The sequence below is a fragment of the Agelaius tricolor genome, unplaced genomic scaffold (genome assembly GCF_023055355.1).
Source record: "Agelaius tricolor isolate 1412-34295 unplaced genomic scaffold, bAgeTri1.0.p SCAF_30, whole genome shotgun sequence".
Classification (NCBI taxonomy): domain Eukaryota; kingdom Metazoa; phylum Chordata; class Aves; order Passeriformes; family Icteridae; genus Agelaius; species Agelaius tricolor.
Window position 1 is genome coordinate 2,566,788 of NW_027269290.1, and position 61,060 is coordinate 2,627,847.

Sequence of the window (61,060 nt, forward strand, 5' to 3'; positions counted from 1 at the left end):
GCCGGGCTGCGGCCCAGGGTGGCGGGGCAGGGCAGGGGGTGCGGGAGGAGGGACGGGGGCAGCGGGCACAGCCCGGGGCTGGCAGCCCCCAGAACTGCTCGCTCTGAGCAGTCCCACAGCGCTGCCTGGCAAAGGGGGATGGGGGCAGCAGGAGCTGAGCCCGGCCCCAGGGGCTGCAGGGACACCTCGCTGTCCCCTCCCCACCCTGGAGGCATCGATGGGCTCCGGCATCGCTCACCCCGGGGGCTCAGCGGGCACCACACGGTGGCACCGTGTCACACATCCCCCACCGCAGCACCCCGCACTGGCAGGGCCCTGCCCCCTCCCAGCATCGCCCCCCAAATCTCCCACCTGCAGGAGCCTCCATTGCCCCAACATGGCCCCTCCCCATCCCGCAGGACACGGCACTGCATCGCCCCAGGGGCTGCCTGGCAGGGCTGTGTGGCACAGACCACCCTGAGCCCCCGCAGGACCCCGCAGCCCCCACCCCATCCCCGTGTCCCCTCCCGCGCTCCGGGCGCTGCGGTGGCGCAGCCAGCGCTGACCCCTGCTGGCGGCCCCGCGCCACCGCCTTCCCTTCCCTTCCCTTCCCTTCCCTTCCCTTCCCTTCCCTTCCCTTCCCTTCCCTTCCCTTCCCTTCCCTTCCCTTCCCTTCCCTTCCCTTCCCTTCCCTTCCCTTCCCTTCCCTTCCCTTCCCTTCCCTTCCCTTCCCTTCCCTTCCCTTCCCTTCCCCACTGCTGTGATGCTGCAGGCTCAGGGATGCTCTGACTCCTGCAGGAGTTGGCACTGCCTGGTGGGCACCCTCCTCCTCCTCCTCCTCCTCACCAGGAGAGGGGCAGACCCTCAGCCCCTTCCACCACCTGAGCCCCTGAATCTGCCCCCCCCTAAGGTCAGTTCTGCCCCATCTGCCTGAGCAGCTGCTGCCTGCAGGGGCAGGGTCACCTGAGAACCCTGGAAATGTTCCTTTGGAAAAGCCCTCCAAGATCAGCGAGTTCAACCACTCCCCCAGCTCTGCCGTGTTCACCATGGAACCGTGTCCCCAGGTGCCACATCCACAGGTTTTTTGACCATTTCCAGGGATGGTGACTCCACCACTGCCCTGGGCAGTTGTGCCAAGGCCTGATCACCCTTTTGATGCAGAAATTTCCCCTAATATCCAACCTGAACCTCCTCTGGAACAACTTGAGGCTGTTTCCTCTTGTCCAATCTTCTCCCAACCAAGAGGATTATAAATCACAGAATGGTTTGGGGTGGAAGGAACCTTTGAGGGCCACCACATGTAAACCCTCTCATGGGGAGGGACACTTTCCACTCCATCCAGAAGGGATGCAGCCACAGCCCCCCCTCCCCATCTATCCCCCAGCCTGGGCCAGGCTCATGGGCACAGGAGGGGATGGGAAGCTCCTGGCTGTGCCCTTTCCCTCCTCAAAACCACCTCTGTGCTCCATCCCTTCATGTCAAGAACATTTTATTTGCAAAGACAAAAAGGCAAGAAACAAACAGCCATTGAAAAACGTACAGCAGGAGAGCACAATAACTTACACTATTTACAGGAACACACCAAGGTAGAAAACACACACACACACACCCCTCATGCTCTGACAAACCCAGCCAGGGCTGGGCTGCACAGCCCCCACAGAGACACCACCAGCCTCCAGGGCAGCTGGCCTCTGGGAAAAGCCCCAAAAGTGTGAAAAGGCATCTGCTGTTGTGCTCTTTGTGCAGAGAGGAGTGATGGAGCAGGGGACACAGTGCTGCAGCTGCCCCAGCCTTGTGTGGGGCAGCACCTGGGGGTGCCAGGCCAGGAGGAGCAGCTGGAAGGAACCAGGGCAGAGCTGTGGTGGGTGAGGGGATGAGCCCTGGGGAGGAGGAGGAAGGTGCAGGGCTGTGGTGGGTGAGGGGATGAGCCCTGGGGAGGAGGAGGAAGGTGCAGGGCTGTGGTGGGTGAGGGGATGAGCCCTGGGGAGGAGGAGGAAGGTGCAGGGCTGTGGTGGGTGAGGGGACGAGCCCTGGGCAGGAGGAGGAAGGTGCAGGGCTGTGGTGGTGAGGGGATGAGCCCTGGGGAGGAGGAGGAAGGTGCAGGGCTGTGCTTTTCCGGGAGCTGGGGCTGTCCCAGTTACAGCTGGAGCACTGTGCAGCACCTGCAGGGGCTGGGGGTCCTCGTCCCTTCCCAGAAGGGTGAGGGGGCTCAGGAGGATGAGCAGCCTGCAGGAGACAGTGAAGCTCCAGGGAGCCTGTGGAAAGCAAACTGGAGCCCTGTGCTTGGCAGGGATCGTACCTGGACTCTCCAGTGAGGGGCACTGGGAGGACTGGTGAGGGGCACTGGGAGGACTGGTGTGGGACTGGTGAGGGGGAGAAGCACTGGGACAGCACCATGGGAAGCAGGCACTGGGTTTGCAGCACCAAGGCAGGAGGCAGCAAGTGAGACCCCAAGGCAGTTGTGCTCAGAGGTGGTGGGGAGGGGACCTGGGGGGGACAGGATGGGACCCCAGAGCTCCCAGCCCAGCCTGTGTCATCAGAGCTGTAGGTGACAGGGAGGGGACACTGCTCAGGAGGGCTCACAGTGGTTTGGGGGTCCAGTGCTTTTAGGCTCCTGACTCTGGTCCAGCCCTGCTCCCTCCACAGAGGCTGGAGCTGTGTGCTGGGGGCGAGGAAACCCCCAGAGCCAGAGCTGGGCCCTGGGGAAAGAAGCATAACCCAGCAACTTGAGGCAGGAGTGCAGGTGTGAGCACACCCTTGTCACAAATCGAGGTGCCCAGGGGCAGAGGAAAGTGAGGTGTGTGGTACAAAGGCAGCTCCAAAGTGTCCCTGCCCTGGAGGGGCTCAGAGGGGCTCTGAGACCACCAGAGGGGACTTCAGGTGTGCAGCCAGCACAGTGCATGGGATGGAACAGCTCACCCCCAGGCAAAGAGCCTTCAGCCCAGTCCTCCTCCTCCTCCAGCCTCAGTCCATGGTCCCACTGGAGCTCTGGAGGGCCAGGGACCAAAGGGCCACCCCTCCTAGAGCCACCTGCATGTGGCACCTTGTGCTTTAGTGTTTGGGAGGACCTGCACCCCAAAGTGGCTCAGAGCCCCCTGACCCCTGTGCCAGGGCAGCTGCCAGCCTGAGCTGGGGGCTCCAGGGCTCCCCTTGCTTATGTTCAGTGCCTGGCACTCTATCTAGATACAACTGTGTTTTTGGGAGGGAAAAATCCATCCCACAGCAGAATCAGGTTCTCACAGACCATGCCCAGCCTGGGCAGGAGCTTTCCCAGCCCCCAGGCCCTGCTGCTCTGCAGGGAGCTGGAACCAGCCCACCCAGCAATGTGCTCTGCACAGACACCTCCCAGCCCAGAGCTCCCTCACAGCCACACACAGGATCTGGGAGAAATCTGGGAGAAACCTGGGCTGAGCTGAGCCTTTCAGAGCAGCAAGCTCTGGGCAGACATGGCTGGAACCACCTCTGGTCTGCTCTGCACAGACATCTCCCAGCCCAGAGCTTCATCACAGCCACAGACAGGATCTGGGAGAGCAGAGGGAGAAATTTGGGCTGAGCTGAGCCTTTCTGAGCCCCCTTTTCATGGGACCAGATGGGAGCCACACCCAGGCTGCCAACCAACCCAATCACCAATAAAACACCACAGATCCTCTGAATCCCACGAGGAATGGGAGCAAAGTCTCAGTGTTGCAATGGCTCTGGGGGATCCCACTGCAAAGGTGGGAGCTGGGGCAGGGACCCCAGCCCTGCTCCCTGCCCAGGAGGAGCAGGGAGGGAACACAGGGGGTGGCTCAGACATGCAGCAAGGTGGGAGAGAGGCCACATGTCCCCAGGATGAATTCAAGTGTCAAAACCATAACAATAACAATAATTATTAAGAGAAAAAAAATAAAAATTCTTACACCACAAAGTCCCCACCCCATCCCCACTAGGAAACCCAATGAGAACAGCACCCAGCTTGCACCGTGAGGTAGCTAAACCAGATCAACAGCAAGAAATGCTCTTCTGCATGAGAAACATCAACCCACACAGGAACTAAGAGCTACACACACACATACACACACACACAGAGCTATGGGATCACAGTCACCCCTGGCCTGGTTCCAGCCAGGACAGAGTTAAATTTTGCAGTAGCCAGGAGGGGACATGGCCAGAGCCCAGAGGTTCTTTTAGGCCACCTCACATCATTGCTGGGCAGGGGGAAGGGATCTCTTCCAATCAGGGTAACACTGTGGAGAGCATTTGCACGTGATTTGCTCTCTTTTGCACACTTTTGTTATTAATATTGTTGCACTTTTGTTACTAATATTGTTGCTGTTCATTTTTCTTATCTCATTGCTGTTTCCAGTCAATTGTTCCTATCTCTGCCTGTGATTTTTTTACCTTTTGTGCCTCCAGTTCTCCTCCTCATCCCACCACAGGGAGGGAAGGAGGTGGGGGTTGTGGAAGCACACAGTTGTAGTAGTGGGAACACTAAATTGGGGAATACCAGTCCTAAACCACAACAGCTTTTTTTTGTTTGTTTGGTTTTTTTTGGGGGGTTTTTTTGGCATCCAAAGTAGGGCTTGAACAGTTGAAATAACAACAGATCTGCCCAGACTGGGTTGGAAGCAAATTAGATCTCAGCATTTTCTGTATGAAGTACTGAGGCACTGGTGACAGCATTGCCTGCTTTGCCCATGGGGGTACCTAACCCTGCACATATTTCTGTCTGCTCCCATCACAGCCTCTGTCTCAGAGCAGGGAGGGGGATCAGGATTGCTCTGTTAGTTTATGACATGACAACATCAAGGGCAGTGAGGGTCATTTGGGATGTTTTGAGTGTTGCTCTTCCACCCCTACCTGGAGCACTTCATTTGGGACTCCATTAATAACAATCATGACCAACCCATGGGGGAACAGGGGAGGATGATTTTCCCCAGACTTTCACCCACTTTTCTCCCTGGAGGTCTGTTAAAACAGCTGCTGAAGCTCTGAATTCCCTTGGGATTTTAAGGAAATCATATTTTTGCCAGGTGTCCTTAGTGCGGTCCACATAATCTTTGGAGTTAAAAAAGAGATTTCTGGGGAGGTTATTCAGAGATCTGAACAGAAGGAGAGTGTTAAAGGTGACTCCCCAACTCTGATGATGAAGATCATTGTTTTTTCTTCCTACCAACCTGTATTTCAGCTGTGTTAAAAAAAAACTGTCTAAACTGGACCAGCCCAGGTCCAGTTTAGGACTGGACTTATCCTCCAGTGCAGGGCTGTGGACTGAGGAAATGTCCCATGTCACACCAGTACAGACCAGAGCCTCTGCTGCTGGGAGCAACTGGCCCCCTCTAGAGAGAGGGGACACACCACAAGGCAACCCATGGTTTTACCTGCATGAGCACAGAGAGGACAGGAGGAAGTGGGAAGGAAAACCCCTCTGTGCCAGAAGCACGGGTGTGTGAGCTGAGAGGAAAAACAACAACTGCAGGAAATTCTTCAGGGGTAAATGCCAGCCCAGCTTCCAGTGGGCACGTGCTCAGGCAGAATCAAAGGGCTAATGTCAGTTCTGATGCCCCTGGATGCACCTTCACAGCTGCAGGAGTGAGCAGTGAGCACCCCTGCCTGCAGCCAGGGGGGGAGAGCAGCACTGGGCTCTGCTGGGCTGGGTGGATCCAAGGCTGGCCCAGCAGATCCCAGCACTGTAAGGCTTGGTCACAATGTACTGGTGCCATGGGGACACACAGGGGCAGGATCCAGGCATTCTCCTCAGAGGAGAGGTCTTCTCTGGTCAGTAGAACATGGCTGTGGTCAGGTCAGGGTGAGCACTCTGCATGTGAATCATTCTCTCTTTTCTATACTTCTGTTATTAACATTGCTGCTGTTTTCCTGATTGTTTTTTATCTCACTGCTGTTGCCAGTAAATTACTCTTATCTCAACCTGTGATCTTCATCTTTTGTGCCTCCAATTCCCCTCTCTCCCTGCTGGGGATGGGGATGGGGGTTTTAGTGGGAGCACTAAAGGGGAGAATGCTATTCCTAAATCAGGACTCTCCTCCCTTCAAACCCCCTGCCTCAGGACAGCAATGCCCCAGCACCAGCTCCCTCCCTCTGTGGGCTGTGAGAGCCTGGACACAGCATCAAAAGAGGCTCAGCATCATCCAGGACTGGCCACTCAGCCCTGGAGTACTGAACAGGCTCTTTCAGCCTGCACACAGGGAGGTGCTGGGGGCAAAGGCAAGGCAGGGCTGACCCTGGGTGCCCCCTTCAGCCATGGCAGCAGGGAAAGCTCAGGGCAGGCACTGGAGATCTCAGAGCAGACAGAACCAACACCAGGCTACAGCAAACACTTCCCAGAGACACCTCCCCACACACACAGAGCCCCTCCAGCCAAGCAAAGCACAAACCAGCTGAGGAATGAGTGCAGAAACCTCTCCAAGACAGGCCTGGGGGGGAGACAGCTCCTGCAGACCCCCATGGCTGTGTGCCACTGGGTGCTGAGGTCTCTGTGCACTTTTGGCTGCACCCTCAGTTCCACAGGTCCCACAGGATGGATGGGAGCCTCTCCCCAGCACAGCCACCAGTCCTGGCTGTGCAGGGCTCAGCCACATTCCCAGGGAGCAGGGACTGTCCTGGCAGGGTCACTCACTCACACACACACACACACATGTACCATTTACCCTCCAACAAGGCAAGCCAGCAGGATGGAATTTTCCCAAAAAAAGGCAACCCTCCCCTTCCCCCACCAAATCAATAGAGATACTCTTGTCTTTCATGGTGCAGAGATGCAGAGGAATCCCCTCACTCCAGCCAGAATGCCTGGAACAAGGGCTGGTGGCAGATGAGCTGGGGCAGGTCAAGGTATCAGCATGGTTGGAGAGAGCAGAGGGGAAATGGTCTGTGCTTGATGGGGCAAGTCCTGGAGCCCCTGGCCTCCAAGATCCCAGTTCAGTGCTGGTGGGATCACATGGAGAAATCCTTAAATTTGAGTTCAAGTGCTGCTTCTTCTTTGACAAAGGGAAAAGGAGAGTGTGTGAGGCAGGAAGACCCATCCTGGGGTCTCCTTGGCCATTCCACAAGAACCTTGGGTAGCCCAGGGCAGGACAGAGCAGGGGCTAGTCCAGTGGGCCATAGGAGAGATGGAGAGAAGCTCCAGTGTGAGACCAGGGCCTTACCAGCCCCTCTTGAACAGGAGAGACAGAGGAAAGAGCCTGCAGACTGTGTGTCCTTGGGGAAACACTCCTGGGTGGAGCCCCCAGACCCCCCAGGAGATGAGATTGTGCAAGATCATTCACGGCAGGATTGTCCTTTGAGCACAGGGGGAGTCAGGGATTTGTGCAAGGTCAGAGTGTGCAACCCTCCTCTCCCCCTCTGCTCCTGCCACAGTGACCCTGGCTGCTCCCTGCCCTGCTGGCTCCTCTCCAGCCTTGCATCCATGCAGGCCCAGCCTGAGAAAGCTCCAGTCCAGGCAGAGGTCTGAGGGCAGAACCCAAGGGAAGGACAGACAGAGCCACAGCAGTGGGGTGCCAAATCCAGCCTTGGCCTTTTTGCCCTGTAACCTCCATTCTTGCTTCATTTCTCCATCTCAAGGGGGTTAACTGGCTGCAGGAACCCAGCACAAAGCTCTGATGGGGTCACAATATCCAGAGCAGGGCTGAGCAGGCTGGGCATGTGGGGAAGAGCCCAGAGCCAGGGGGCAGTTGAGTTTACAAGTGGGGTTTGGAGAGTGTCAAAGGAACTGCAGCAGATCTGTCTGGAAGCTGCCCAATGGAAACATCCCAGGCTTGCTGTGCCTCACGAGATGGGACATGGCAAAGGAGCTCAGAGTGCACCCTCCAACCACTGGGGACACGTCCACACAGGAAAGGAAAGGCTGGCAGTACCAGGAAATCCTTCTGCAGTCCCCACAGCAGAGGTGTCTCACAAGTAATGGCTCCAGAGAAGCATCCTCTGTGTGGTGGTCCTGGCCAGCAGACACCAAATGTCCTCGTGGAGTGGAGAAGACTCCTGCAGGAACCAGCCCAGGAGCAGCACAGCACGGCAGAGCCATGGCAGGAGGGAGCTGGGTGTCTCTGAGGAGTCAGGGACCCCCAAAGTCCTTTCAGCAGGATGGGCGAGAGGAGAGATGAAACATTTCCTGTTCACTGGAGAACCATCAGAAACCTCAGCAGGAGGGCAGGTGGAGCTGCTGGTGCCCCACAGAGCTGCTTCCTCACAGGAGCTGACAGTGCTCAGAGTACCAGATGCAGCATTGTCCACCCCGTTGGGTCAGGCACAAAGAAATCCCTGTGCTGGGCTGAGCTCCTGGGGGTGGCTGAGTCCTGAGAGCAGGGGGAGGTGCCCTGCCCTTCACCCTGCCCACGCCTTCCAGTCTTTCTGCAGTTCCTAGTTTGACCCCGCAGGCAACCTCCTCCCACTCCAGAGCTTCACTGTCAAGTCGCTGAGGAACAAAGGTGAGAGGGACAGCATGACCCAGGGGTTGGGGGCAGGAGCCCCACAGCACTGCCCCAGAGGGTGCTCACTCCCCTCCCCTCCCCACCACGGCAGCATGCAGCCCCCCAAGCTTCCAGGCCCTTTTCCCTTGGCAGGAATTGTCTGATGCACTTTGGGGAGAAGGCAAACCCAATGGGGCTCAGCCTCCAGCTCACCCCACTGGCAGCAGCTGGGGACAAAGGGAAAGGGTGACCTCCAGGGCTGACCCCACACCAGGACTCCTACCCGCCCTGAAGGAGCTCCTGCAGTGAAAGCCAGGGAGCTGCTTTGCCCCTGGGGCATGGGCTGATTTGGGGGGGGCTGCTGACTCCCAACCCACTATCCATGCAAAGGCACGGGCAGGCCATGGCTTCCCACTGAGGTGCCAAAGTAGATGTGGGCACTTGGCGAGGAAAAAAAACCAAAAAGAAGTGAAACCAAGGCAGGGGGATGACTGGGCCAAGGGGGTGAGTCCATTCTAACAAAGACTTATCAAGTGGGGAAAAACTCAGAATAGTTTCATACCGTGAAGAAGCAGCTCAGACCAGAGAAAAAAGGGGGGGGGGAGGGAAAGAGAGAGAGGAGCAAAAGCAACAGTGAGAGGGACAGAGAAAGGGGAGAGATGGAGAGAAAAGGGAAGGAGAGACGGAAGAGGAGCATATGAGCAAGAGAGTCAAAGAGCAGGAGGGTCAAGGCAGACTAGTAGCACGGCCCTTTATGGCAAGGACGCGTCGTGGAAGGCAAGGGGTGAGCCCAGGCACGTAATTCCATAACTTTACCCGGCAGTCACTGTGGCACAGATGGGAGGGGGGGAGAAGGAGAGGCAGAGAGAGACAGAGAAAAAGGAAGGGAGAAAAGGGACAGGGTCGAAAAGAGGATATCAGAGTCTTGCTGCTGAAGAGCTCCCCGAGAGCAGCAGACAATGCCCAGCCCCGAGGGAGAGGGGTCCCTGCGTGGGGAGTAACCCAGGGCATCACCAGAGCGTGGGCAGGGGGTGGCCAGGGACAGCTCTTGGCACTGCAGTGGGCAGGCCTGGCCGTGGGCAGGCTACAGTGGGCAGAAGGAGATGAAGGAGGGACTAAAAAGCTGCGATTCCCTCCCCCCTCCCTGCTCACCCAGCACCCACCCAGGCCCAGGGGGGACAGCTCAAACCCAGGGTCTCCCCCTTCCCAGGGGCCCCGGGGGCAGAGTGCTGGGGGCTCACCTGGAGGCAGTGAAGATGTGCTTGGAGTTGGTGCAGATGGCGTTGATGGGGCTGTCATGGCCCTTGATCTCCCCCACTGGGGTGAAGGTGTCCACGTTCCAGACCTTGATGACGCCTCCTCGGCAGGCGCTCAGCACCATGGGGCGCCCGGGGATGAAGGCCAGGGCACAGACCCAGTCTTTGTGGGCATTGGGGATTTGCTGGAGGCACAGAGCACAGCCATGACCAACCTCACCTGCAGCACCAGGGGCAGCCTCATGCACCCATCCTGTCACTGTCTCAGGGAGCTCAGCTCCTCACTGACACCCCAGGACTGACTGGGACCTGGTAGAACTGGTGGTGCCCAGGTAGGAGCCAAGGGTGTGGGCTCAAAATCATGGCTTGGTTTCTCCCTTGGGCAGGAGACAACAACCCAGAATTCAGGGTGGAACACAAGCCCCCACACTGCAACTGATGCCTCAGCCTGTCTGAAGGAGAGCCAGCAATCCCAGGCACCTTGCTGGACAAATTATGGGGGCACAGCACACCCTGACCCACTCCCAGGACTGGGAGTGCCCTCCCTGGTGAGCTCCACTGGCACCAGGTTCCTGGACAAACCCCCAGGCCCCAGCAGCAACCCCCCTATGCCCTGTGCTCCCCTCCAGACCTGGATAAGTTCCTGCTGCTCCAGATCCCACTTCTTTATGCCGTTGTCCCTGGAGCCACTGAAGAGGACATCTCCCTGGATGGCCAGGCACTCGATGCCATCGTAGTGAGGGGGCTCGAAGTTGTGAGTGGGGCTGATATTGCCCACCATGCCCTCTGTGATCTCAAACACCTGGGGAAGAGCAGCAGGTAACAAACCACAGATGGCACTGGGGACCCCCTCCCCTGGGCAGTTTGGCCACCACCCTCTGTGTCCCAGGCTCAGGGCACCCAGAGTGATGCTGGGAATGGGACTGGGCATTGGCTGCTGGAGGCTTTTGGGGCTGAGGGTCCTGCCACAAGCAGAGGAGGTCTGCCACCAGGGACGGCCCCACTCTGCTGTATTTTACTCATGGTGAACCTTCACACTCCTCTGGAGCCAAGCTGACAGCTGAGGGGATCCTGTCTCACCATCTCACCACCCTTCCTCCCTTCCCTGGGGACAGCTCTAGTTCAACCTGCTAAAACCTGAAAGGAAGGGACAGGCTCCTGCTGTGCTGGAGCTGTGACTGAGCAGGCACAAGGCATCTTTATCAGGGAGGGATTATGGAGCAGAACAGTGAACTGCTCATCTGGGTCAGCCCTCACATGAACATCCCAACCAGAGAGGCTGATGTATGAGAGAAATGCAACTTCTTCTCTCAAGGTGCATTGTGGACCAAGCAAAAGGCAAGATTTGGGAAGAGGAAACAAGGGAAAACCTCACATGCAGAGATGAAAACAGAATCTGGGCTCAGCTTTCAGGAGGAGAGAAGAGTGAGGGGTTCCCAACACCTAGGCTTCCCTACAGGACTTTAAAAACGTGGGTGTTAAGGTGGTGGGTGCTGCTGCCCATCTCTTGTCCCCAGCAAGCCTCTCCTGTCCAAAGGCAGGCTGAGTTAACATTCAGGCAATGCAGTCAAACCTCCACTCAACACCCAGCACAGCTGGCTCAGTGATAGAGGCAAGAAAGGCTCTTTTCCAAGGTTTTATTCCAGCAGGGTAACTCAGTCCCTGAGGGACAAACGTGGGGAAAGAGGAAGAACCACGTGGAGCAGGCAGCTTATAAAGGGGAAGGGGTGGGAGGCAGAGCTAAGGGCTGGGCAGAGGGGCCTGGCCACCAGGGGTAGGGGGGTGGTACCAGGGGTACCAAGCCAGTGACAGGGATGGAGAAACCAGAGGAAGTCGTAACACCAAGTCCATGGGGGAGACTGTTCTCCCTTTGGGAGGGATGACTCTGTTAAGTAGTTAATGTTTCAGGGCTGAGGGCTTGGGGCTTGACCAAGGGGGGAGAGTTGATGGGATGCTACAGGACTCGGGGTGCTGCTCCCCAGGAGCAGAGTACCTTGACATAGTGATCCTTGGAGCCTGTGACCACCAGGTCGTGGTTGCTGGGTGTCTGGCTCACTGTCAGGCACATCACGGGCCCGATGTGGCCGCTGAGCTTCCCCACGGGCTGCAGCCTGCGAGGGCAGCGAGGGCACAGCTCAGCCCCTGCCCGTGCTGGGGCTCATCCCGAGGGCCCTCCCACACCCAGCATCACCCCCAGCCTCCCACACCCAGCCCCACTCACCCCCAGCCTCACTCACACCCAGCCTCCCACACCCAGCCCCACTCACACCCAGCCTCACTCACACCCAGCCTCACTCACCCCCAGCCCCACTCACCCCCAGCCCCACTCACACCCAGCATCACCCCCAGCCTCACTCACCCCCAGCCTCACTCACCCCCAGCCCCACTCACCCCCAGCCTCACTCACCCCCAGCCCCACTCACCCCCAGCATCACCCCCAGCCCTCCCTGGGGTGCCCCAGCTGGGGCTGCTCCCTCTGGGGGAGAGTGGGCAGGGAGAGCCCATTGCCCGTGATCCAGGGAGGAGGGCAGGCTGAGAGTGTGCCAACACGTGGCTGTGCATCCTGAGAGTGCCAACATCTGGCTGTGCATCCTGAGAGTGCCAACATCTGGCTGTGCATCCTGAGAGTGCCAACATCTGGCTGCACAGCCTGAGAGTGTGCCAACATCTGGCTGTGCATCCTGAGAGTGCCAACATCTGGCTGTGCATCCTGAGAGTGCCAGCATGCGGCTGCAGAGCCCACAGGGTTCACAGCCCTGGGCAGGTAGAAGGACAAGGGGAAACCAGGGCCCTGCTGCTCATTCCACTTTTGTCTTTTCCATTCTGCTGAGCTCTGCCCAGTGCACAGACAAACCCCTCACCCCACACAGCTCCAGTGCTGCTCATCACCCCTTGGGTCACAACTGTAAATCTTAAATTTACAAATCTTAAATCTTAAATATTAAGAATTTTTAAAAATATTTCTTTTAATCTTAAATTAAGATTTATGATCTTAAAAAAAAATTTAATTTAAAAAAAAATTTAAAAGCCTAAACTTTAAATTTAAAAATATTAAATTTAAAATTTAAGAAAATCTTAACTTTAAATCTTAAATTTAAATTTTAAATCTTAAATTAATCTTTAATTCGTAAACTAAGATTTATGATTGTAAAAAATCTTAATTTTTTTAAAATTTTAAATATTAATTTTTAAATAAATCTTGAAATTAAGAAAAATTTAAAATCTTAAATTTAAGAAAATCTCAAATCCTAAATTAATCTTTAATTCTCACACTATGATTTATGATCTTAAAAAAGCTTAATTTATAAAAAATGTAAAATCCTAAATCAAACAAAATTAAATCTTATATTTAAGATCTTAAATTTAAATCTTAAATCTTAACAAACCTTAAATTAATCTTTAATTCTTAAATTAAGATTTAAGATCTTAAAAAATCTTAAATTTTTTAAAAATTTAAAATCTTAAATTTAAAAGTCCTAAATTTAAATCTTAAATCTTAAAAAATCTTAATGTTTAATTCTTAAATTAAGATTTATGATTTTAAAAAATCTTAACGTTTTAAAGATTTAAAATCTTAAAAGTTATATTTAAAAATCTTAAATTTAAGATTTAAGAAAATTTTAAACTTAAATCTTAAAAAATCTTGAACATTTTTTAAAATTAAAACCACTAGGATCCCATAGGAAAGCATCCTGAAAAACCTTATTCAAGGCAACTCCTGCTGTGAAAAAGGCTTTCATTTTGCCCAGGGGGATGAATTCATTTTGCCCAGGGGGATCATTTAATTTTCCTCAGGGCATCGATTCATTGTGCCCAGGGGATCAATTCATTTTGCCAAGGGGGATAATTACATTTTGCCCAAGGGGATCATTTTGTTTTGCCCAGGGGGATCATTTCATTTTCCCCAGGGGCATCATTTCATGCCACTCTGAGCCCCTGCCCTGCTGAGCTCCCAGCCCTGCCCAAGCCTTGCCCAGCTCAGCCCCAGCCCTGCCCTGCCCTGCTGAGCCCCCAGCCCTGCCCAGCTCAGCCCCAGCCCTGCTGAGCCCCCAGCCCAGCCCTGCTGAGCCCCCAGCCCTGCTGAGCCCCAGCCCTGCTGAGTCCCCAACCCTGCCCTGCTGAGCCCCCAGCCCTGCTGAGCCCCAGCCCTGCCCTGCTGAGCCCCCAGCCCTGCTGAGCCCCCAGCCCAGCCCTGCTGAGCCCCCAGCCCTACTGAGCCCCCAGCCCTGCCCTGCTGAGCCCCAGCCCAGCCCAGCCCAGCTCAGCCCCCAGCCCTACTGAGCCCCCAGCCCTACTGAGCCCCCAGCCCTGCCCTGCTGAGCCCCCAGCCCAGCCCTGCTGAGCCCCCAGCCCAGCCCAGCCCTGCTGAGTCCCCAACCCTGCCCTGCTGAGCCCCCAGCCCTGCCCTGCTGAGCCCCCAGGCCTGCCCAGCCCTGCTGAGCCCCCAGCCCTGACCAGCTCAGCCCCAGCCCTGCCCTGCTGAGCCCCAGCCCTGCTCAGCCCCAGCCCAGCCCTGCTGAGCCCCCAGCCCAGCCCTGCTGAGCCCCCAGCCCTGTTGAGCCCTGCTGAGCCCCCAGCCCTGCTGAGCCCCCCGCCCTGCCCTGCTGAGCCCCCAGCCCTGACCTGCTGAGCCCCCAGCCCTGCTGAGCCCCCAGCCCTGCCCTGACCTGCTGAGCTCCCAGACGCGCACGGTGTTGCCGGCGGCCGCGTAGAGCGCAGTGCCCGCGGGGTTGAGCGCGATCTGGTTGATCTGGTGCTCGCCCTGCACGCTGGTGACCGTGCGGCTGCTGGTCCCGGCACACGCGTCCCCAGAGATCACCTGGCCAGACGACCTGAAGGGGGAGAGTTCAGAGTAATTAGCATTGACTCCATCATTACAGGAGGCTGATCAATCACAGAATCACAGGGTTGGAAGAGACCTTCAAGATCATCGAGTCCAACCTGTTCCCTGACACCTCAACTCAACCCTGGCACCCAGTGCCACATCCAGGCTCGTTTTAAACACACCCAGGGATGGTGATTCCACCACCTCCCCAGGCAGCCATTCCAGAACTTTATCACTCTTTCTGTGAAAAACTTTTTCCTGCTATCCAACCTGTATTTCCCTTGGTGCAGCTTGAGGCTGTGTGCTCTGGTACTGTCAGTGCTGCTGGAGACAGAGCCCAACCCCACCTAAGCACAGGCACCTTTCAGGAGCTGTACAGAGTGGTAAGGGCACCCCAGAGTCTCCTTTTCTCCAAGCTGAGCACCCCCAGCTCCCTCAGTGGTTCCTCACAGGGTTTGTGTTCCCAGCTCCTCTCCAGCCTCATTGCCTCCTCTGGATGTGCTCAAGCACCTCAACATCCTTCCCAAACTGAGGGGCCAGCACTGGACACAGCACCCCAGGTGTGCCCTCACCAGTGCTGAGTGCAGGGGCAGAATGACCTCCCTGCTCCTGCTGGCCACACCATTCCTGATCCAGGCCAGGAGCCATTGGCCTTCTTGGCCACCAGGGCACTCTGCTGGCTCATGTCCAGCCAGCTGTCACCAGCACCCCCAGGTCCCTTTCTGCCTGGGCACTGTCCAGCCACACTGTCCCCAGCCTATACCTTTATTCTACTATCCCATACTGTGTGGCTGCATTTCTCTTCACAGAGAAAAGCAAGGCACAATTTTTCCCAAGGATTTTCTGGGAAAGGCAGAGAGAGAAGCCTCAGAGAAGAGAAAAACAATTCTTATCTCTATTCTCTGCTCCTGTTGTTTTGCACATGTGGAATGTGTTAGGATATTGTTTACCTGAAGGAATTTGGTAACTGGATTTTGCTCATGATTGTTTTGTTTCCTTGGCCAATCAATCACACAAATCCGTTGCCTGACTGTTGAGAGACAGTCACAAGTTTTCTTTAGTATTCTTTAGCATTTTTTGTACTGTAGATATAATATAATACAGTATAATAAAGAGAGTGTTCAGCATTCCAAAGCCTTGGAGTCAGATGTCAACCATTCCTGTGACAGAGGCACCCTGATATTTCTATACCACTATATTATATTATAATACTATTTTATACTGTAATACTATATTATCCTATAATATTTTATTATCCTATTAAGAAAAAACCCATCTGTGGAGACAGATGGGCATGTCAGCCCTCTCCCTTGGAGAGGTATCCCTTGAATGGGCTGTGATAAGATTTTCTCAAACTCTCCTGGACTGAGAAATCCTCCTTGGTCATGGTGAGTTCCCAGCACACTTTGGAACCCCATGTAGATTTGTTGGGAGTGATTGGTTTTCCCCCTTTGTACCATAAAACCCCAGTTTCTGCCCACTTCAGGAGGGAGCTGCTGTCCCTGGCCTCCTTTGCAGGGTGCTGGAATAAAGGAACTCTGTGGAACAACCACATGGTGCTCCTGTCTCTTTGTCCCTGTGTTGGCCTGGATACACCTGGCAAGGCAGAACTGAAATCACTGAGAGCTGAAATCCCTGCTAAGAGCTGAGCTGGCTGCCCCTTGCTGAGGGACTGCCTGAGACCCCTAGGAAGTTGTCTCTTGCAGGATCTCTCTCTGGGAAGGTTATGGTGTCCAGGTTGAGCCATCAGACCCCCCCATCGCCCTTGCAGACAGTCTGATACAGCTTTGACCTAACTGGTCCTTGAATCTAAAACACCATCACCAGTGGCCCTTTGGTAAAGAAATCTCCATAACACATTCCACATGTGCACAACAACACAGGTGCAGCAACTGGAGATAAGAATTGTTTCTCATTCTTTTCTCTGAGCTTTCTCACAGCTTCCCTGGAAAATCCTGGGAGAGCTATGTCTCTCTGTTCAGAGGATATGTGATTACCACAGGTGATGCCTTGTCAAGGCTGAACAGAGCCTAGAACAGAGACTAGACAGAGCTAAAGAATAAAGCAGGGATTAATTAGGAGGCCTCAACGGATCCACCTTGGGCAGCACAAGAGCCCAGCAATTTACACTTTGTCTGGGGCAAAGCAACCTCACAGAAATGCCACTGCTATGGTAGAATTGTGCCTAAAGACAAAAAAGCTTTTTTTCTTTATTGAAGCTTTTTAGATACTCAAAGCACTTAGGATAAGTTTCTACTAAAAGATAAAATCTATATTCTAAATCTGTATTTCTATTTCACTTTGTAGCTTTATATATCTCAGTTTCTCCAGGGCTTTCAGTTCAATCCTTGTGCTTGGATTTCCCTCCAGGCCTGTGCCCTGAGGGGCTTGTATTCCAACACCAGCCAGGGCTACAGCCCAGGTGAGCCCAAATGGTCCCAAAATGGATGACAGCTCATGGGGTCTCTCACTTATAAAAGTTCTGGTCCATTTGCATATTGGAGTTAATTGTCCCATTCCAGCTTTAGCCTATCAAGTCCCATCCTTCTTGCTTTTCTCTCTTCATTCCACGTTGTTTGTGCTCTTGGGCCTGAGATTTGGATCATTTGTCCTTGGTGCCCAGCTGGAGCAGGAATTGTTCTGTCTCCCTGCTCTGTGCACAGAGCTCAGCATCCCATAATATGAAGCCCAGACCCACACACTAAAGCAGCACAGAATGTGAAAAACAGAAAAGCCAAACCTGAGGCATCAGGAAGGATGAGACCAGAGGCAGTGAGGAACCACAGGGCTGTCCCCAGGCTGGCACAGCTGGGCCCCACACTGAGGAAAGGCCCTGGAGTGTCCCTGTCCCTCTGGCCACAATGGGACCAACAGGAGCTTTGTCCCACAGGCCAGTGCCCAGCCTGCAGAGGCAGCCAAGGATCAGGGTCTGGGCATGACTCAGAGCATCCTGCCCTGGTTTCCAGCTGAGTTTCCTCTGCTCTCCTCCACAGGAGAGCTGGGGAGTGCTGGCATCCAGCACAGGGCAGCAGAGGCCTTGGCCTCTGTGCCAAGAGAGAAGCCAAGGCAGGTGAGCTGAGGCTGCATGGGGAAAGGAGACCTGTGCCACAGCAAGTGGGTAACTCTGACCTACTATAGGAATGTACCCTGTGCTGACAGAGTGACAAAACTGTCCTTTGTCCCCCTAAAAAGGAATGAAGCCCAGAAGTTTCTCTCCTCAACTAGGTGAAAAAGCCACCTCACGGGTCTAGGTGACTTCACCTCAAACTTAAGGATAGCCAATTGGACAGAAGCCAAAGAGTCCCACCTGGGCAATTTACTAGAAAAAGAAGAGAACAAAGAAACTAATTGCTTTAGTGGGTAGTTTTACCAGGAGCAAGAACCTCTTGGTTTTTCTTGGCTTGGTTTTTCTCTGTTTGTTATTTTGCCTTTTATTAAACCTTTTTGTTTCTAACACTGCTATCTTGGGTGAGTAATAGACCTCCAAGAGCTTATGAGACCTGGCTTGAGGAGGCTGCTGTTACTACCTACCATCCTGTCCTAACCTTTGAGCCCTACTCCAGACTGGCAGCCACAGCTACCATTTGTTCCATGCTCCCTTCTGGTCCTCAAACTCCTCAGAGAGCCCCATGTTTCCCACTGAAGAGGCTGTGATTTACCCAGACACTGCTGTTTGGGGCTGTGCCCCCCATGGGAGCTGCCAGTTCTCAGAACAGCTGCAAAATCTCTTCAAAGCTCCTGACCCTTAACAAGTGCTGGATTCTGCACCTGGGACACAGCAACCCTGGCTGTGTGTACACAGCAGGGAACAGAGGCTGGAGAGCAGCTGTGGGAAGGGACCTGGGCATCCTGGTCAATGCACATGAGTCAGCAGTGCCCTGGCAGCCAGGAGGGACATCCATGTCCTGGGATGTCCATGGCACAGCACTGCCAGCTGGGCAGAGGGGATTGTCCTGCCCCTGCACTGGGGTAGCCTCACCTCAAGCCCTCAGAGCAGTTTTGAGCACCACAATATAAAAAAGACATGAAGCCACTGGAGAGCATCCTAAAGAAGGCCATGAGAATGGTGAAGGGTCTGGAGGGGAAGCCTCATGAGGAGCAGCTGAGTCACTTGGTTTGTTCAGCCTAGAGGGGAGACCTCACTGGGGTCTTCAACATCCTCCTGAGGGGCAGCAGAGGGACAGGGACTGATCTCTTCTCTCTCATGACAAGTGACAGGACTGGCAGGAATGGCTGGAGCTGAGCTGGGAGATGTTTAGGTTGGATGTCAGGAAAAGGTTCTTCCCTCAGAGGGTGCTGGGGCGCTGAACAGGCTCCCCAGGAAATGGGCACAGCTCTGAGCCTGTCCGAGTCCAACAAGTGTTTGGACAACGCTCCCAGGCACAGGGCAGGATTGTTGGTGTGTCCTGCACAAGGCCAGGAGGTGGACTTGATGATCCTGATGGGTCCCTTCCAACTCAGCACATTCTGTGATTTTATGACCCCGAGTCTTTGCTGCAGGAGTCCCCATGAATTCCAACCCCAACCTCTCCCAACCTCCCTGTTCCCTCAGGAAGCAGCCCTCCAAACTGGCACTAAGGAGCTGTATCTGGCCATGTCCCCAGCCCCTGCAGGTTCTGTAAAGGCTCCTGCAGAGCCACAGAAGCCCAGAGTGCCCAGGTCCCCGAGCTGACGTACGTGAGGGTGCGGACGCAGCGGGCGGAGTCGCGGATGTCCCACACCTTGATGTACGAGGTGGACACGGTGAACACCAGCCCCGTGTGGCTGCAGTACTTGATGGAAACCACATTGTTGGGGTGGCCCTTGAGAGAGGCGATTTCCTGGCCTGTCACCAGGTTCCACATCTTGCAGCTGCGGTCTGGGGGAGGAAGAACACGCCCAGGAGTGTTGGGGGTGTCTCCTCCAAGGGCACGGTGGCCTGGGGACAATATTCCCTCTGAGCATGTCCCCCCACCCACAGGGCCAGAGGAAAGGAGCCAGCCAGCCCCAGCACAGGGGCAGGGCTCAACACTGAAGACAGGGACCGCCCCTGTAATGCCAACACTTCCCCTGCTCCCACAGCATCTGCATCCTCCCTGCCCATCACCCACCTTTGGAGCCCGTGAAGAGCAGCTCATCGGTGGCATCCAGGCAGAGCACAGGCTTGGTGTGTCCCTCTGCCACTGAGACACACTGCAGAGGGGCTGTCCGGGCATTCTTGGTGCCACCCACCGGGTTGATGATGCCCCTTCACAGGAGAGAGAGAACAGGTACAGTGCCCACAGCCCCAGGGCATGGAAGAACATGAGCTGGCTCACACCAAGCCCAGAGTGAGACAGGCTGCTCCACCTGAAGGTGGCCTGTCTGAGCTGAGGTCTCTGTGGAAACCCCAGAATGTCCCCATGGGCACCCCCTGCCATCACACAGGGAAAGGGGGAGGCTGCCCAGTGACCTCTGCTCTCCCCCCAAACCTCTCCTGCCTCACCAGCACAAACCCAGGACAGTTCAGGAGACTCAGCTCCTTGGCCCGGAGGTCCATTTGTGGAGTCTCCAGCCTGAAGCTGAAGCTCTGCTGGGGTAATGTTTCAGAGTTCCAGTATCAGCACCCCCATCCCCTGGAGCTGTCACCTCTGGCTGGTGGCATTTGCAGACAGGGCCTCGCTCCTTCACACAGATCCCAAGAGTGACCAAGGGCAGCGCCAGCATCTGCCCCCCACGTCCCTGCTGCAATGGCTGTTCCTGCCCCCACTGCTGGCCCTGGGCAGGAGAGCACCTACCCCTGCCAAGGAACACTGCTCTGTCCTGGGGGACATCATCTGCCAAGCCCTCCACTTCAGACATGCTCAGGGTGCTGAGCACCGCCAGCCTGACCCTGCTGTGTGTGACCCCTGGCAGGGGTGTGACCTGGTCATCAAGCACAGCCACAACACCCAAAGCTGTGCTTGTTTCTTCTTACAGGCAGGGAAACTGAAGCATGGGGCTGGAGCAGGGCAAGGTTTGCATTAGTTGTGAGGACAAGCACAGGCTCATTAATTGGGTTTGGAAATCACATGCATGTGATGTTCCTCAGCTCTGCCTTTACCAAAGCCAAGCCAACAGCCTTCCCCTCACCCCCAGAGCTTCCACCAGCCTCAAAGCAACACTGAATCCAAGGGGAAATCCCTGCACTGCATCTTCCATGGACTTTGAGTGGCTGCCTGACTACGAACTGCCCAGGGTGACCCTCTCAGACTGGTCTGGTGTCACCTCCCCAGTGACAGGGGGTCTGCAGGAGCTCAGGGCACAGGCAGAGGGAGGGGACCCCTGGGTGCTGGACAGCTGATCATGGAATCATGGAATGGTTTGGGCTGGGAGGAACTTTAGACACCATCTCATTCCATGTCCATGCCATGAGCAGGGACATCTTCCACTATCCCAGGTTGCTCCAAGCCCCATCCAACCTGGCCTTGGGCACTTCCAGGGATGGGGCAGCCACAGCTGCTCTGGGCAGCCTGTGCCAGGGTCTCACCATCCTCACAGGGAAGAATTCCTTCCTAACATCTAGTCCAAATCTCTCCTCTTTCAGTTTTAAACTGTTCCCCCTTGTCCTGTCACTATTTGCCCATGTAAAAAGTTGCTCTCCCTCTTTGTTACAAGTCCCTTTAGGCACTGGAAGGCTGCAATGTTCCTAAAGGATGGGGGAAATGTGGCCCTTGTTCTGGGAAACCTCTGTAGTGAGGTGGATGCAGGGAGAGAAGCCCAGGAGAACCTTAACTCCAAGGCTGAGCTCTGCACCACAATCTCCCTCCATTTCTTTAGGGAAGAGACTGACCTTTGCCAACTCAGCACCAGGGCAGCACAACCAGGCACGAGCTGAACCTGAGGTAACTGCCTGGAGGAAGCTTGCACAAAGGATGTACTGCAAGCACCCTTCCCATCATCTCACCATCCTGCTGGAGAGCTGGGGAAGGGGTGGGACGTGGTGGCCTCATGCTGGCATGAACCCATGAGAGCTGGAGGAGAACATGCTGCCAACCCAAACCAGCCAGCACCCACCAGTGAGCCCAGCACCACGTACCAAGGGCTGATCCAAGCAGGAACAGCTTGAACTGACAGCATCAGGCACCAGAGGTGGCATGCCAGGGGGACAGACACACAAGCTGGGAAGGGGGAGAGCAGCAAGCTGCAGGCAGAGCATGCAGGGACAGGGAGAGCAGGCATCTGACAGAGAGAAGGAGGAGCAGAGGAAGGGATAATAAATAGAATTGTCTATACCTCAGCACCTCCGAGACAGAGGAATCGCTGTCATCAGACCTAGGGGCAGAAAATTAGCAGGATTATGGGAGAGAAAACCCAGACTAGAGAAGGCAGCAGTGGAGTCAGAGGTGGAAGATTGTTATTGCATCCAAGCCAGTGTAGGACAGAGAGAAGGAGTGGAAGGAGGGAGAAGGAGAAGCACACATGGAGAACCAGGGGAGAGCAGAAGAGCAGGAGGGCATGTGAGGAACAGACAGCAGGTCTCCATCAGGGAACACCAGCACTGCTAGCAAGCCCAGAGCAGCACCTGACCTGCTGCCAGGAGAGGCTGGAGCAGCACTTGTGGCTGGATGCCAGTCCATCAGCTTCCTCTGAGCCCTCATCCCCTCACCCATCCTGCTCTCTTGTCTTTCCGGGCCTCCAAGTCTGGCACCACCCTGTCTGCAGGCAGAGGCCAGCACTGTGAGCTCAGAGGGGCACAGTGGGCAGGAGCACAGCCCTGCCATGGCAGCTGCTCCACCACAGGGAGAAGCAGGGAGGTGAAGAGGTGACAGGACACTGGCTGGAGCCAATCCAAGCCCTGGTGATGCTATACACCCCCACAGGACTCAGTACAGGCCATGTGCTATCCTGGTCTGGGCTCCCCTCGCTCAGACACTCTCACCCCAGCAGGACTCACTTGTCCAAGGCAGATCCCTGGCTCTGGGTGCTCGTGAGACGGGAGAAGACGTTGCGGTCGTTGCGCGGACGGGTGGGTGGGGAGGAGGGTGGTGTGAAGCCGATGTCTGCAGGCCTGAGCCAAAGGATCAGAGGGACACATGACTTGGAACTGCTCACCTGGCACCTGACTGGGCCCAGAAAGAATCCTGGGCCACAGAGCCCCCCTGGCCGTGTCAGTGTTTCTCCCAAGCTCACCTGGCAGGCTGCCCACGGTCGTAGGATTTCCGCCGGGTCAGGGGTGAGGTGTCCGAGCCCCGGGACTGCCTGGGACTGCAGCAAGTGAACAAAGCAGAGTGGGTGCCTGCCCTGCCCCAGGATCCCTCCACAGGGAACACCTCTGTCCTCCCCCAGAAGAGCAAACAAGAGATTGGGCTGGAGTCACAGTCTCGAGGCAGAGTGCAGAGGCTTTTGCACCAAAAATCAGCATCCAAAAATGCTGATAACCCAGAGCAGGGAGTTGGGGACCCTCATGGTCCTTCCCCCTGCTTCTGAAGTATCCCCTCTCCATCTCCCCCCTTCCTTCCCTGCTTCTGAAGTATCCTCCTCTCCATCTGCAAAGGACACCAACACACTCCTACACACTCTCCAAGCCCCGCTGAGGAAATTCCCCATGGCATGCTGTAGCCAAGCATGGACAGATGCAGGACTGAGCTCCCCACACCCCTCTGCACCTCCACAGGCCAGGCACAGGTCCCCAGGCCATGCCCCCTGAGCCCCCCAGCCCCTGGTGCCCATGCTCACAAGGTGCTGCCCCGGGTGGGCAGGCTGATGGTGCGCGACACCTTCTCCTTGTAATAGGGGTCCCGGATGGAGAAGCCGATCCCGTCCTCCTTGATCTCCATGAGGGATGCCAAGGACTTGGTGATGTTCTTGGTGGACACGTCCAGCGTGGGTCCCAGACACTCAGCTGACACTGCCTTCATCTGCCCCGAAAGCTTGGGCTCTCCCTAGAGCAGGGCAGAGGGCTCAGGGCGGGCACACGGGGGCAGTGGGAGCAGCCAGCAATGGGGGCTGGGAGAGTTTGTGCTCTCTGGCCACAAACCAGCTCCCCCAGGTCCCACTGGGATGCCCATCAGCAAACATGACAGCCTGTACAGAACAGTGGCTGCTTCCCTCCACAGGGACATCCTCAGTGCCACTCAGATTTGGAAGGTACTGCCTGCTGTGGTGGGTGCTTCCCAAGTCTCTGGTGCTCCAGGACAGGACCATTGTACCAGGAGACCTTGGTTCTGCCCATCCACAGAGCAGCCATACTGTCTTATGCCAAGCCTGGCTCCCCAAGGTTCAGACAGCAGAGCAGAGGCCTGAAGCATCACTGAACATTCCTCCCTCCCTCCTCCCAGCCTCTGTGACCAGCCCACACAAAAAGGCCAACTAACCTTGAACTTGAAGTCATCCTGGCTTGCTGAGCCCTTCATGGTGAAAGACTGGGAGATGCTGCAAGGAGAAAGGAGCAAAGATGGATCTTCAGTGCCAAACTCTCTTCAGAAAGCTGGTGCCACTGCTCCACCAGACTCCTTGGGTCACCCTCTGCCCCCCAGCACCCTTTCTCCAAGGAATGACCAAGCCTTCACTCCCTGCTCGTGTCCAAGACACATCCTGCTCCCCCCACCAAGGGCTGGGCACCACAGAAAAGCTCAGGTGGGGGCTCTGTTCATCCATGGCCTTCTACGAGGTCCATGAATGGCATCAGACAGTGCCAGGCTGGGTGCTCACCTCCCATCTGAGGCCAGGCTGAACTCTGAAACTTCCTCATCTGTGCTGGTGTAGCCATTCTCTGTGAGAGGGAGACAGTGCATCAGCAGAGGGGACCCAGAGGGGACCCCACTGTCACCAGCCACCCCAAACCCTGCAGCAGAGGGGGCAGCCCAGGAAGGTATGAGGGATAACCCAGTCTTTGTCCCTGTGACTCATGGCCACGAAGGTGTGAGGGGTGACCCAGTCCTTGTCCCTGTTATCCATGGCCAGGAGGGCATGGGGGCTGACCCAGTCCCTGTTATCCATGGCCAGGAGAGCATGGGGGGTGACCCAGTCCTTGTCCCTGTTATCCATGGCCAGGAGGGCATGGGGGCTGACCCAGTCCCTGTTACCCATGGCCAGAAAGGCATGGGGGGTGACCCAGTCCCTGTTATCCATGGCCAGGAGGGCATGGGGGGTGACCCAGTCCTTGTCCCTGTTATCCATGGCCAGGAAGGCATGGGGGGTGACCCAGTCCTTGTCCCAGTTATCCAGGGCACACACTCCCACCCAACAGGGCCCTTGGGCAGGGTCCCAGCCACAGCTCCTCCAAATGCTTTCTGCAGGCCCAGTCCAGGTGGGCACGCAGGCCACAGGCAGCACACCTGGCCTGAAGCTGCCCCTGCCTGAGGCCCCACCTTGCTGGACGTTGTGAATCAGTGCCTGCAGCTCGGGGTGTGACTCAGCCTTCTCCCTCAGGGCATCCAGCAGGGCGTGGTTCTGTGAGGAGTTGGCCACGTCCGTCTGCCGCAGGCGCCCCTCCAGCAGCCGGATCTGCGCCTCCTTCTGGGCCACCTGCAGCCCCTGTGCAAGCAATGCCGGCACTCAGGCAAGCTCCTGGCCACCAGGCCCCCACCCTGGCACCCCAAAAGAAGCCCTGTCACACATGCACAGCCCAGCCCTGCCCCACACCTTGTCAATGGAGGCTTTCAGGAAGTTGTCCAGCAGCAGCCGGGCTTCGGCCAGGGAGCAGGAGCTGATCACCACCGAGGTGTCTGTGGAGTCCAGCTCCTCCTGAAACACAGAGGGACAAGGGCTGGATGCAGCAGGGTAGCTTTGCTGCTGGATGGGCCTCCATGGCAAGCACAGCACTTCCATCACCCTGCAAGCACTGCCCAGTCCAACCCTCACCCTCCCCAGTCTGCCCAGTGGCTACTGGGGACATCCAGCCATGGGACTGTCCAGTGCTGAAGGGCTTATGCACTGCTACAGAAATTCTGATTCCAACACAAAACTAGACACTGAACAGACACCAGGCTCACCCAAATCCACAACCCAAAGCCTAGTGTGAATTAACAGCAGCCCTTCTTTCCTGCTAATCAAGGTGACAGCTGGGGACAAGCCAGGGACAGCACATAGCCTCCATTTCAGGCTGCAGGCATTGAGGGCAGTTGGGAGCTGCCCAGTGGCATGCCCAGTATCACAACTGCACACAAAATCTAGATGGTTTCTGCTGGGAAAAAGCCAATCCTCCTGGGATGTTTCCAGTGCATGAAGCAACAACCATGGGCACAAGTGACCACCAGCCCCATGGGCAAATGGGGGCTGCAGGCTCCCTACAATTCCAGGGCAGCATGGACATGCAAGGACCTGCCAGAACTCCTCTCTGTAATTAATCACCTAATGAGAAGTGACTGTGTAGGTGAAGCCCCACCAAGAGTGAAAGCTCAGAGGACTCTGGGTCCCCTGAGCAGAGCCCAGCCCCAGCTGGCTGTGCCCAAGGATGCTCTTGCCACAGAGGAATGCTCTCATTTTCTCCCTGCCAGCCAGACCCAGTCCTTCTGCCCACCTTGGTCTCCTCAATCTGCATGATGGTGGCCTGGCAGTCTGAAATGCTGTCGTTGATATAGTCAATGTTGGCCCCCAGCACCTCAATCTCCTCGTTCAGCTCTTGCAGACCCTTCTGCTCCTTGGGGCTCTCTGCCTGCAGCTTTGCCCGTTTGCCCAGCAATGCCTCCTGCAGCAGCGACAGCTCCTCACGTTTCTGGGGGAAAAGGGAAGGGGGATTAGCACTGTCCACATGGCCACCTCCCTGTCCTGCACCCACCAGCCAGCCCTCTCTGTCCCCAGGGCCACAGCCACCTTGATGAGCCTCTCCATGTCTGCCTCGAGGTTGACAATGGTCATTCTCTGCATGACAATGTCGAAGATGCGCCGCTCCAGGGACTGCCACTTGAGGCGGGCAGCTTTGCTGAAGGACTGGCTCGAGCCCTTCTTGGGGAACTTCTTCCTACAGCCAGAGGGAAGAACAGGCATTTGGGCAGATGGCCACACCGTGCTGGAGAGCTGGGCTTGCCCCAGGATCTGCGATCTGGCTGGCCAGAAACAGAGGATGCATCTGTGTTGTTTCTGCATTGCCCAACTGTAGAAATGTGCTCTCTGTTGACAGAGTGACAAAACTATCCTTTGTCTTCTTCAAAAGGAAAAAAGCTCAGAAGTTTCTTTCTTTGATTAGGTAAAAAGACACCTCATAGGATTTGGGGGACTTCATCTCAAACTTAAGGATAACCAATTGGACAGGAGCCAAAAAGTGCCACCTGAGCAATTTGCTAGAAAAAGAAAAGAACAAAGAAACTAATTGCTTTTGTGAGGTGTTTTACCAGGAGCAAGAACCTCTTGCACCTGGCTCAGTTTTTCTCTGTAAAGAGTTTTGTTATTTTGCCTTTTATTAAAACTTTTCTGTTTCCAACACTACCACAAATCCTGCTGATTTGATGCCTTCTAAGGTAGCTGAGCTATCTTGGGTGTGATGTAGATCTCCAAGAGCTTATGAGACCTGGCTCAAGGAGACCATATATCACCCAACTTTTCCTCTTAGCAAAGCGGGACAAGAGATGAGTCCAGCAGGGCTTATGCCACAACATTTAATCCTCATGGAAGGCCAGCTTTGAGCTCAAGCCCAGGTGACAGTCACACTCTGCCAGCACAGCTTATCAAAGGATCAGTGATTTAATATGGCTCAAGTTGACACTAAGCAGCCACCCTTCAATCTCCACCACCCACCAAAAGCCAGGCATGGGATCCCTGGGATGTCTCACCCCCGACCACCCAGCCCCTGCCCTGACCTGACAGGCCGAGCCCCATTAATGGAGGCTGAGGAGTCTCCCAGAAAGTTGTTGATTTTCCTGTTCCACTGGCGCACGATGCTGGAGACGGAGCGGGCGCCGCTCTCGGGCTCGGAGGAGGTGGTGCTGGCCGAGACCTCGGCGCCCGAGTCCAGCATGGCCGGCTTCGGGCCCGTCCTGCCCGCCACCCTGTCCGACATGGGCTTGGCCAGGCGGCGCAGCGCCGACACCTGCGCGCAGGGAGGACACAGGAGAGGGTCTGTGCTGTTACATCTCAGTTAAATGTATGCTCTGTCTCACCCCTGGAAAATGTAGGGTTTCATCCAAGCCTGTGATCCTCCCCTGCAGTATCATGGATCTGTAATCCCACTGGCCCAAGGCTTATTCCGTGCCCACTTTGAATCTCCCTGTTAAGCTGTGGGAGGCAGACCAGGCTCTCTCTTGGCCCCTTTCCCCTCCCTCCCCCTTCCCCCCTTCTCCCTCAGAAACCATGCTGCTCCCGGGGGTGGGACCCCCAATAAACCCTCATCTAATCAGCACCCTCAGGAGCCGTGGGGAGTCTCCTTGCCTGCCTGCTGCTACCAAGGAACGTACAGCTTAGGGGGGACTCCCTCAAAGGAATGGCAAATGGTCAGCTGGGCAGTCTCACCCAGCCTAAACCCATTAGCATCACCCCCAGGTCCCCACAGGTCTGAGAGCAGCAAAGCAGCAAAGCCCAGGGACATCTGTGCCTCATGGGGCTCCCTCTGCTCCCTCACAGCCCACCCCTGCACCAGGCTCTGCTGCTCGGGATGGGGAACTCTGCTGCTGCCTACATCCATTTCCCACCTGGCTCCTGAGCCATAAAACCTCTCCCTGACTTTTGGGATTCCCAAAGCCAGCCCTGTCTGAAAGATGGGATTTCTCTGAGCCAAGCACTGAGGCCCAGACCCCCATGGAAGCTGGGGGCTATGTGGAGGAAACCCCCTTTCCTCACCTCCTGGGTTTTCCTCCGCAGCACAATTTCCTGCTGTCGCTTCTGAGATTCCAGAGCCCTGATCTGGAACTGCATGAGTGAGAAAGAAAAAGACACCCCTGAGGTCCAGCCCAGACGTGGTCGCAGTCCCAGTGCTCCCTTTGGCACAGTCTCACTCCTGATTCTAACACCGAGCAGGCTCCCAGCCTTGACCTGGCTCTGGCTGCAGGTTCCCCCCTCCCTTTGGCACAGTCTCACTCCTGATTCTAACACCGAGCAGGCTCCCAGCCTTGAGCTGGCTCTGGCTGCACGTTTCCCCTCCCACAGCATCCCACAACTCCAGCAGGAACAGTGGGAAGCCTCTGGGAGCCGTTCATCCAGCTGTGCTCTGCTAGGACCTCCAGGGAGGCTTCACCAAGCTGTCTGTGAGCACCTGGAGTGCCAGAGCAGGACAAACACCCCCTCTCCCCAGCCAGACCAGTCACAATCTCAAGGCAGAGTACAGAGGCTTTTGGCAGCCCAAGACACCTCCAAAAAGGCTGATAACCCAGAGCAGGGAGTTGGGGACCCTTGTGGTCCTTCCCCCTGCTTCTGAAGTATCCCCTCTCCATGCCTCCCGCACATGGCAAGCCCGGCTCTGACCTCCTGCCGGCGCTGCTCCTTCTTGAGCTGCGCGATCTCCCGGTTCCTCTTGGTCTCGGCCAGCCGGCGCCGCTGCTGCTCCTCCCGCATCTGCTTCATCAGCGCCACCTGCAAGGAGGGGCCGCTGTGCCACCGCCCCGGGGCACCACGCACCCAGCAGACAGCACTCTGCACTGCCACCAGAGTGCAAAACACTGCTCTGGCCTTGGCCAGGAATCCTCCCTGCCCCGGCACATCCAGGTACCTTTGCCTTCTTCATCTCGGCCACCTCTGCCTGCAGCTTGCGCAGCTCGCGCTCGTAGCGGGACTGGTTCTTGAGCAGGCGAGCGTGCTCCTTCTGGGCTGCCTGCAGCTTCTGCAGGTCCCTGTTCATCTCCTTCAGCCGCTTCTCATAGTCTGCCTTGATCTTGTTGGCTTTCTCCTCGGTGTAGCACTCCATGGTGCCTGGTGGGTGGGGAGAGAGCTCACAATGCACCTCAGGATCCGCCTGTACCCACAGACCTGCCTGGAGGCACCAAGCACTGCATCCCTCCCTGCCCATCTGAGCCCCCCTCACCCATCAGGAACTGGGGTCTGTCTGGGAATATCTGCTGGAAGAGCTCAGCACTGAGTGGAGACACAGGGCTGGCCTGAGCAGAGCTGCAGACTGGGACACACAGCCACACACAGGGGTGACCCTGTGCTATCTAAGCCTGGAGATCAGCCACACCACTGGGTCTTTTGCCCCCCAGTGTCCCCAGGAGTCCCCGAAGCTCATGAAGTGGTGCTCAAGGCTGGAAGAGACTTTGCCACCCTTCTGCAGCACCAGCAGGGTGCAGAGCTGTGCAGCTGACTGATGCTGCTCCCATGGCAAGACAAGCAGAGTCTTGGGGGTGCCAGGGATTCAAGGAGAAGCAGGGGGATGGCAAAGCTCTACCAGAGCAAGGGGTGGATGCTTTGACTTAGAGTTAGCTGGGCTTGAGCTGGAACTGGGGTCTGGGAATGGGATCCCAAGGGTGAGGCAGTTCTCACTGAGGTTCTGCAGGACCCGGTCCCGCTCCAGCTGTGTGTCCCGAATCTTGTTCTGCAGGAGGATCAGCTTCTCCTCATACTGGTGCTTGAGGGTCTGCAGCCGCCGCTGGCTGTTCTCCAGCTCATCAATCAGCTTCTGCTTGATCTCAATCTCACAGGTCAGATCTGCCAGGTCAGCCTGGAAATTCACAGCTGGAGGCAGAGGAGAAAGTCAGGCTGGGAGGCATGGGGAGCATCACTTGCATGGCCCCACTGAGTCACAGCACACGGAGAGGACAGAGGAGCTGATGGGAACCCCCATTGCTGGGGAGCAGCAGCACTGAAGGAGCACTGCAGCAGCCCTGGGGCTCTTCCAAGTCCCACAGAGCAGACGTGGCTGGGGCATGGTGGGCTCTGCCTCCCCAAGAGCAGAGCATATTGCCAGAGATGCCAGCAAGTGCCCCTCCATGCCCATGGCTGCACACACATCTCCACTTTACCCTTCTCCTCTGCATCCGAGTCCGAGTCCACCAGGCTCTCTTCACTGGCCGAGTCCTCATCTTCATCCTCACGCCCATCCTCTTCCTCACAGCCACTCTCATCCTGTTCTTCCTCCTCCTAAGAGATGAGTGCCTAATCTCAGCCAGCAGGATGGGCTGTCCTTGTCCCCACAGCTCCTCCCTCCTCCAAACCTGAGCTCACCCAACAGCAATGGGCCACAGCCCCCCAAGTGGGACTCAGCCTCCCACACAGGATGCCCAGGGGCTGCAGCACCATTTCTGGACCCCCAGCACATACTGTTGAGAGGAACAGCAATTTGACCCATTCATCCCTTCCCAGCTGACCCCTCTTCATCTATGCTGATTGAAACCAAGCCCCCAAAAACGTGGACTTCTCATTCTACATCCAGGCTGACTGGGGAGTACCCAGCTTCCACCATGCTCCAGCATGGAGTCCTCAGCAGAGTGACCCTTCCAGCCTGCTTCAGGGCCAGGCTGAGCTTGGTCCCTGTCCCACGTGTGGCAGTTTCAGTGCTCCACACCCAGACACCCCCACAGCATGAACACAATGCCCACTCACCTCTTCCACCTCATTTTCATCTGTCTCCTCCCCATTGTCCTGCTGCAGTTTCTGCCTCTTCTTAAACGCCTCCTTCTCTGGGCTGGGGGGGAACAGAGGGGGTCTGGTGAGTCCCAGCATGAGAGAGGCCAGAAACAGCTTCTGCTGGGCCACCCTCCCCTCCCTGCTGCTTTTGGACCCTTTGGGTAAAACAGCCTCTGGAATTATGTGATGGGGAACAGGAGACCAAGGACAGGCAGGGCTGGCAGGAACAGAGGGGGTCTGGTGAGTCCCAGCATGAGAGAGACCAGAAACAACTTCTGCTGGGCCACCCTCCCCTCCCTGCTGCTTTTGGACCCTTTGGGTAAAACAGCCTCTGGAATTCCATGATGGGGAGCAGGAGACCAAGGGCAGGGCAGAGCTGGGAGGGGAAGGCAGGCATGTGGGCTCTGGCTGTAGCAGAGAGAGGGGAAGCAGGAGACTCAGCCCCACAGGGACAGACTGAGCCTCCCCTTTGCCAACACCTCCCCTCACCTCTTCCTCTGCTGCCGCCGCTCCTTCTTCTTGAGGCGCTCCAGGTCCTGCTTGGCCCTTCGGAGCACGTCGGAGGCCTCGGTGTCCAGCGCAGCCGCGGGGCTGCAGAGCCCGGCCAGGCCCGCGCCCGGTGAGGAGCCCACGGGGAAGGGGCCCCGCGCAGAGACCCGCGAGAGGCTGCGCCGCAGGGACTCGTTCATGGACTCGCTCTCCAGCAGCTTCGTCCTAGGGAGTGCAAACAGCACAGTCCAACAGGGGCCATCCCACTGGCCCAACAGGGGGTCTTGCCTGGGTTTAGAATCACAGGGTGGTTTGGGCTGGAAGGGACTTTAAACCTCATCTCGGTCCACATTCCTGCTATGGAAGGGGCAGGGACACCTTCCACTAGAGCAGGTTGCTGCAAGCTCCATAGACTTACAGATGTGGAATAGCCACAGCTCCTTTGGGCAAACTGTGCCACTGCCTCAACACCCTCATAGGGAAGAATTTCTTCCTAACTTCTAATTTAAATCTCTCCGCTTTTAGTTTCAAGCTATTTTCCCTTGTGCTATAGCTATCTGTCCACATTAAAAAAAAAAACAAAAACAAAAAACCAGTGCTCTCCCTCTTTCTTATAGCCTCCTTTAGGCAGTGGAAGGGGCTCTAAGGTCTCCCCAGTCTTCTACAGACTGAACATGATGTGCTCGGATGGTGTGAGCCAGAGACAGAGTCACTATTAAGCCATTCCCCCTAATGACGGGTCAGAAAGCCATAATGCTGCCAGACAGGGGACCAGGATCAAGCAAGAGACTGGCATGGACCCACTGTGGGAGGCAGCAGTCCCTGAAAGACCCCAGGCACTTCAAATAGAACTTCCCCCTCCATCAAAGCCCATACCAAGGGGCAACAATAGCCAAAGCACTGTCTGGCACCAAGGCTGGGCCTCCTTCAACCCTGTGTAGCAGCAGTGCTTCCAGTCCACCCCAGCCACGCTGGAGGCACTGAGCTGTGTGAGCCTCCTGGCCCCAGGAGCCCAGACCCCCCAGCTGAGTGCCCGCTCACCTCAGCTCCTCAATCTCCCGGATGTAGTTCTGGATCAGGGTGCCGATGGCTTCGTTCCCGTCACCTGCAGCGCACAGGCACCGGTGAGAGAGGCTCACCCTGCTGTCCCCCGGCCCCTGGCCCAGCTGCTGCCCCCCCATGCCACGTACCAGCCCAGCCCCACCTGCTTTGGCCAGCATCATGTTGGCCTCCTGGCTCATGAGGTAGGTGACCCTGCTGTTGATGGCGTCGATGGCCTCCTGCATGGCCTTGACGCGCATGCGCAGCGCGCTGTTCTCCTTCTGCAGCATGGCGTTCTCCCGGAACAGGTCGCTGTAGCCCTCCGTGCCATCCTCCCCGATCACCCGCTTGCCCTGGGGGCACAGGAGGGGAGCCCCTGAGGGCAGGGCAAGCTGGGGCACGGAGACCTGCCTGGGACACACAGACCCACAAGTGCACCCCTGGGGCAGCCCCAGACAGAGAGCAGGGACAAACCTGCAGGGACCAGGAGAGCCTGAGCTCAACATGCAGAGGGTGAGAGAGGCTTCAGGGCTTCTCCCTGCCTTACCACCCCCAAAACCTGGCCAAGGTCCTGAGCTGAGATCCTGTTTCTTAAGCCTCCTGACTCCTCCTAGCAGTTTCTCCTAGGGGGCAGGGGATGGGAGGCAGGAGGGTCTGTCCCACTAAACCTGCCCCAATTTAAACACAAGGAAGGCCCTTTCTGCACCTGTCTCTGCCTCCTCACCAGGGTTGCTCCATCAGCTGGGTTTGCCTTTGGTGGAGTTCATTTTCCTCACAGCAGCTTTTGTGTGGTGCTGTGTTTGGGATCTGTGCTGAGAACAGCACTGATCCCACAGGGATGATTTTAGCTCCTGCTGAGTCAGGAGCTGTTCTGCCCCCACCAGCATTGGGCCAGGGGTGCACAAGGAGCTGGGGGGACACAGCCAGGACAGCTGTCCCCCACTCACCACAGGGATATCCCAAACCACAGGATATGATGCTCAGCATATAAAGCTGGGGAAGGAAGAAGAAACAGGGGATGCCTGGAGCGTTGTCCCAAGTCACTGTTAGACTTGACAGAGCTCTGCTGGGCTGGGCATGGCTGAACACCTCCCTGTGATGGGACACGGGGAATGAATTCTGTGGTTTGCTTTACTTCTTAAACTGTATCTAAACCAAGGAATTTTCTCACTGTTACTCTCTCAATTCTCTCCCCCATTGTAGCAGGCCATGGGCTTGCTAGGGCCCCGTGGAGAGCAGAGGCCTGAAGATAGGAAATGCCAAGTCATGGCAAGCCCCTGTCTTCTGCCTTTTGGACCCCAGCTTATCTGTCTGTAACCCCATAGGTCGCTTCTCCTTAACCCCTGCTATTGGACAATTTCTGATCCCTCTATACCCTATAGAATGGGCTGGTTTAGCCCATTCTGGTAGAAGAGCCATCGCTGGAACCCTTCACAGACCCCCAGTAAAGCCATTGCTGTGGAACTCCAGAGCAGCCTTCTCTCTCTCTCTCTCTGCGTCTGCCAGCTGGCCTGCAGCACCTTAGCAAGCAAAAGAGCTGAACTCAAAAGAGCTGATAATCACTAAAGAGCTGATATCCCTTATGCTTGCCAAAGGCAGCCAGCAGCTGAGAGCTGCTTGGGTTTTGGGCAGTCTGTCCCCATAAAGGACTGAGCTCTCCGGCCCGTGCAGCCTGCTCGGGGGCAAACCTGCTCACAGCAGGGACACCCCATCCCACTGGGGGCAGTGAACAGCTGGCTGCAGTGCTTCCCTTGCTGGGCACAGCAGGACCTGGCCCCACTCACTGCCTTGTACTCCATGAGCTCCATCTGCAGCCGGGCGATCTCGGCGCGCAGGGCGCTGATCTGCTGGCTCGTCTTGTCCTGGTTCACCACCACCTTGTTCTTGATGTTGCGAGCGCGGTTGGCGTACTTGAGAGTGTTCAGGGTCTCCATGAAATCCCGGTCAGAGGGGCTCACACAGGCAATCATGATGGTTTGGCTTGGGGATGCAAGGGCAGGGTGAAAGACAGTCCCTGCACAGCTCAGCAACCCAGCAGGTACAAACCCAGGGCTCAGCACAGACCATGTGCCCCCAGACACCCATCCTGGGCCCTTCTGGGTTTTAAAACAAGCTATGAACTGGATTCATCCCTCCCAGAGCTAGAGCAGCCAGAGCACCCACAAGACCCCTCAAGCACATCACACACAGCACTGGGAAAGGCAGCCCTTCCTCAATGCCTCCCTCTTTGGAGAAGAGGCAGGGAATTCAATCCCATTCTGGGCACCAACACTTGCCAAGTCCCAGATCTGTCAGGGCTCAGGAGGGTTTTGCATCAGCTGATTCTGCCAAAGCTGCTGATTGCACCTGAGGCTGATGATGTCTTTACATCTGCAAAGTCATGCTGTGCCTGGAAGAAGGCATCTCTCCCTCACCAGGCAGCCACTGGAGTCCTGAGACAGCTCCTCCATAGCTCCAGAGCCCCCTCAGCCCCGTGGGCAAGGGGACAGCCCCTGCAGCCCTCAGCCCAAGCTCAGCCCCCACCTGGGTCCCCCTTACCTGTTGCCCCCGAGGGAATCCTGCAGCAGGCGGGTGAGCTTGGAGTCGCGGTAGGGCACATGCACGACCTTCTTGCTCTGGTCTCCAAGGGCACTGATGACATTCCCCAAGGCCAGCTACCAACACAAAGGGAAGCCCCCCCAGATTCAGCCCTGGCTGAGGGTACAGCACCTCAGGCCTGGGGCACACACTGTAGCACAGGTTTGGGTTGCACAAGGGGCAGGCGTGGGGCTCCCCTTAGCCTGGGCTGTGCCTCTCTCCATGCTGCACTGAGAAGAAGCATCAAGCCCCACAGTGGGGTTTTTAGCTCTGATTAGCAGATCTCACCCTTTTGGGAGCTGCACCCCTGTGCCCAGCTGCACCCCTCCCCACAGCAGGAGTCTCCTTTGGCAGCAGAGCTGTGCTCCCACCACTGGCACTGCATGTTCTCCCCCTCAGGCACAGGCAGCACAAACCCCAGCCACGACAGCAGTTCCCCAACAGCCCAGGGCAGCTCCAGGCAAGAGCCAGAAGTGTTAGAGGCTTCCCCTGGCAGGCCTTGCCCTGTCCCCCCCTGTCCAGCAGTGCAGCCCTACCAGCCCACAGTTGATGGAGATGCCCTCCTTGGCTCTCTCGCCCGTGGCACCCGTCCGCTTCAGCCTCTCTGAGCCAGCCAGGTCCACAAAGTGAAACTTGGCTGTCAAGGTCTCGTACTCAGCAGCAGGTTGGGATCCATCCAGAAGGCTGCTCACCTCCTCATTCACCTGCAGCCAGGGACACACTAGGGGTCAGCACCTCACACTGGAGCGGGCAGAGGCTCCCTGGCCTCCACTCAGGTGTCAGCCAGACTCTGAGCGTTCACCCTCCATATCCAGCCCCCAGAGATGGGGACAGCATCCCAAGAGCAGCTTGCTCTGAGCCATCCTGCCTCAGATCAGCTCACCCTCAGCTCCCATTAAACCCTAATGCAGGCTGTGACTGGAAAGAGAAATCCCTGCTTCTCTTAGACTTCAAACCCTCTCCCCTTCCCAAGGGAACTTCATTCATCACCTGGGTAGGGAACCCAAGAACAGCCTGGCCATGAGGCAGGAGCACATCTCACCAGCTCTGGGCGGGCACACACTCTTGTCTGGCACAGGTGAATAGTGAAGATGGCGTGGGATCTGGAGCTCTGCACGTTCATCTGGGTGCTGGCTGTGGTGCGGGAAAGAGCTCCTTGCTTTAGGCACTGGATCAGCTGCAACAACACCAGGCAGGGAAGGAAACCTTAAAGCACCCTTCTAGGGAGTCAGGACAGACCCTGTGCAGCTCAGGGGACATTCTGACCTTTTCCAGAACACCCCCAGGACTGCACTCCCACGTGGGAGAGATCTCCCCCTCTCAGGAGTTTTGCTGTTAATTGCAGCTCTGAGATATGTGAAAAGTCTCTGTTTCAGCCTGCACGTCCGAAGAATGAGCTGGAGTTCTTCAGTTTTCGTTCTTAAAGTTGTTTATTATATCTTATCTATAAAATTTTTCTCCTGCTCAGCCGAGGTCCACTCAGCAGGGCAGCCTGCTGCAACTTGCAAATTCACTCTCTGGCATGGGTCCCAATCCCTTAGGATAACATTCCTGTGTATTGGTTACGAGGATTCTCAGGAAAGGTGTATGTGAATTAATAGGATTTCCACTGAAAGTTTTCATCTCCAAGTAAGAGTCCCATTTAAAATTAATCTGAGTTTCCAAATGGATATATGGTTGCTCAGTGTGTGACCTGGAGTCTGTTGTATGCAGTGTAGGCACTCTGACCACCCCCAGGGCAGTGCTGTCTTTTTATACTACAAACTACATATAACATATTTACAGTTACTTTCTAATACTTATCACTTATGTTAGACAGTGAGCTTCTATTCTAAACTAATCCCAAAGTGCCAGCATCACAGCAGAAGATGGAGGTAAAGAAGAAGAAAGGCTGGACACGCCCAAGTCCTTCCATCTTGTCCCCAAAACCCTCATTCTAAAAATCCCAAAATCTACCCTTTCACCTGGTGATAATTTTATTATTACATTATTTAAACTTCTGTGACTTTCAGGTCTTCATACAAAGCTGGTACAGGTCATAATTAAATCCCCAGGTGTTCTGGGCTGTGTGCCAGGGTCTCCAAGCTCCCCAAGAGGGGCTTTGGCAACTCTGGACACCCAGAGGGATGTGCTGAGTTCTGACATCCCCCCACCAAGCTGCCACCCCTGCTCTGTGTCTGCCCCATGCTGCACCCACCTCATCCTGGGAGCTGATGAGGCGTGAGGTGACCCCTGTGGTGTAGATGCTCCCACTGGCATCCTCGTGGATTTTGATGTTGGATTTGCGGTGGCGCGAGTCGGGGTCGCGGGTGCTGTCAAACAGGTCCAGGATCTCCTCGTTGTAGAGCTGGGCAGGGCAGCAGTGGGTGTGGGGTGAGCAGGGGAAGCACGAGGCTGCTCAAGCCTGGCACTGCAGGATGGGCAGGAGCTGCCCTCTGGCACTGCAGGATGGGCAGGAGCTGCCCTGGCACTGCAGGAACTGCCCTCTGACACTGCAGGACTGGCAGGAGCTGCCCTCTGGCACTGCAGGATGGGCAGGAGCTGCTCTGGCACTGCAGGACTGGCAGGAGCTGCCCTCTGGCACTGCAGGAACTGCCCTGGCACTGCAGGACTGGCAGGAGCTGCCCTCTGGCACCTGCTACCACTCCCCCATAGCTGTGTGTGCTCACCCTGCCTGCAAGCTGGGCAGGGAGCTGGGGTGTGTGCATGTGCACCAGAGGAGGCACAAGCACAGAATTGTGGAATCCTTCAGACTGGAAAAGCCCTCTAAGATCATCAAGTCCAACCATTTACCCTGGCACTGCCATGTTCACCACTAAACCATGTCCCCAAATGCCACACCCACACATCTGCTGAACACCTCCAGGGATGGTGACTCTGGTGCATGTGTACCAGAGGAGGCACAAGCACAGAATTGTGGAATCCTTCAGACTGGAAAAGCCCTCCAAGATCAAGTCCAACCATTTACCCTGGCACTGCCATGTTCACCACTAAACCATGTCCCCACACATCTTCTGACCACTTCCAGGGATGGTGACTCCACCTCTGCCCAGGGCAGCCTGTGCCAATGCCACACTACAACTTCAGGGAAGGAATTTTTCCTAATATCCAACCTAAACCTCAACTGGCACAACTCGAGGCTGTTTCCTCTCTTCCTGTTCCTTGTTCCTGGGCGCAGAGCTCGACCCCTGTCCAGCCCCAGCCTCCTCTCAGGAAGCTGTAGAGAGAAAGAAGATCCCCCTGAGCCTCCTCTTGTCCAGGCTGAGCCCCCCAGTTCCCCCAGCCTCTCCTCACCAGACTGGTGCTCCAGAGCTTGCCATGCAAAGCTCTGAGCTTTGGGTTGGCTTCTGCTGCCCAAACCTGTTCAGTTCCTGGTGCTCACAGGCAGCTCCACTGAGCAGACACCCAGGAGCTCCACATCCCCCTGACCTTCCTGGCTCACCTGGCCACAGGAGCCAGTGAAACCCCACTCTCATCACAGCCCAAGGCATCTCTGTCAGGTGTGCAAGGGATGAGGGGGACCAGGGAGTGCTGAACAAGCAGGAAAGCCCTGCCAGAGCTCACTCCATCCACATCCTCACTCTGCAGCCCCTCTCAGCCTGGGCTGGAGGGACACCCCTGCCCATCTGTCCCCCTGCTGCCACCATCCAGTGTCACTCTTGCACCCACATCCCAGTGCACAGGGCTGGGTCACCCCAGGACTGCAGGTTCCTGGCCAGCACAAGGGATCAGACTAATCCATCCCTGGTGCCCCTGGTGCCACCAGGCTCCTCAAGGGTTTAAACCTGCTCCCAGCAGCAAAGTCACAAGACAGGGATCAGCCAGAACAAGTCCTGTGCCCCTGCCAGGACACCAGGGTTGGTGACCAGTGCCTGACGTGGCCATGTGCTGCTTTAGCCATGCAGGACTTCAGGACAGGCAGGAAATTGTCCCCATTTCCAGCCCAGCACAAAGGATCGCTCAAGAGAAGCCCCACACACTGATCACAACTGGGCAGAAAACCAGGAGCTTGGATGGGCCAAGTGAGGGGAATGGGAGGACACAACAGCACCACAGGGGCTCTGCAGATGGAGACATGGGTAGGAAGGAGTGACTTTGGGCCCTCTCCAAGCCATCAGCATCTGAGGACACCCAGATGTGATGGCCAACAAAGCCACCAGGAGGCAAGCTCACAGCACAGGGCCCCTCCCTGCCCATCTCCTCTCAAAACCTCAGCCTCAACCAGATGAAGCTTGCTTGGGAGCTCAGCTTTGCTCAGCACCACCCTCTGCTTTCTCACTGGGGCCTTAAAAGTTCCCACTTGCACCTCTTTGTTTTTTCAGCCCAGGAGCAACCCCCAGGAAAAATGCTGCCAACATACAAGGTCCATGTGCTTCCCAGGACAAACTTCTCCAGGGAGTGAAGCAGTTAATGGAAGACGTTTTGAATAGGAGAAGCCTGGGCAGAGGCAGGAGAGGATGCATTCTCAAGGTCAGAGATGCAACAAAGGACATGGAAAATAGCCCAGTCCTTCCCCAACCCCCCCAGGGTGGCACTTTCTCCTCCTCCTGTTTCACTGGGAGCTCTGGTCCAGAGTGAAACAGGAGGAGAAGAAAGGGCTATCCTTGACCTCAAACAGGGGTCAGGCAGCCCAGAGTCCCCGGATCCCCAGGGGACCAAGCCATACCACCCTTCCCCATGGTGGGAGCTCCCTCCAGCCACTGCACCAGCACACAGCCCCATGCCTGTCACAGGGTGCAGCTCTGTCAGGAAGATCTGGAGGAGCCCAAGGCACAGATGCAAGGGCCATGGTGTCCTCCAGTGTAGTAAACCCCATAGATTTAGGAAAAGCACCATGGAGGACATGAACAATAGGAATGCTGAAACAGCAAAAGAAAATTCCTGTTTCCCTGTCCTCCACCCTTAACCCATCTCTGTAACCCTATAAGACTGTATATATACCTATAACCTCCACCCTATAACCCTCTGTAACCCATGTTAACCCCTTACCCATTGGTCAAGCTTGGATCCTTTCCAACCCTATAAAAGAAGCATACTGTACCCCATTAGGGGAGAAAGAAGAAGAGCAGAGACCCTTCACAGACCTCCCCAAATAAAGCCATCTCCGTGGAACAGCCTGCGCCTTCTCCTTCTCCTCTCTCTCCGTCTGCTGCAGCCTCCAGCCCAGGGCACCACTACCTAGCAAGCAGAGCTGAAATCCTGAGAGCTTGCAATCACTATAGAGCTGATGTTGCAGTGTGTCACCATTTCCTGTCCCACCTATCCCAACCCCCTCAAGGATGCCAACCTTCCCCCTCCCCTTTTGCCCTCCTGCCTGGCACCTTCCAGCAAGGCGTCGTGTGACTGGCAGATGCCCCCCAGGCCTGGGCTCATTGGTTTGTCCTAGCATCCACATCCCCTGAGCCTTCCCCTGCTCACACCTGGTTGGCCCTCACCTGTCCGTCCCCTCCCCCTGTCCCTGGGGCTTAAAAAGGACACGAGACCATGGGGTCGGGGTCTCTGCCGTGGTCTCTGCTGTAGTTCTGTCTCTGTCTGTCGGTCTGGAGCTGTTGCCAGACTCAGAAATCTACCATGCTACAATAAACTCTGGATCTAAGCTACACGGCAGAACCCGCTCCTTTTCTCTTCACCGTCTGAACCTTTTCCACCAAAGGTAAACTGAGTTCCTATTTTGCCTGGACCTGTTCTGAGCGCCCAGCTGCAGCACCCAGCCAGCCAAAGGCATCTCTGGGGTGAAAAACGCCACAGCTGCCGCCTTTGGTCCAGCAGCGAGGCCAGACGAAGCCAGGCAGGACACACCCCGAAACATTCGGGGTTTAATATTTAATAAGCTGATAATCACCATGCTTGCTAGATGGCAGCCCCGCGGCCTTGGCATGAGCGAGCTTTGGGCACCCGGTCCCTACCCAGGGACTGAGCTCCTGAGCCCTATTGCTCTGTTTTATAATAACTCCAAATGAGAGGTGATTACCCCAGACCTGCCATTACCCACTCACCTCCAGGAACTGGGCGCTGACTTTGAACTCGGGCGCTGCCAGGCCCTGGCTCTGCGCCGCCCGCCGCCGCTCCTCGATGCCGCTGAAGAGGTGGCTGATGGCGCGGGGGATGATGCCCTGCTCCTCCTCTGAGATGCTCATGTCGAAGCCAGTGCCCATGGTGTAGGTCTTCCCTGCTCCAGTCTGTGCAGAGACAGGGACAGGAGCTGGCTGGGCCCTCCCAGGCTCAGCTCTGCCCAGTACACCCCATATTCTCCCTCTGCTACTTCAGGCTCCCCAGACGCCCTTGCTGAGCCACTGTGACCCCCAGTGACACATCAGCCCCACACTGCCAGCCCTGCCACCCCCTCCTCCCACCCAAGGCCATCCCTGCTCCCAGCTCTCACCCAACCAGGGACAACTCTGTTCTCTCCACACCCAGGACAGGACCTCACCTCCTTACAGGGTACAAATATAAGTTCTGTCTCATCATCCACTATTACCTCAGTAACTTCACTTTTCCTAATTTCCACGTCACTTTCAGAGGCTGAACAAGCAGGAAAGCCCTGCTGCTCTGGAGCTGACTCCATCCATATCCTAACTCTGCAGCCCTTCTCAGCCTGGGCTGGAGGGACACCCCTGCTCATGTGTCCTCCCTGCTGCCACCATTCAGTGTCACTGTTGCACCCACATCCCAGTGCAGAGTGCTGGGTCACCCCAGGATTGCAGGTTCCTGGGTGAGATCCTCACCTGGGTGAGATCCTCCACTGTTACATTGTGATTTCAGTGTTTACCTCAGAACCCCGGGTCCCTCCCCTGATAATTCCCTCCCAGGTGTGTCAGTCACCTCTCCTTTCCCCTCCCAGCACTGTCTGTCAATCCTGGCATTCCAGAAGGGCATTGAGTGATTGGCAGATCCAAAGGATGCCCTCTACCCCTGGGGGCATTGGGCCATCCAGGTGTCCTTTGTCCCTTTGTCCCTCCCCTCCTGTCCCTGCTTGGTGCCTCCCTGCCCCTTCCCTGCCCCTCTCCCCGGGGTTAAAGGAGCAGCAACCACGGGCTCAGGGAGCTCTGTTGGAGCTGGTGCTGCATTCAGAGGCCTGAGGGCCAGAATAAAGCTCTGGATCCAAACCCTCCATCAGAACCGACTCCTTTCCTTCACCATCGCCTGAAAGCTTCTCCACAGAGGGAAACCTGAGGAGCAGCCCCTGGTATGGGGGGAAGCTCCATCCCAGCAGCACCAGAGCTCCTGCAGGCCTGGACTTGTCCCCATGTGCCAACTGCAGCACCCAGGCAGGCAAAAGTGTCTGTGGGGTGAAAACACCACACACCCAGGCAGCCAAAAGTGTCTGTGGGGTCAAACACCACAGTTGCCACTATTTGGTTCAGCAGCAGGGCCAGACAAGCTCAGGCACATCCTGTCTGGCTATATTGGTAATATATCAATACTCCACACCCTCCACCTTCCTCAGCCTCCCCAGGTGCCCTGTCCAGCCCCCCTGGAGAGCCCTCACTGAGGGCAGAGCCCATACCTGCCCGTAGGCCAGCACAGTGGCATTGTAGCCCTCAAAGCAGCCCTCGATGAGCTTCCCCATGCACGTCGTGTAGATCCTCTCCTGCCACGTGTCCAGGTCAAAGACAAAGTCATAGGTGAAGGCCTTGTCCTTGCCCAGCAGCACCTGGGGCTCGCCAGGTGTCACTGAGGTACAGATGTGACATCCCTCTATCTTCTCTTTGGGCAGCTGAGGACGGATCCTATGGGAAGAGAAGCAGGGTGAGGGCAGCACAGGCCTGGGGGACACCAGTGTGGCCCTGAGGAGGAGAGCACAGCCCATCCTGTGAGCCATGTCCCAGAGTGTGCCCAGTCCAGCACAACAGGGGGAAAAGAACTGCTCCACACTGCCCTGCACTGCTGCAGCCTCACCTTGAGTGCTGAGCAGTTTGGGGCACCACAGTATAAGAAGGACAGAAAGGTATCAGGGAGTGTCCAGAGGGGGGGACATAAGAAGGGTGAAGGGCCTTGAGGAGCCATTTGAGAAGCAGTTGAGGTCACTTGGCTTGTTCAGACTGGACAAAAGCAGCCTGAGGTCAGACCTATTGAGGTTTGCAGCTTCCTGACAAGGAGCAGTTCTGACCTCTGCTCTCTGTGACAGTGACAGGATCCAATACAACAGCCTGAGCTGTGCCAGGACTGGGTATTAGAAAAAGGTTCTTCCCACAGAGGTGCTGGGCATGGCCCAGAGGCTGCCAGAGCTCCAGGAGTGTTTGGACAGCACTGCCAGAGATGCCCAGGGTGGGATTGTTGGGGTGTCCTGCACAGCACCAGGAGCTGGAGTCAGTGAACCCTGTGGGTCCCTTTGAGCTCAGGACACCCTACAACACCTGCTGGAAACGTGGCTCATGCAGGCAGGGTACAGACAGCAGCTCTGCCTGAAGCACAGAGCATACAGAGCAGGGGATGCTTCAGCTCCTGCAGCCAGCCATAACCCTGACCTGTTTGCAGCTGAGAACAGGGGGTGCCACATCCAGAAACACCACCAGGCACCTGCAGGAGGTGACACATCCAGAAACACCACCAGGCACCTCCACGAATGGTGACAGGCAGGGCTGGGCACACAGAGCCTGTACCTAGAACTGCCCCCAGCCCACCAGCCCCTCACAGCTGCCCTGGCTCACCCACCCCACTGCCCCTGGCAGGGCTGGGCACAGACAGAGGCTGTGGCACCGGATCAGCCCCAGCCTGGCAGAGTCAGGGCAGCACAGCCCCGTTCGCTCCAACACAGACACATCAAACCCCAGCTACAAAGGATTGAAATGCAAAATGCAAAACCACGACAAGACAATACAGTCCTCACCGTCTGAAGCAAAGCACCACCCAGCCCAAAAGCTGTCCCCAGCCTTGGACTTGCAGATGGGACTGGGACAGGCGAGGCTGAGCTGGCTCCTGGCTTGGGCAGAGCCTGACCCACCCATCCCATCCCACCCACTGCAGCCAACCCCTGCCTGGGAACGTGGGAGCAGAGCTGGACCTGCACAGACACTGCCCCTGTGCACAGACACTGCCCCACTGCAGGACTCACAGACACTGCCCCTGTGCAGGACTCACAGACACTGCCCCTCTGCAGGACTCACAGACACTGCTGCCCCTGTGCAGGACTCACAGACACTGCTGCCCCTGTGCAGGACTCACAGACACTGCTGCTCCTCTGCAGGACTGACAGACACTGCTGCCCCTGTGCAGGACTCACAGACACTGCTGCTCCTCTGCAGGACTCACAGACACTGCCCCTCTGCAGGACTCACAGACACTGCTGCCCCACTGCAGGACTCACAGACACTGCTGCTCCTCTGCAGGACTCACAGACACTGCTGCTCCTCTGCAGGACTCACAGACACTGCTGCCCCTCTGCAGGACTCACAGACACTGCCCCACTGCAGGACTCACAGACACTGCTGCCCCTGTGCAGGACTCACAGACACTGCTGCTCCTCTGCAGGACTCACAGACACTGCTGCCCCTGTGCAGGACTCACAGACACTGCTGTCCCTGTGCAGGACCTGCACAGCTCTGCCCATGGTGAGGCACAGGGGCTGCAGGAAGCTGGGGGCTCCCAGGGGACTCGTGGAGCAGGGGTTTGGAGCCAAGGCCGTGCCGATAGCTCTCATTAGTGCTAATGACTGCACAGCTCCAGTCCCCGGGTGCTCCATAAACTCAGCTATTAATTCCTTCAAACCACATCCCTGGCAAGCCACATCCAGGCCTGAGCAGCCACTGGGACTCAGAATCAGGAATCTCCTGGGCTGGCAGGGACCCACCAGGACCATCCATCCAACCCCTGCCCTGCACAGACCCCCCAACAATCCCACCCTGGGCATCCCTGGCAGCGCTGCCCAAACACTCCTGGAGCCCTGGCAGCCTCGGGGCTGTGCCCATTCCCTGGGGAGCCTGGGCAGTGCCAGCACCCTCTGGGGGAAGAACCTTTCCTGAGATCCAACCCAAACCTGCCCTGGTACAGCTCTGTGCATGAGTGTCTGATCCTCACCCACCCAGGAGGGCCCTGGGCTGTGTGTGGGGGTACAGGCAGTGCCAGCACCCTCTGGGGAAGAACTTTCCCTGATAGGAAACCCTTCCCTGCCCTGGCACAGCTTTTGCATGAGTGTCTGATCCTCACCCACCCAGGAGCAAGGCCCAGGAGGGCCCTGGGCTGTGTTGGGGGGCACAGGGGTCCCTGGCAGGGCAGGCAGTGCCAGTACCCCCTAGGGGAAGAACCTTTCCTGAGATCCAACTCAAACCCTGGCACAGCTCTGTGCATGAGTGTCTGATCCTCACCCACCCAGGAGGGCCCTGGGCTGTGTTTGGGGGTACAGGCAGTGCCAGCACCCTCTGAGGGAAGAACTTTCCCTGATAGGAAATGCTTCCCTGCCCTGGCATAGCTTTTGCATGAGTTTCTTGCATGGAGCAAGGCCCAGGAGGGCCCAGGGCTGTGTTTGGGGGTACAGGCAGTGCCAGCACCCTGCACCCCTCACCCCACACAGCAGCAGACACGTGGGAACTGCTCTGTGCCTCTGTGGATATATTTAGCTCAGCAGCCACAATAAAAAGCAGCTTCTGATGTGCTCAGTCCCAGACTCGTTCCTGTCGCCTTCCCAGGGTTCCACCCTCCTCCAGAAAAAATTATCCCTGACTTTAATTACTTTTGGAGCAAGATGATGTGCTTCCCTCATCCCCGCCCTAGACATGAACAGCAGCTGCAGCCCCAGGGAATGGGCAGAGGAACCAACTGGAGCCACAACACCATTGGGAATTTTCTTCCCTCTCAGGAAAAACGAAAGCAGGATTTCAGCAGAACATTTCTTTGTCTCTCCACTCCCCCCAGGGGGCTAAATACCTGCAAGGGGGGTTTGCACCAGCATGAGCAGCAGCACTAGAGGGCTGTGCACACATGAATTTTCCACAGGGGATTTAAGAACTCACTTTGAGCCTGGCCATGCTGGGCTGTTCCAGTGCCCATACACCACCATCTGCCCCACTCCTACTCCCCAAACATCATTGTCCAGCCAGCTCCAAGCACCCCAGAGACCCATCCCTCACCCTGGCTCTCCCCAGGACCTGTGGGGCTGGGGAGGACCCACGGGGCAGTCCCCAGTGTGCTCCCCCATGCCACCCTGTCCCGTGTCCCCAGCACCAGAGGGACACTGGAGATGCAGGAATGCCCCAGGGAGACCCTGCTCTTCAGGCAATTGGCCAAGCCTCACCCAGGGATGTCCCTGGGAGCTGCTGCCAGCAGGTGGATAAACACTACAGACTCTGCAATGAGAGTGGATGAGGGCAGCAAGAGGGCAAGGACGGGCACCAGCTGCCAAAACTCACATGGGAAAGCACAGAGACATCACAAAGCACCATGGGAGCCTCATGCAGCCACCAAAAAACATCTCAGAGGGTGTCTCCAGGCCAGTGCAGCTCCTGCTGCTCCCCAGTGTCCAACTGCCCCAGCTGTCCTGCACCAGTGCTGCACCCCTGCCCTCTCAGCAATGCCACCAGGCTGGGAACTGGGCAATGTGAGACCCTGGCTGGGGCAGGGAGGTGTTCATGTGTAGTTCCAAGCCATGCCCAGGCACCACGACACCTCCAAAGGTAGAATCATGGAATTGTTTGGGTTGAAAACTCCCCCTAAACCCAACCATTCCCCAGCACTGCCATGTTCACCATGAACCACGTCCTCAAGTGCCACACCCAGACATATTTCAAACACCCTCAGGGATGGCAACTCCACCACTGCCCTGGGCAGTCTGTGCCTCACCACCCTATCAAGGAGGAAATTTTTCCTCATATCCAACCTAAACCTCCCCAGGACAACTTGAGGCCATTCCCTCTCCTCCTGTCCCTGTTCCCTGGGAGCAGAGCTCAACATCCCCCCAGCTATCTCGTGTCAGGAGCTGTGCACAGCCACAAGGTCCCCCCTGAGCCTCCTTTTCTCCAGGCTGAGCCCCTTTCCCAGCTGCTCCTGGAACTCCAGACCCTTCCCCAGCTCCACTCCCTTCTCTGGACATGCTCCAGCCCCTCAATGTCCTTCTTGTGAGGGTTCCTCAGGACTGGAGGTGCCTCAGCAGTGCCCAGTTCAGAGGGATGGGCACTGCCCTGCTCCTGTGGCTGGTACAACCCAAGTGCCATTGGCCTTCTTGGCCCCCTGGGCACACGTGGGCTCATGGTCAGGCACCACTGCCCAGCATCCCCCAGGTCCTTTCCTGCAGCAGCTTTCCAGCCAAACATGACAATCCCCTACAGCACCAGCCCAGGTTTCTCCTTGGCCCTGTTCCCAACCAACCCCAGCTGGTAATGCTGCAGAGCTCACAGTGCTATTGCCACCCTCTGCCTGAGCTTCCCACGGTCTCCAACAGAGATGAGCAACTGTAGTGGCCATAAAGTCACCATTTGAGTGTGTTCTGGCACTTCTTGTCCCTACCACTACCAAAAAAGCTCCTGGCCACATGCTGTCTGCTCCCAGGTCCAGAAGAACTGGCTGTGATGCTGCCAGGGTCAAACCTGTGAACGATGGAGCTGCTCCCTCACCTGCCAGCCAACCTGCTCCACACCTGGTCATGGGGACAGCTCTGAGGACAGCTTGTGCCAGCCAATGGCACCCACAGCAGAGCCAAAAGCATTGGGGTGCATGGTGCAGGACTGGGACATCCACTGAGAGCCTTGCAGCCCTCCTGAGAGCCCATGACACAGATTATGTGACAATTAGCAACCTACCTGTTAAGTGGCAACCAAAATTAGCCAGCAGTTCAGCAGCAGGGTGCTGCCTTCCACCCCCCAGCCTGGCAGGAGTGACCTAAGCCCCAGCTCTCCCTGGCAGGCTGTGCCCAGCCAGCCCCACGCTGGCCCTGGTGGCCCCCCTGGTGACACCCTGTGCCCAAAGCTGACACAGCCTGTCCTGAGGCCAGCACCTTGCTCAGTGCTCTGCTCCTTTCTTCCCATATGAGCACACCAGGCTCAGCACAGGCACCCCAGGGAGGCGAAATCCAGCAGGACCAGGATCACACCAAGCCCTCCCTCTGTGCCCTGATGGTGACAAGGAACAGAGAGCCAGGACAGAGCTGCACAGTCCCAGCCAAACGCTCCTGCCTAGAAAACCTTCCCAGGCAGGCAGGGCAGCAGGCAGGAGGTGGAAGGATGGATGGATGGACACTCAGAGGGGCAGGCAGGGGTGCAGAACACCCCTCCCCATCACTGCTGGGGGATGATGAGCTCCCAGCAGGAGCCTGATCCAGCAGCAGCATCCACAGCCATCAGCACGAGCCACACAGGGACACCCACAAAGGGGAGCCCAGCTGGAGCGTCCCCAGTGCTGTCCCTGCCCTCCCTGCCAGGCTGGCAGCCTCTGAAAGCTCTGTCTCCATGGCAGGGCTGCCAGGGCACCGAGCATCTGCGGGGAGGGGGGACAGGATCCTGCTACTGAGGGGCAGGAGCTGAGCACAGCAGCTCAGACAGGCACAAAGGGTGAGCTGTTCTGCACTGCTGCCCTGAGGGGGTGCAGGAGCTGTTCTGCACTGCTGCCCTGTGCCAGCCTTGGGGGGGTGCAGGAGCTGTTCTGCACTGCTGCCCTGAGGGGATGCAGGAGCTGTTCTGCACTGCTGCCCTGTGCCCTGAGGGGATGCAGGAGCTGTTCTGCACTGCTGCCCTGTGCCAATCCTGGGCAGTACAGGAGCTGTTCTGCACTGCTGCCCTGTGCCCTGAGGGGGTGCAGGAGCTGTTCTGCACTGCTGCCCTGTGCCCTGAGGGGATACAGGAGCTGTTCTGCACTGCTGCCCTGTGCCAGCCCTGGGGATGCAGGAGCTGTTCTGCACTGCTGCCCTGTGCCAGCCCTGGGGGATGCAGGAGGGGCTGGGGATGGCAGCAGTGCCAGGTGGGCACTGAGAGGCAGCTCCACAGGCAGGGTCAGCCTGGGGGTCCCTGATCCCTCCTGGGGGGATCTCCCCATTCCAGCATCTCGAGCCCTACAAGAGGCACAGGGATGGGGCCAGCTGGCACTGCCAGCATGCCCAGTGAGGGCAGCACACACCATGGCAGCCCCAGCCTCCTGCACTCCGAAGGGAGGCTGTGTCCTTGCATGGGAAAGCACAGCCTGGCTGACGTGGCCTGCTGGGTTCGTGTCCTCCTCACCCAGCTGTCTCAGCTTCCTATCCCACAGCCCAGCAGCACAGCAGCCCCAAGGGGTTCAGAGCATCCTGTGGCCCCCAGCAGTTTGCCAAAGCCAGCAGCACACTCCCACAGCCGTGAGAGCCCCACCCCGCCCCACCAAACTGCCTGTGGGCACACAGCTGGCCACACCACCCTGCTGGGACACAGCTGGGACCCAGATCCAGCACCCAGCATCACCCATTTCACACAGGGGCTGCTCCAGCTCCTGGGGAGCCTGAGCACACACACCCTACAGCATTTCCCAGCGCTGTCAGGGGGCTGTAGGGCAGCTGCTCACAGGCTGGGGGGAATCACAAAGAGCTCCTGTCCCTCCAAGACCTCTCTGCAGGCTGCCTGCAGACCCTACAAAGAGCTGTTCCTCTTCCCTCCCAAGGAGGCTGCCCAGCCAGGAAGGGCTGGCTGCCCAGGGAGCAGAGCCAGAGAGCTGCAGAGTGATGGCTGGAAGAGCTCCATGGGATTTTCCCTCTCTGTGCCAGGCCCCAGATGCTCACAGCCACCACCCCTTGTCCACCTTGTCTGCAGAGGGGCAAGGCTGGGCTGCCCACAGCCCTGCTGCTGAGGCACTGCCCCTCAGCCAGGCACAGATCAGCCTCTGTGGGCTGGCAGAGCCCACCAGGGGCACAGCCCAGCCCTGTGAGCCTGTCAGGACAGGTGGGCTGGGCAAGCCCAGACAGCACCTGGCTCCTCTCCCCACAGTGCCTGCACTCATTCTGCTCCTGTCTGTGCTCCCACACCAGCTGTGCTCACCCCACACCCCTGCATTCACCCCACTCCCCTCCCCACACCCCTGTGCTTGCCCTGCTCCCCTCCCCACTCCCCCCATGGCCCCAGCTCTGCTCCCAGGGCCACCAGCCCCCTCCAGCCCCCCAGCACCAAAGCTGCAGGAGCACCAGCCCCTGCCAGCCCTGCACCAGCCCCTGCCAGCCCTGCTGTCCTCTCTGCTCCCCAGCTTCACCTCCTCTGCCCAAGGCTGCTGCCCTGTGATCCCACCAGGGCAGCCAGGAGGAGCAGCTCTCTCATCCTCCAGTGCTCTCCCAGGACATCCCATGGCTCAAGGACAGCCCAGGCACCACAGAGCCAGCAGGTGAGGTGAGGTGAGGTGTGTGGGGCTCTCAGCTTGGCCAAGCAGCTCCCCAAGGTAGGATCAACAAAGCGCTCCAGGTTTTCCCACCCCTCAAGCATGGATGGGGCTGCCCACCCTCCCCAGTGGGCTCAGATCCCATAGGAGAATCTTCCTCCTGCCTGGGAAAGGATCTCCCAGCCCCATTCTGCCTGAGCATGGGGACCAGGGAGAGGGCTGCCTGCCAAGGGCAGCCTCTCTGCACACAGGTTATATTGGACACAAACCAAGACAAAGTTCAGCATTTAATTACCACGGCAGGGAAGTGGCTTAGCAATCACAGAAAATTGAATCAGGCTCCCTGGAGACTGCCAGGCCTGGTCAGCAAACAGTCCAATTAAGAGATAGAGCCTGGCACCTCCCAGAGCAGCGAGCACAGCACAGAGCCCCCTGTGCCAAGGTGCCCTGACAAACCCTGCCAAGGCAGGGTGCCAGCACAACTGGATCAGCACTGGGCCAAGACAGAGCTCCTGGACACCCCACAGAGCTGGGGTGCACCCAGAGCCCCACTGGGCACAGCCCAAAGGGGGACATGACTACCTCATCCCCCAAGGAACCCCACCCCACCAGGCCCCAGCCTGCTCCTGTGCAGGGCAAGCCTGCCTCACACCCCACAGCCCCCTGGGCTCCCCCTAATCCACCACTCCAGACTTTCCCAGGCTTAGGGAAACCTTTAAATCAGGCCGTGGCAGGCACCATGTGCTGCTCATTAGCTCTGGCAGGAGCACAGGGCTGTGAGCTGCACCATCTGCTCTGTGCTGGGACCATGGCAGGCTGAGGGACACGCATGGGACAGCAGCAGGGACACCCAGCCCATGGCAGGGACACCCAACCCATGGCAGGGACCAGCAGGGCCCAGGGGATGCAGGGGAGCAGAGGAGCAGAGCCAATCCAGTTTGGGGTCCCCCTGGACTCCAGTTTCACCCCATAAGTGCCTTAGGCCAGCCTGGGATCAGCCCAAGGGGAGCAGCACGGGGATGTGTGCACACAACAGAGCCAGCACGGTCACCTGTGAAGGGTGCAGTGCCACCAAACCCCAGTGACAGCACATATGATGGGACACATGCCCCAGCAGAGCCCCAGCTCCCCTACAGCCATGCAGAACAGCCCCAAACCAGCCTCAGCAGCAGTGTGGCAATGAATAGGGAGTTAAAGGAAACCATCACTCACCAACAGACCCTGCCAGGCCATCAGCCCAAGCCTGCAAAGCACAGCAACCCCCAGGTCTGATGGGGACAGATGGACACACCTCCCCTAACCCTAACCCAGCTCTGCACCCCAGCACTGAGCCTCCCCTTTCCCCCCAGCTCAGCAAATCCCACCCACAGGATCTGTCCCTCTCCCAGGTGCCCCTGCAAGGTCCCCATGTCCCAGTTCAGCCCAGCAGCACTGTGGTGTGCCCATAATGGAGATAAGGCTGCCCTAGAGCCAGGGCTGGCAGCTCCCAGGGCACCCAGTGGGGAAACAACAGCCTGACCTGGGCAGGAGATTCTGCAGCCCCAGAGCCCACCAGGAACACCAGAGCAAAACTGCCCACAAGACATGGGAGCAGGTGGTACAAAAGAGGTGCCTCTCCAGCCTCTCCCCAAAATACAAATAAGGGAATATAAATAATATATATAAATAAATAAATGGATATGGATAATACATATTTATATAAATAAATAAATGGGTAAAAATAAATTTAAATAAACATATATAATTATATATAAATAGATATGAAATATATCAATAAATTACATAAATAAAATAAATATAAATAAAAAATAAAATAAATAGAAATAAAATAAATAAAAATAAAAATGAAATATAAATAAAAAGTAAAATAAATAAAAATACAATAAAAAAAATAAAAATAAATAGAAATAAATACATATAATTATACATAGAATAAAAATATATATAATTGATATAAATAAGTAACACAGATAAATAAAAATAAATAGAACTAAATGGATAAAATAAATATATAGTTATATACAGAATAAACATATATGACTTATATAAAAAAGAAAATTGAATAAATTAATAAAAATATAAATAAGTAAATTCCAAGCCCTTGGCCAACAGGATAGGGGATGCTCTGAAGTACCCAGGAGCAAACCCAGTCCCTCACCTGGGCAAGGAACAGAGAACATTTTGACCTAATGCCTCCCTCAGGCAGGTGGAGCCTGCAATAATGGATGAGCAGAGACCACAGCACCATGGACCAGCTGGGTTTTCCAGCTGTGTTTCCCAGGCATGCAACACTGTCCAGGGAACTCAGTGCTTGAAGGCATGGGGAAGAAGAGGAGCAGTTCAGCTCCCTGCCAGCATCCCAGAGCAGAGCAGGGATGGGAACATCTCTCTGCCAAAGCTGGACATGGGCATGGGCAGGGAGGTGCCCAGAGCCCCAGGGGGCACAGGCAGGGGAGCTTGGCACCAGGCTCCACCACAGCAGGCTGTGACAAGAAATCTTCCCCAGCCATGTCAGGCTCCAAGGAGCTGCAGGGCTGGGAAAGGGAATCCCCCAGAGCTGGGGCTCAGCTCTGAGCCCTCCCCTGGCAATGGGGGCAGTGACTGTGTGGCATCCACATGGAGAGAACAGAGAGGCAGATCCCGAGCAAGAGGAGGCACCTGCACCCACACAAGCACACACCAGGGCTGCCTCCTGCTCTGCCCATAGAGGGAAGGGGTGCCAGGCACTGTCCCTTCTACCAGGCCACAGTAAAACCCATCAGCAGCTGCCCAGGGTGCAGAGGAAGCCCCTGCAGAGTGACCTCCTGCAGCAGACCCCAGTAGCATCACCCTCACAACCCAGCACATCCCAAACCTGGCTGTTTAACCAGTGCCCTCACAATCCAGCACATCCCAAATCTGCCAGTGTTTAACCAGTGGAATCCCAATCCAGCACATCCCAAACCTGGCTGTTTAACCAGTGGAATCCCAATCCAGCACATCCCAAACCTGGCTGTTTAACCAGTGCCCTCACAATCCAGCACATCCCAAACCTGACAGCTGTTTAACCAGTGGAATCACAATCCAGCACATCCCAAACCTGGCTGTTTAACCAGTGGAATCACAATCCAGCACACCCCAAACCTGGCTGTTTAACCAGTGCCATCGGGTGTTTTGACAGCCTCCAGCAGGAAGCAGCCCTGTGGGACCACTGGGGTCACCCCCAGCCCCAGCAGGAGCAGCAGCACAGCACTGGCCAGGCCTGGCTCTGTGATTCACACCGGGCTCACAGAGGATATCACCTTCCCTCCCAGGGGCCATGTTTCTGACAGCTTTGTTTGGGGCTTCATCTGCAATTTTCTCCTGCCTCCAATTTCAGTGCTGAGGCAGCAGCTGGCCCTGTCCTCGGGCTGATCCTTGGGAGGCCCTGGGCTCTGCTGAGGCTGCAGGGTGCTCAGCTGACTGCCCTGCCATGGGTGATGTGTGCAGGACCCAAACCCTGTCCCAGTGCTTTCTGTGGGCGCTGGCACATCCGGGGGTGCAGCTCCCCTGCTCCCCCCTCACACATCTCCATCCCCTTTGAACATTTCTGCTGTAAATCCAATTGAGAGCCTGGCTGAAGGCAGGCACAGAGCCCACACCTGGGCTCAGCACCCCCCAGAGCCCAGCGTGCTCCCCAAAAGCTCCCTCCAGGCTGGGGAGCTGCTGTCCCCTGCTCTGGGAACACAGCCCTGAGTCACAGCAGGCTGCAAAACCCCAAAGTGAAAGCAGAGCAGCAGCGTGTCTGGGTGGCTTCACCCAGCAGCAAAACACCCACAGGATGGGGCAGGGCCTTCTGCCATGGCTGAGCTACCCTCAGCAGGTGGAAAAGCTGGATGGAAAGGGTGCTCACAGTGGTGGTTTGCTCAGCACCCTGAGGATGGAGCAGCCTCCTGAGATCTTTCCCTGTGGGGATCAGGGCTGCCCCTGACCCTGCAGATGGCACACAGAGCACCCCAGGGCTGCCCTGACACTGCAGATGGCACACAGAGCACCCCAGAGCTGTGACCAGCACCCTGAGGATGGCACACAGAGCACCCCAGGGCTGCCCTGACCCTGCAGATGGCACACAGAGCACCCCAGGGCTGCCCTGACCCTGCAGATGGCACACAGAGCACCCCAGGGCCGTGCCCAGCACCCTGCAGATGGCACACAGAGCACCCCAGGGCTGCCCTGACCCTGCAGATGGCACACAGAGCACCCCAGGGCTGTCCCTCACCCTGCAGATGGCACACAGAGCACCCCAGGGCTGTCCCTCACCCTGCAGATGGCACACAGAGCACCCCAGGGCTGTGCCCAGCACCCTGCAGATGGCACACAGAGCACCCCAGGGCTGTCCCTCACCCTGCAGATGGCACACAGAGCACCCCAGGGCTGTGCCCAGCACCCTGAGGATGGCACACAGAGCACCCCAGGGCTGCCCTCACCCTGCAGATGGCACACAGAGCACCCCAGGACTGTCCCTCACCCTGAGGATGGCACACAGAGCACCCCAGGGCCGTGCCCAGCACCAGGATGGGCTGCTCCCCTCCCCCCTTCCCCTCCCCCTCCAGGAGACAGTCACATCCCGTGCCTTGGGCTGGAATTGATTGCCTTATCTCTCCCTGCACGCCTCTAACAGCTGAGCAAAGCCAGCCCAACAGCAGCCAAAGCTGGCAGGAGCCAGGGCCCCCCAGACCACACCAGAGGGCTCCAAGGCACAGCAGCAGCAGCAGGGGATGGAGGGCAGCAGAGGATGGAGGGCAGCAGGTACCAGGGCTGCAGCCTCCCTCTGCCCGCTGAAGCCCTTGGGCAGCACAGACAGTGGCACAAGTTGGGTTCACACCACCTCTCCACTGGGCCCAAATCCACCCCAGAACAGCTGATGTGGAAGGGCTCCAGCTTCACTTCCTCAGTGAGTGACCCCAGCTGGCAGCAGACACTCTGGGCTCACAGAGAGCATCCCAGCAGGCAGAGAGCCCCAGCCATGGGGCACCAGAGAGAGGTGCCAGCACCCTGGCAGGGCTGGAACCCAGCTGGTCCCAGCACCAGGCCTCTGCCAGCTCAGCCACTTGGCTGGAGCACCCTGAGGGTGGATGAGGATGAGGGCAGGGGGACTCTGAGCTGGGAGTCCCTCCCTGAGGGCTGTGTGAAGATGAGGGGAAGGTGACTCTGAGGAGGAGCTGGGAGTCCCTTCCTGAGGGTGGATGAAGATGAGGGCAGGGGGACTCTGAGGAAGAGCTGGGAGTCCCTCCTGGAGGGTGCATGAAGATGAGGGGAGGGGGACTGAGGAGGAGCTGGGAGTCCCTCCCCAAGAGTGGATGAAGATGAGGGGAAGGTGACTCTAAGGAGGAGCTGGGAGTCCCTTCCTGAGGGTGGATGAAGATGATGGCAGGGGGACTCTGAGGAAGAGCTGGGAGTCCCTCCTGGAGGGTGCACGAAGATGAGGGGAGGGGGACTGAGGAGGAGATGAGAGTCCCTCCCTGAGGGTGTACAAAGATGAAGGCAGGGGGACTCTTAGGAGGAGCTGGGATTCCCCTCCCCGAGGGTGGATGAAGATGAGGGGAAGGTGACTCTGAGGAGAAGCTGGGAGTCCCTTCCTGAAGGTGGATGAAGATGAGGGCAGGGGGACTCTGAGGAAGAGCTGGGAGTCCCTCCCCGAGGGTGGATGAAGATGAAGATGAGGGGATGAAGATGAGGGGAAGCTGACTCTGAGGAGGAGCTGGGAGTCCCTCCCCGAGGCACCAGCCACACACGGCTCTGGTGAGGGCCACAAAGCATCACAGCGGGGCGGCCGCGAGAGCAGCAGAGCACTGGAGGTTGCAGAGTTTAAATAAACTTGAAATACGACTCAACTTCCTTCCCCAATTTCACAAGCTCCGTTTCCTGCGTCTCCTCGGCAGGCCAGGCATGCTCAGTGCCATGGCAGCTCTGGCACAGGGGATGCTGCTCTCTCTCAAAGCAGCCCTCAGGAGGTGCCCTGAGGGAGCAGCTCTGCAGCCAGCCAGGCCACTCAGGCCTCCAGCCAAGCAGTTTAATGGCTTGGGGGTCAATAGATGCCATCAGCCCTGCCTGACACTGCAGAACTACTGGGCTGAGCTCTGCTTCCTGCAAGCAGCACAGCCAGTCCCACGGCCTGGCGCCCTGTGGCTGCAGGAGCTGGCAGCACCTGGAGGGGCTGTGGGGACAGGGGCTGCTGAGGGGCACCAGCCTCAAATTCCTGTGCCAAGCCTCAAACCAAACCTCCTGGACAGAGGGCAGGAGTGGGGAGCTGCTGCACCGGCTGCATTGCAGGCACCCATTTGAAGGTCACCTACAAGGAGGAAGCAGCGGCTGCTGCCTGAGGAGGACTGGCCCCCAGGCCCTGCTCTGCACCACCATGGGAGGAGGCAGCTCCCTGCAGGCACTGCTACCCTGGCATGGTCTGGCTGAGGCACAGCCCGGCCCTGCTGGCTCCTCCCTGCCCCAGGAGACACAGGAGACACAGAACCTGCCCCAGGAGACACAGGGACACACACAGAACCTGCCCCAGGGGACACCATCCCACTCAGAACCTGCCACAGGAGACACAGTGATACTCAGAACCTGCCCCAGGAGACACAGGGACACACACAGAACCCACACCAGGAGACACCATCACACTCAGAACCTGCCCCAGGAGACAGAGTGGCACTCGGAACCTGACCCAGGAGACACAGGGACACTCAGAACCTGCCCCAGGGGACACAGGGGCACACACAGAACCTGCCCCAGGGATACCATCACACTCAGAACCTGCCCCAGGAGACACAAGGACACTCAGAACCCACCCCAGGAGACACCATCATGCTCAGAACCTGCCCTAGGAGACACAGGGACACTCAGAACCTGCCCCAGGACACACAAGTCATAATCAGAACCCACCCCAGGAGACACAGGGACACTCAGAACCCGACCCAGGAGACACAAGTCACACTCAGAAGTCACACTCCAGGCTAAGGGACAAGCAAAGCAGACCCTGCTGGCAGGGAGGGCGAGGGCAGGGCAGGACCCAGGCCTGCCCTTGCAGACACTGCAGCTCTGAGCTGCAGGTACAAGGTACAGGAAGAAATCAGCCCCTCGGCCAGGAGGAGCTGCTGGGCCTGCATTTCCTTCTGCTGACAGCAGCACTGCTGCAGGTACCAGCCATTTCCCTCCCAGCACGTGGGAAGCCTAAACCAGGTCCCCACAGCTCAGCTCCCAGGCTCTTTGCAGTGCAAATGGGGCAGAGGAGGGTCTGCAGGAGAAGATGGGAGCCACAGCATCTCTCCCACCTTCTCCTGCCAGACCAAGGCAATCAGCAGGAACTGGGATGCACAGATCAGCATCTCTGTTCAACTGTCCCTATCCTCCCACCCTGGGACCACAGAGATGGGTTCTGATGGCTGTGGTAGCTCTTGACATCACCCCCAGCACACCACCATCACTTCCCAGTGTCCTTGGCCCTTCCCCAGGTCCCACCTCCCTCCCACCAGCAGCACAGACACAGAGACCCCAAAGAAAGACACAGAGACCCCAAAGAAACAGCACAGCTGGCCCATTCATGTTATTATCAAGGGACAAAAGGGGAGCTTTGATCCGTGTCCTGCTGCATCCCAGAAACATTCAATCATCTCCTCTGTGCTCTGATGGCTGAGAGAGGTGGGATCTGGGGCAGGTTTACTTCAAGGGTCTTAGAGAATCCTGCAGCCTGGCTGCTCCACCGGCAGGGTGTCACCAGCACTGACAAAGGAAAACCTCGCTCTGCTCCAAGCCCGGGGCAGGAGGGGACCCAGCCCCAGCCCCCGGGGGCTGCTGTGGCAGAAGAGGTGGGTGGTCTGCAGGGAGAGCAGCTCAGCCTTGGCACACTCAGCTGAGCATCATTCCCGCACGGCGTCACAACCTGACGGCTTTGTTTGCAGCCTCCTCGCTGCCAGCCCGGCTCCTTTGTCCTCCCGACTCACCTCCAGCAGCACATCCCGCCGTGTGCCCAGCTCTCACCAGCTGCTCTGAGCGGGATGTTGGCTCAAGGAAGGGGTGTGAGAGGGCTGGAGCTCTCCCTCCCTGCCTGGATCCTCCCCAGGATCGCTCCAGCCCCACCGCAATGCTGCATACCCCAGCCACATCCCCACTGCAGTCCCGTAGCCAAGCAGCAGCCAGCCCAGGACCCCAGGGCTGGAGGGGACCTGAGGGATTAGGAGAACCCCGCAGAAAGGACTGCACAGCCGCCATGCCGCGGGGCACCCACCCCATGGCCAGGATGCTGTTAAAAGGCATCATCTCGAGAGAAATGCAGGATGGAGACGGGAAGAGTCCGGGCAGGAGGAAATCCCCACCCCCATGGTCGGCATTACTCGGTTCCCGGGTCAGTGTCCTGGCACAGCCGCTCTGTCCTGGCACAGCCCCCTGCCCCTGTGCAGCCACCCCAGCAGCAGCAGCCGCAGCAGGGGCTGCCCTCACTCCTGCAGCTCCCCCATCCTTCACAGCCAAGCCTGGCCTCGACCCTCGGCCTTTCCAGAGGAGAACGGCAAAAAATCCCCTGGGGCTGCAGCCAGGGCGGGCAGGATGGAGGGGCAGCGGGAGCGGGGAGTGTCGCGGTGCACACACACACACACACGCACACGCGTGCACACGCACACAGCCCCGCACACCCGCGTGCACACGCACACACGGCCCCACACCCACCGCTCTCCCTCCATCGCTGCCGCTGCACCAGCAGCATCTTTTGTGCTGCCGCTCCGAGCAGGCAGGGCACGGGCAGAGCCCCCCGAGCCCCCGCACGGTGCCCGCAGCCGCCAGCCCGCCCTGCCCGTGCCGGCGGGGCTCAGAGCGGGGGCTGCACGGCGAGTCCGCTGCGGGACGGGCACCCACGGGGTCCCATCCGCTCCGCCACCACCGCGGGCCCGGCAGATGCGGCTGCCCCGGCCGGTCCCTTCCCCCGCGGGACAGAGGGTCCGGTGCCGCTCCGTGGGATCGGGATCCCCTCTTTCGGCGGGGGCTCCTTTCTCCCGGGGGCAGGGAGCGGCAGAGCCCCGCCGCCGCGCACCGGGCCGGCCATGGCGCTCACAAAGACCAGGGTGACACAGGGGGTGTCACCGTTCCTGCGGGGCTCGGCCTCGCCCGGCCCACGCCCCCCGAGGTCCGCAGCCCCCCGAACCCCGGCGGGCTCCGAGGCCGCCTGCAGCTCCTCTGAGAGGTGCGGGGCTGCAGGCGCATTGTTCCCAGCACAAAGGACACCGAGATACCGCATCGCTTCCCAGCACCCAGCGGGGGGGGCGGGCAGGGAGCCCCCACAATGCCCGGCATCCCGGTGACACCTCGGACGGCCAAAGCCACCCGCGCAGCAGCCGGGAGCTGCCCAGGCTGGGCGGCCGCCGGCTCTGCAGGTGGAGGAGCCGGGGGTCCCGGCCTCGCCCTCCGCCGGCGGTGGGGGCGGGTGGAGGGAAGGCAGCGCCGGAGCCGGTGGGGAGAGGGGGGAGACATCCCGAAACGGTGCGGAGGGGGTGGGGAGGAGAGCGGCGGGGCCGTGGGGGTGCGGCACAGACCGGCCCGGCGGGGTCTCGCTGCCCCGGGCTGGGGGTCGGAGCCGACCGGGCACGCAGCACCCCCCGCCTCGCAGCCGCCGCTGCCGCGCCCGCCCCGCCTTTCGGAACCGGTGCCGGGAGTACCGAGCTCCGCGCGGCCCGGAACGCGCGGCCCGCCCCGCGGGAAGCGCCCGTGCCCGCACTCACCTCACGGCCACCTTCACGCAGCTGTCCGGGGCCGCCATGGCCCCGCACGGCACCGCGGCCGCCGCTGCCCCGGAGCATCCGCGGGGCGGGAGGGGCGGGACGGCCGACGGGGCGGGGCCTGGCCAGGTGCGGGGCGGGGCCGGAACGGGACACGCCCACAGGGCCGGACCGCGAGCACGCGGCGGAGGGCGCGGGAACCGCTCGGAGCCGGGACACACGGACACAGGGACACACGGACAGGGACACAGGGACACACGGACAGGGACACACGGACACAGGGACACAGGGACACGGACAGGGACACACGGACACACGGACACAGGGACACGGACACACGGACAGGGACACACGGACACAGGGACACACGGACAGGGACACACGGACACACGGACAGGGACACACGGACACAGACACAGGGACACACGGATACCGGGGCACACGGACACACAGACACACGGACAGGGACACATGGACACAGGGACACATGGACACGGACAGGGACACACGGACACAGACACAGGGACAGGGACACACGGACATAGGGACAGGGACACACGGATACCGGGGCACACAGACACACGGACACAGGGACACACGGACACAGGGACACGCGGACAGGGACACACGGACACAGGGACACACGGACACGGACACACGCACACAGGGACACACGGACACACGGACAGGGACACACGGACACAGGGACAGGGACAGGGACACACGGACACACGGACACACGGACAGGGACACACCGACACAGGGACAGGGACACAGGGGGACACGGACATAGGGACAGGTACAGACGGACACATGGACACACGGACATACGGACACACAGCTACACGGGGACACAGACACAGGGGGACAGGGCGACAAGGACACACAGACACACGGACAGGGACACAGGGACACACGGACACACGAACACAGGGGGACACGGACACATGGACAGGGGATATAGGGACACACGGACAAGGACAGGAACACAGGGACACAGGGAGAGGGACAGAGACACACGGACACACGGACAGGGACACACGGACGCAGACACAGGGACAGGGACACATGGACAGGGACACA

General features: G+C 57.6%; 1 protein-coding gene across 5 annotated transcripts; it reads right to left on the reverse strand.

The window, feature by feature from the left end:
- Positions 1 to 1,451: 1,451 nt before the first annotated feature.
- On the reverse strand, positions 1,452 to 60,115 carry KIF21B (kinesin family member 21B). 5 transcript variants are annotated; one of them, XR_011682903.1, is made up of 36 exons: positions 59,981 to 60,115; positions 42,505 to 42,727; positions 40,994 to 41,176; positions 37,195 to 37,344; positions 36,040 to 36,174; positions 35,534 to 35,701; positions 34,959 to 35,074; positions 34,205 to 34,400; positions 32,584 to 32,773; positions 32,421 to 32,484; positions 31,380 to 31,604; positions 30,867 to 30,948; positions 30,287 to 30,404; positions 29,808 to 29,999; positions 29,041 to 29,240; positions 28,797 to 28,904; positions 28,176 to 28,244; positions 27,200 to 27,429; positions 26,217 to 26,364; positions 25,924 to 26,118; positions 25,047 to 25,148; positions 24,773 to 24,938; positions 24,114 to 24,174; positions 23,777 to 23,834; positions 23,139 to 23,344; positions 22,593 to 22,667; positions 22,357 to 22,470; positions 21,696 to 21,734; positions 19,553 to 19,689; positions 19,140 to 19,320; positions 14,305 to 14,469; positions 11,631 to 11,748; positions 10,269 to 10,439; positions 9,623 to 9,822; positions 8,944 to 9,207; positions 1,452 to 8,386 (listed from the first exon to the last, which is right to left on the reverse strand). XR_011682903.1 is itself a non-coding variant. In XM_071450467.1 (35 exons), exons 1-35 carry the CDS (start codon positions 60,016 to 60,018, stop codon positions 8,332 to 8,334), a joined length of 4,878 nt encoding a protein of 1,625 aa, XP_071306568.1. In that variant the 5' UTR covers positions 60,019 to 60,115; the 3' UTR covers positions 1,452 to 8,331. The 5 variants fall into 5 exon arrangements, 3 of the variants coding, with proteins under 3 accessions (XP_071306568.1, XP_071306569.1, XP_071306567.1); XR_011682904.1 differs by lacking the exon at positions 21,696 to 21,734; XM_071450467.1 differs by lacking the exon at positions 8,944 to 9,207.
- Positions 60,116 to 61,060: the final 945 nt, after the last annotated feature.

Coding starts and splice junctions, on each gene's coding strand:
- KIF21B (XM_071450466.1), bottom strand. CDS start 60,018: ATGGCGGCCCCGGACAGCTGCGTGAAGGTGGCCGTGAG. Junction 31,605..32,420: donor CGGGAGATTGAGGAGCTGAG/GTGAGCGGGCAC, acceptor TGCACTCCCTAG/GACGAAGCTGCTGGAGAGCG. Junction 30,000..30,286: donor CTCGGATGCAGAGGAGAAGG/GTAAAGTGGAGA, acceptor CTCTGCCTCCAG/CTGTGAATTTCCAGGCTGAC.